General features: G+C 36.6%; 8 protein-coding genes across 8 annotated transcripts; 2 read left to right on the top strand and 6 right to left on the bottom strand.

Moving 5' to 3' along the window:
- Positions 1-34,454: 34,454 nt before the first annotated feature.
- Positions 34,455-40,051, bottom strand: LOC110860981 (ATP-dependent RNA helicase TDRD9). The gene is made up of 9 exons (XM_022110098.1): positions 39,695-40,051; positions 39,033-39,214; positions 38,792-38,964; positions 38,568-38,731; positions 38,328-38,498; positions 38,085-38,250; positions 35,292-36,012; positions 34,661-35,212; positions 34,455-34,575 (listed from the first exon to the last, which is right to left on the bottom strand). Exons 1-9 carry the CDS (start codon positions 40,049-40,051, stop codon positions 34,455-34,457), a joined length of 2,607 nt encoding a protein of 868 aa, XP_021965790.1.
- Positions 40,052-47,717: 7,666 nt separating this feature from the next.
- LOC110860980 (probable lysine-specific demethylase 4B) lies at positions 47,718-51,541 on the top strand. The gene is made up of 4 exons (XM_022110097.2): positions 47,718-48,028; positions 50,411-50,713; positions 50,787-50,940; positions 51,039-51,541. The coding sequence occupies exons 1-4, from the start codon at positions 47,718-47,720 to the stop codon at positions 51,423-51,425; spliced, it is 1,155 nt and encodes a 384-aa protein (XP_021965789.1). The 3' UTR covers positions 51,426-51,541.
- A 435-nt stretch (positions 51,542-51,976) lies between these two features.
- On the top strand, positions 51,977-55,710 carry LOC110861050 (zinc finger protein 568). The gene is made up of 8 exons (XM_022110161.2): positions 51,977-52,123; positions 52,272-52,342; positions 52,421-52,794; positions 52,890-53,139; positions 53,228-54,052; positions 54,496-54,798; positions 54,879-54,969; positions 55,065-55,710. Exons 3-8 carry the CDS (start codon positions 52,428-52,430, stop codon positions 55,644-55,646), a joined length of 2,418 nt encoding a protein of 805 aa, XP_021965853.1. The 5' UTR covers positions 51,977-52,123; positions 52,272-52,342; positions 52,421-52,427; the 3' UTR covers positions 55,647-55,710.
- Positions 55,711-56,016: 306 nt separating this feature from the next.
- On the bottom strand, positions 56,017-58,770 carry LOC110860979 (RCC1 and BTB domain-containing protein 1). Its single transcript, XM_035860851.1, has 7 exons — positions 57,914-58,770; positions 57,731-57,802; positions 57,274-57,627; positions 57,091-57,215; positions 56,478-56,584; positions 56,265-56,395; positions 56,017-56,183 (listed from the first exon to the last, which is right to left on the bottom strand). Exons 4-7 carry the CDS (start codon positions 57,147-57,149, stop codon positions 56,046-56,048), a joined length of 435 nt encoding a protein of 144 aa, XP_035716744.1. The 5' UTR covers positions 57,150-57,215; positions 57,274-57,627; positions 57,731-57,802; positions 57,914-58,770; the 3' UTR covers positions 56,017-56,045.
- LOC118432879 lies at positions 57,283-58,533 on the bottom strand. The gene is made up of 4 exons (XM_035860870.1): positions 58,302-58,533; positions 57,914-58,230; positions 57,731-57,802; positions 57,283-57,627 (listed from the first exon to the last, which is right to left on the bottom strand). The coding sequence occupies exons 1-4, from the start codon at positions 58,531-58,533 to the stop codon at positions 57,283-57,285; spliced, it is 966 nt and encodes a 321-aa protein (XP_035716763.1).
- Positions 58,771-58,890: 120 nt separating the features above from the next.
- Positions 58,891-60,212, bottom strand: LOC118432922 (kelch-like protein 30). Its single transcript, XM_035860850.1, has 5 exons — positions 60,054-60,212; positions 59,848-59,975; positions 59,635-59,741; positions 59,222-59,352; positions 58,891-59,135 (listed from the first exon to the last, which is right to left on the bottom strand). The coding sequence occupies exons 2-5, from the start codon at positions 59,907-59,909 to the stop codon at positions 59,001-59,003; spliced, it is 435 nt and encodes a 144-aa protein (XP_035716743.1). The 5' UTR covers positions 59,910-59,975; positions 60,054-60,212; the 3' UTR covers positions 58,891-59,000.
- On the bottom strand, positions 60,054-62,127 carry LOC110861114. The gene is made up of 4 exons (XM_035860848.1): positions 61,774-62,127; positions 61,255-61,559; positions 60,528-60,596; positions 60,054-60,422 (listed from the first exon to the last, which is right to left on the bottom strand). The coding sequence occupies exons 1-4, from the start codon at positions 62,003-62,005 to the stop codon at positions 60,213-60,215; spliced, it is 816 nt and encodes a 271-aa protein (XP_035716741.1). The 5' UTR covers positions 62,006-62,127; the 3' UTR covers positions 60,054-60,212.
- Positions 62,128-62,472: 345 nt separating this feature from the next.
- On the bottom strand, positions 62,473-65,137 carry LOC110861102 (RCC1 and BTB domain-containing protein 1). The gene is made up of 8 exons (XM_035860849.1): positions 64,782-65,137; positions 64,332-64,702; positions 64,093-64,161; positions 63,560-63,922; positions 63,371-63,495; positions 63,165-63,271; positions 62,946-63,076; positions 62,473-62,871 (listed from the first exon to the last, which is right to left on the bottom strand). Exons 4-8 carry the CDS (start codon positions 63,872-63,874, stop codon positions 62,734-62,736), a joined length of 816 nt encoding a protein of 271 aa, XP_035716742.1. The 5' UTR covers positions 63,875-63,922; positions 64,093-64,161; positions 64,332-64,702; positions 64,782-65,137; the 3' UTR covers positions 62,473-62,733.
- Positions 65,138-70,898: the final 5,761 nt, after the last annotated feature.

The following is a 70,898-nucleotide window of genomic DNA, read 5'->3' as shown; positions in this document are numbered from 1 at the left end:
ACCCCAACTCGAATCAATCTCGTTGCAAAGAACCCTTGACACATCGCCGTTACTATTTGAATCCGTCATCCCACTTTTCAAATTCGATTTACCGCTGAAAAACAGTTTTGCACACGTGACCCGGCTCGAATTCAATCTTCTTTTGAAACATCACGTCGAAACGTTCAAACTTTTACCTCTCCTCGCTCCACAGCTGGAACACGTTTGCATCTCCGGCGTGCCAAATGTCACCCCAAGATGCCCCCACGGGAGAAATATAACTCGATTTTCCCTAAATTGAAGGTGTTCGAAATTTTGAGGGATGACGTAATGGAAAATGACGTTAGCTCTTTTTGGTTTCGACCTCATCTTTACTTCTACTTTGGCACAGTTGGGGATGAGGTTAAGTTTTCGTATGCAAAACACTTTCCCGTTCTGGAGAGGTTAACTGTGCGCGTGGTGCCGGCAATTGTGCCAAAGTGGAGGGAACCTTTTTATGAATACTATAAAAAGGTACATGCAAATTTGCATTTTGAGGCGACCATCCTTTTTCTGTACGAAAACTTTTTGGCCGAGGGCCTCGAGCCGTGTGAGACGCTGAGAAGTTTGGATATTTCCTTTCCCGAAGGGGGGAAGTTGAGCAGTATGCAAATGAAGCCACCGTATGAGAGTGGGGATTATGATGATACATCTTCATCATCATCATCTGAAGTAGAGGTTTGTATATGTTGGGGGTGGAAGAAAAATACTTACAATTTTTATGACAGGATTTCGAAAATTTTTCCAAATCTGAATTATGACGTGGTCGAGAAAGGAAGGGCGAACGAGAGGTTGGCAATTATTAGGAAGATTAAGAATTTGGTAGCCAATTTAGAGATTTTTAGTGATGAAACATGTACGTTGCGGAATTAGGATTATAAACTGAATGAATCCAAATGTGACTTGAATTAGGATGAAGATTGATGCGTGTAGGGTTATACATTTGATTTTAATTGTTAACGCCAATTTTTGGTGAGATTTGTTTTTAAGCATCAACACGTTTTGAATAGTAAGTATTTGTAGTCTATTTAAAATAAGGCGTCTGAAATGCTTCAATACTAGAATTGTTTAAGATATTTATATATTTATAACTATTTAGAAACTAGTTTTTGCAGTACTTACTTTTATGCAGTAGATGCATATTTATGTACATATGTACCTAAAACAGGTACAGTGGCCGCGGAAGCCGTGGGGGGTTTGTGGAGATACCAACAGGGCAGGATGGGGGAGCGAGGGGTCACTGTCCTCTGTCGCCACGCTTCCGCGGCCCCTGAACAGGTTTGTATACCTACATAATTGTATTGATATTCATACAGAGTAAATTTATCCCTGTGCTCGCAAAAATTGTAACACTTCGAGTCCAAGAAGAACACTAACATTTTTTATCTATTGCAATAAATACGTTCATAAGCGTGACCAATCAATAGGGGACGTTCATAAACTTCATAACGCAAAGAGGGGTGGGTGGGTACTAACAATTCCGTTACGCAGCGTGACAGGGGGGAGGGTGGGTGAGCTGACACATGTTACTGTAACGCAAATTTCTTTTTGTCCGCACAATATAATTTATAGAAATGCATGGATATAAAAGTACATAAAATGCATAAAAACGCTTAAAAATGAATATATCTGTAACAGGGTAGTAAACAATGGTTTCGGAGATCTTATTTTATCGTATAATATTGCAAATATATTCAACCACTTACCCTCAAAATTTTATAAGCTTTCCTTGAAGGACAAATTTCTTACGCAACTTCAAAGCGAGGAAGTCAGGAAACGAATTTTTTGTAAGAACCAAAATTCGAGTTACAAAGCCTCGAAGAAGTCTTTTCCACATTTCAACAGAGAAGGGTTTGGCCGTGCAAAAATTCAGATATACATAAAAAAGTATGGAGAATCCAAAAATGTAAACTTCAAATAATCACCTTGAGAAAAACCCATCATATGGACCCCTCGAAGGTTAAAACCGATTGAATCGTTTTTTGAAAATTATCCATCTACCTTCGTGCCTGATGCGGCCATGGAGTCAATAATTAATACAAACCCGATTTTTTCGGGTTTGGATGCCTGAAACAAAGCATTTTCAAGAGGAAGTCATGAACTTTGGTTGGGCTTTGGAAAGTTCTAAATCAAGAATGGGATCTTGTCTCCCCTGAAACGTGTCAAAATGTGTTTGGAGGTTAGAAACCAAGACTCAGACTTGTTGCTAGGAAGAATGGAGAACACATTGAGATCGCTAAAGTAATTCACAGTCATCGTGTTCAGAAGTTATGAGGTAATTCATACTGTTCATATAAACTGCGGACACCCTCTGTATTTTGCTTCCTGTTCAGGGTGAAGTAGATAAATATATGTACTACCTAATTTACCAGTTTCTTAAAAAAAAGTATTTTTGTGACATTTTAAATTTTGTGGAAAATTCGATGCTAAAAAGTGAATTTCTCCGATATGAAATTTTGGAATTTCCACTATACCGACCAATGTTAAATAGTGAATTTTTCGTTTTTTTCGTAAAAAAACTAAAACATTGGAAACTTGTTGAAATTTTAATTGGTTGCTACCAAGGGTAATTATGAAATTAACATCGTATTGAAAAGAAATTTTATTAAAAAATTAGTAGTACGAAAGAGGTTAATCAGTTTCGATAATTCATATCTGAAAACCTTCTTTTTTCCAGATAATCTCAAAAATTATGGAGTTCCTCGCCACCACCGACATAGAAACCACATCCCTTATCAACTCCACGTGGGAAATGGAATCTCTGAAACATCTCATTGCTCGAAATCCTATCGATATCCAAGTGACGTCCAACGTCACCGAGTCCACCGACCTCACCACCCTTTCGAAGTTATCCCCCACATACCTGAAAATTGACATCTGTGCGTTCAATTCTCCCAATTTAGAGAATCTACTCCCAAAAATCGACTTGTTCGCCTCCCTCAATTTGCCCACCGTTACAAAATTAAGTATCGAACTCCCCCTCGATACCACCATACGCCACGTGGCGTCTCGTTTACTCAAAATTTGCGAAACCTTCACAAACCTAAAGTCTTTAGAATTGCAACCAACCAAATGCAATTGGAAAGGAATGCATTCTTCTTTGCAAGATTGGAAAGACTTGCTTCCCGACAATTTTTCCCCTCCGGCTAAACTCGTCACATTTTCGGTCAACATGTCCAAATTGTATCCCAATATGGAGGACGATTTTGGGGACGGGAAATGGGAGCACGTGATCCCTCTGGGGACCCGAATTCTAACCGTTTTCTCCTCTCGCATAAGAAATCTAAGCATGACCGATGTACCTTGCAGCGTTCTGGAAACAAACGGTATCAATTTACCCCATCTCGTATCGCTCTCTTTAATAAGAACGTTTCACTTATCGCGACATCACGCATTTTTGCAACACTTTAAATTCAGTTCACTTTCCAATCAAAATTTCGCAAATGTGACCCGACTCGAATTTAATGTCTTGAGCAGTGACACAATTGTCAATGGGGTTGACATCTTTCACATCCTGGCGCCTCAACTGGAGCACGTGTGCATATCTGGGGTGTCAAATATTATTCCAAGGAAGGAGAATGACATTTCGCCGCACATCATGGTCCCGATTCTCCCCAGGTTGAAAATTTTCGAAATTTTGAGAGAGGAAACTACACATCGGGACCGCAGCGCATCCTGGTTTCAACCATTTCTCTACTTAAAGTTTGCAACTGGGAGGGATGAGGTTAAGTTTGTGTATGAGAAACAGTTTCCCGTTTTAGAGAAGCTAGTTGTACGCGTGGTGCATGAAGTTATGTCAAAGTGGAGGGAAAGTTATTATAGAAAGGCGCATGAAAATTTGCATTTTGAGGCGACCATGCTTTTTCTGCATGAAACATTTTTGGCGGAGGGTCTCGAACCGTGCACAATGGGCCAGGAGCCTAAAAATGTGGCCATTAAGGCGGTATCTTGAATTGGCTATTCACATATTTCAACGTGTAGTATAGAACCAACATGTCCTCCATGCAAAATATAAAACCAAATGTTACACCCACTCGGGTGTACCCGTGGGGTAAACTTTTCATAATACATTACGAAGATAGGGGGAACACATTTTCTAAAAACTTCGCAAAACTTCACGCATTGCGGACTCAAAACTCATGCCATTAAATACCCCATGGTGTGCTAAGTATACCCTGCTGCGACCGTCTGCGACCATCAAGCTTTATTCCAACCACACCCACTTTTAGTCGTTAAAGTTAAAAAAATCTAATTTAAGTTGAATTGCCTTTACTCAAGTATGCTTTAAGTATACTAACTCATTGGACTTTCTCAGCAAACTGAGGTGGTAGCAGGAACGTATTTTGGGTGTGAAAACCACACCCTCTGGTAGGGGAATCAAAATTAAAGACATTTCTTGCTGAAAGGCTTGATGGCCGATCTTGTCATGCTTAACAACATTGAAAGTTGAAATTCGGATTACTTTTCCAATTGTTGACCGATTTTCAAAGTGGCGACTGTTTTGGAAACCCTAGGTCAATGGGCGGAACATATATTTTCAGCTTTTTATAATTCGACCACACCCCCTCGAAATTAAGGTCACAAGGTCAAGCAACTTGTAGAATCAAATTAACGAATACCGCAAAATTTCAAACAATAAAAATCGAAGTGCATGTCGAAAAAATACCTCGACAGCCTGGCCACTACTAGCAATGTTCAAATCGTCACATGCTACGCCCCCAGTGGGTGTGGTCCTCGGCAACTTTTAGATTTTAACGAAACCATGTCATGTGATATCTCATTTTTCTCAGCTCGATGAGGGGATCTCGATGGAATGATTAAAATTTTGTCACCACACCCCCAGTGGGTGTGGCTCTAAGAAAATTCTCAATTTTAACGAGAACAATATCATGTGATATATCATTTTTCTCAGCTATACGAGTGGATATCCATAGAATAATTAGAATTTTGAAACCACACCCCCAGTGGGTGCGGAATTCAGCGAGTTAAAGTTGTTTTCTCCCACACCGAAATAGCACTACCCGTATTTTGCGTTTCCATGAAGGCTCACGTTTTCGGTTGTGGCGGTTTAGAGGGCATTTTCAGCCCAAATTAAAATTTGTCAAAAACTTGTATGTTATATAATTTTAACGCTATATCATAAATGAAAGAGCAAAACCATTTTTTCTCAAAAATTACAAAAAAGATTAGAAAAATACGTTTGTAAAAGTTTAAGGCTTTGTATGCTATTTCAAAATTTTGAAAAATGCAGCAAGAAATTGTAAAAAATTGCAAAGTTTGAAAGTGGGTTTTTCTTAATTTACGTAATGCAATTCAAATTATTTTGTTGAAATCCCCTCGTTTAGTTAAGAGAAATGATTTATTACATGACATGACGTGGTTTAGTTAAAATCGAAAAGTCGCTGATTTTTAGTATTCCGTCGAAACATCCTTGTTGAGCTGAGAAGAATGATATAACACATGGCATGGTTTTATTAAAATCGACAATTTTCTGGGAACCACACCCACTGGGGGTGTGGTTTTCTAAATTTAAGGTATTCCGTCGATACCTCTAATCAAGCTGAAAAGAATGACATATCACACTACATGGTTTCGTTAAAATCGACAATTTGCTTAGAGCCACACCCACTGGGGGTGTGGTGTCAAAATTAAATGATTCTGTCGAGGTCCCCTCGTTGAGCTGAGAAAAATGATATGTCACATGATATGGTTTCGTTGAAATCGAAAAGTCGCAGAGGGCCACACCCACTGGGGGTGTGGCATGTGACTATTAAAAATTTCCTCATATAATATATGCCTTAGGTTATTGTTGCACACCAAAATCTAGTTCTAGTTTCTTCAAACTCGGCTTCTATATATTTTTGGCCAAAATATTTTAAATCTGGCCCACTGTGCCGTGTGAGAAGCTGAGAAGTTTGGATATTTCCTTCCCCACGGGGGGAAAGTGGAATATGAGAAGGTTGAGGATGAAGCGGAGGTGTGGGTGTGAGGGGGAAAGTGAGATTTGTAAATGTTGGGGGTGGAGGGAAGATTTTCCGGATTTTTATGATAGAATTTCCACCATTTTTCCTAATTTGAATTATGACGTGGTCGAGGAAGGGAAGAGGAATGTGAGGGTGGAGAAAATCAAGAAGTTTAAAGAGGTGGGGGAAAGTTTGGGAGTTTTTTTATGATAAGGGAAGAATTTGTAAAATTTTTCATGAAATGTTGCGACTGGAGAAGGAATAGGTAAAAACAGAAATAATAATAATTTTAATAGAATTATGTTAATGGACTTATAAATAAATAATAATAATAATAATATAAATAATAATATATAAATATTTCAATAAATATTTATCCATATTATGCATAACGATTTGTGTAGAGGTTAAGCTGAATGAATAACTTATGCCGTTTACATTTAAATAAAACCTGTATTGCAAAACTGTAAACTGTAAAAACTGTAAAAAATAATACTTATATAAATAATTCAGTTTACCTACAGCAACTAAATATATGTATGTATACATACGGTTTTCAATGACAAATGCTTTTGAGCCCTAGGAATGGCACGGGCTATTCTCAGAAAAAAACGAGATACTCATTCACTGTGTCAACTTCAAAAAATCAAAACACCCAGCGACCTGACCCCAAATTGGGAAAAATGGATTCTACCTGATGCATAATTTAATAAATGATCAATTAAAAATAAATTTGCACCACCATATGTGCATTCGGGCAATTACGTTTGTCAAAAAACTGAAATCGGTTCGAATTTTGTCATCCTGAAAGAATGAAAACTCGCCGAGATCTTTGACTAAATTGCTAAAGCCAAATTTTATCTAATAGAAAATTAGATAAACTATCAAAGACAAATATTGAGCCCGGTAAATGTATCGGAGTATTGACTTTTTTCAAGAAATTAAACCTACATCCCACTTTTTCCAATTTCAAAAAATGAAAACTCACCAAGAGCCCGGGAAGGGTGCATATGCATGCATATACATTAGCCGATTGAGTTATGTTTAAAATGTCTGACATTGGGATTTAATTATGGTACATATTAAGAAATTTCTCGGAAATTTTGAAACATAAATATGTCCAATCTATGTAAATTAAATCCTTTGCTCTGTTCAAATTAATGTCCTATCGCCCACGTAACTCACGGGTAATTTTCTTCTTTTGGAATATTCTCTTCATATGCTGGTTAAGCATTGGTAAAAATTGCATGGAAATTGTGTGTCAGGAAGTTTTGTAATCTGCTCTTGTTTATCGGCCACATAAGAGGTACCGGTTTTATCTACGTGAATAATTTTACTCCCTCTCTCTCTCTGTCTACATCACATTTAGTTTGAGTTGGCTGACATTGTGCATATTCTTTTTTACTCTTTCTTAAATGTCAGTTATGCTGATGTCAGCTTCTACTTTGGGATTTATAGACATCACTGTTATGAAAAACTAGCGTATAAGCCCGCAAGTGAAACTCTCTCCACTTCCGTTTCCGTCACGGAAAATTACTTTCACTTCCGTTGCAGACAAACATTTCCAGCTTATAATATAGATAGTGGCATAAGTAAAGTGGAAAATAGTGGAAATTTGAATCATCTAAAAACTGGAGGATGTATGTAAGTTACTTATGAGTTTCTACAAATGTATGTACGTATGTATATGTACATTTGTATTTATAATTAAACAATATCAAAAGTAGTCTTTATTTTCATGGCAAACTAATAAACTAAATAAATTTCCATCTGAAATAAATTTAATAAATTTAATAATATGTATACATACATGTATATACAAATATGTATACCCAATTTATCTATAATGTGAATATATATGTAGAATCCTATATGTGATCCTACATGTAATCCTAAATGTGATTTTACACTCTTAGCAAAACGGTAATGAATCGTCACTAAACGGGGAGCCCACATGACTTAACCAAACTGTGATAATATTTACCCCACATTGTGATAAATCTTTCCCACAATGTGTAAACGTAACACTGGATAGTGAGGATTTAACACAATGTGGGGTAAATATTATCACAATTTGGTTAAGTCATGTGGGCTCCCCGTTTGGTGATGATTCAATACCGTTTTGCAAAGAGCGTAGTTTATCCTTTCGAATCACTCATTGCACGCTGTAAAACCGACTCTTTTAATGAAGAATTTTCTTGAAAAAAGTAATGCAAATTAAATTATTTGTAAGTTTTAAATATTAGATTTTACCAAACGGAATTGCAAAATCGACAATTAAGTAGTAGTACTCATTAACTGTTTTGTAACAAATAGTGAAAATTTCTTTTAGAACAAATTATTTTCTTTCCAAGATTATTTTTTTGAATTAAAAGCGAAAGTGCGAAGGGGAGCGTCGTTTGGACCCAGGGGATCCGATGAAAAGATGTCTCGTACGTCTAGTTCGCCACCTCACTAATTGAGATCTTCGTTATGGTCAATGTCCAGAATTTCGATATCATCTGGAGGTGGAGTGTCATCCAAGACGACGTTATTCACATTCATGTCAAACAAGCTGTCATCGATCAGACTGCGGTATACCGGCTCGTCTTTAATTTCAAAATCCACAACCATGGCTTCATCAAGGTCGATAATGTCGTCATCGAAGGAAGGCATGGTCAGTGTAAAGGGGTGGAAGGAATAGTTAGAAATTTCATTAGAAATATTGGCTGGTTGACGACTATGACCGTTTTCATTGGCAGGTTCTGGATCCCGGGTAAATGAGTTGTCCACCGTGTCATCGATCGGCCCTTCATTCACCAATCTGGATTCAACGCTGACCTCAAGGCAGGTATTATCACCACGATTTTTCATACTTCGTGTGATCCGGGCAACGTCAGAGAGAGAGGAAGATTTCGCTGTATCTTTATTCTTCCCCACTCTTCTAGACTTTTCTTTCTGTTGGGTTTTGATGGCCAACTTTACCGCTTGAGCTCGAGTGACGGGACCTGAGCCGGGTCGCTGTTTCTGAGCAGCTAATTTATCGGGTGTCGATTCGGCCAGATCGTGGTTTAACTTTTTCGGAGGGGAATACTGAGCCTTTGGGAGGACAGGGTTCCTCTCGTAAATTTCCATCTCTTTCAAGTAGCGGGTCTTATCCTTTTCCGCCAAAGCCTTGTACTTTTCCTTGGTTTCTGGTACTGCCAAGGCCCATAGTCGTCCCATACTTTTTACACCGTCACATATTTTGAAGGATGGGATCATCTCTCTCACCTGAATAAATGGAGAAAGTTCATTGGTAAGTGTGCATATGTACATATGTAGTTAGGCGCTGTCCATAAATTACGTAACGCAAAAATCGCGCTTTTCTAGACCCCCCCTTCTCCCTTCAACGTGTGTAACATAGGCACGATATTATTGGAGCCTTTACCCCCCCTCCCCCTCTCGCGTTACGTAATTTCTGGACGGCCCCTTACCGCCTGTTAAGGAGAAATACTAGTACTGGTTCACTGTTAAAAGGAAACTATTGTATGCGCCCGTCAGCCGACGGGCAAAAAATGCCAGATTTTCCAGGTACCTTATGCAACGAATTAAAACATTGGTGAAGTGTGGGCAACACTTTTCCTGTTTTAAACAAGTAAAGTACATACCGTAAAAACTCAAATAGTAGCCGGGGGCTACTATTTACAAAATCGGTATCTGGGACCCGGCTACTATTTGAGCAAGGCTACTATTTGGGCAGGGTCACTATTTATAAAATGACGGAAGAATGTACGGCTACTACCTCCTGGGCCCAAGCAAACTGAAAGTAGCTCTTGATTTCAAAACCGCTGGTGGTAATTAAAATCTGATAAGTGCATTGGATTCCTCGTGCGATTTTGCATAAGAAACATCAATCAACTTTTAACTACTTACAAAGCATATCGGTAGGGAAAATCGTGAAAGGAGGCAGGCGACGATAATTTTGCATAAAAAAATCCGGAGAAGAAATAGTTAATATGAAAACTATTACAGAAATCGAAGTTGAACCTTAATTTAGTCCAAATCACTACAAAGACGTTCACTAGGATTGGGTTGACTAAGAACAGTCAAAGAAGTATTTTTTTCAAACTTCCAAAAACCACACCGACTGAAAAAAGGCAGTGAAAGCCAGAATCCGAAGAAATTCACGAAATTTCACCGGAAATTAGCATTGCAGCTGACCGGGTATGTGCACATTATCAAACGAGTGCTCAAATTGAACCTGGGACTTCAGGCTTGGTAGCGTGGAACTTGCCATATGCTGATTATCATCCAAAGGAAAGGTGGATTAAAGAAATGCAAAGCCCCCTTAGCGCGGTGCGCTCCAAAAAAAGTGAAGAGGATTCTCACTATAGATGAGGAGATTTTGGTCGTGGAGCAATTTTTTAACGAACAAAGCGACATTTTTTACGCAAAATCTATCAAAGATATTCCCCAATGAAGAAAAAGGTCAAAAGTTCACATTGGCCAAGTTTTTTGGTGCTTTTGGCAGCTACTAGCAGATTGGGGGCAATTTCTCATAATTTGATCGAAAATGGGGGGAAGGTGAGGAAATCAAATTTCTTAAAATATGTTTTTGAGTCCGTGGTACATCCCCTTAATGAGATCCAGTTCAATGGAATTAACAATACCTTTCAGCAGGTCTCAGCACCAGCTCATAGTGCAAAAAATGATCCAAGCGTGGCTAAAAAAACAAATGGCGAACTTAATCTCCACTTCGGAATTTCCACCCTCCTTGGTGGATTTGAATCCCCGGCTTATGAAATATTGTAGAAATTAGGGTCAAATGTGTGTTCTATGTTTCATAGAAGCATGGAAGCGTTAAAAAAATCTTTGACCACGAAATAGAAGAACTTGTTCTCGAATTCAGTGCGCACTGTCGTCAATGACTGGATGGCGCGTCTTCAGCGCTGGATTAAGTGGGGGAGGAAATTTCAAAAACTAAAAATTGTTTTCTATTCAGAAATTAACTGGCTTTCCATTAAGATTAACCCGAAATTTGTGGCACGAAAACTGTTGTGGCTACGGCGTTTCATTTCACTACCAGTTTGCCTGAGCCACCTAGTATTTGCAAACAGCTATTGATTTTTGTTTCCAGACTCAAGCTCAAATTAAATATTAATAAAAGCAAATTTCTCCCCTAGAATCGCAGTCTATGAAAATTCTATTGTTTAAACCTGTTCTTAATCAATTTCTTCGATGAGTCGAATTTCGTGTTCACCTCGATTTTTTGTATGTAATTGTGATTGAATTGAATTATAATTGAATTACTTAAATGACCTGGCTAGGAGATGTGTTGTTAAGTTGATATACGGCTATAATTCGAATAGGGCTACTATTTGGGCAGGGCTACTTACTATTTGAGCAACGGCTACTATTTGGGCAAGGTCACTATTTTTAAAATTATGAAAAAATGTAGGGCTACTATTTGAGCAACGCTACTATTAGAGCAATGACTACTATTTGAGTTTTTACGGTAATCATCTCACCTTTTGCCGTTCGTCTTTGCAAAACCAGAAGAAGGCGGACAGAGGTCGTTTTGGTGGGGAGGGATCCATGTAAGATTTGTCCTCCTCCTTTTCATCCTCTTTGGCAATTGGCGAAGGTGTATGGCCCACGAGTTGCTCAGCGTCCTGGCTTTCCTGAGTTTCTTGTTCATTCATCGAAGTCTCGGTGTTTTGACCAGTTGACTGAATGACCGGAGAAGGGTTTATTGCGATTAATGGAGCACGATTGAGGCTAGCTTGGTTCTTCTCACAATTGTCTTCTATTATATTGCGCTTTCCAGTTCTCCCCGCTAGGACAAAAAATAAATTTATACAGAGAGTATCAAAAATAGTACAAATACATTTACATGATTTTAAATAAAACGAAATAAACGGAAATTGATTATAGGGAACTTGACCTTTGATCTGGGTGATATGTTTCGTTAATTGCAAACGTACCTTTGAACATTCAGTGACATTATAGCCGCAATTTCCACTAGGTTTCAGGATGCACTGACGTGCTACGTGACCTTGAAATTAATAAATGCGACTATGAGAATTATGGTTAAGTAAAATATTCGTGCCACCCTACCAAAAGTAGCGTTCATACCTGTTCCGTTGCAAGTGAAACACCGTTTCTCGTCATTGCAATCACGTGCAAAGTGGCCAATCTTATTACAGTTGTAACACTTTAATCCGCCCTCTGTTACAAGAACATTATAATTATCAATGTACCTGCATATATGCATAACTATCAAACTTTGGCGAAACAATGTGCTAACTAATTATTGGATACAATTTTCATTAAAAACCCAAAAGGGTACATGTACGATTCCATTTTTTGCATGAATTTTCAGTTTTAGTCCACTTTTTAATGAATGCTTCATTATGGCTAAGGAAAAACAAAAAACGCATATCATTTTCGAAACCTACGTTCGATTTCCTATAAAACGGATGTGTTACAAACATAAAACTGAAAACCATTGATGTCATGACAAAAAAGATACCATTAGAATTTGTGCTTATTGTACTGTTAAAAACCCTGTGTAAATCATCATCGAATGATGTACATACATACATATGTGACCTCACCATGCGTTGATCCTGCTTCTAGATAACTTACTTGTAAAATTAGCACCACCCATGAAAACCGGGTCTTTAAGAATGTTCATCTACACATTTACATATTAGACTTGAAAAACCAAATTATTCGTATGCAATTACATATATGCAAACAAGTAGACCCCTTCTCTTAATAATTGACAACATATTTTAACACGCCTTACCGCCACCAGTCAATCCATTAGCATCCTCGCTTCCTCCTCCACACTACAAGTACAAGAGTCAAAAAGCTAAGCGGATTGATAGGATAATCAAATTGCGTGTATTAATAAATAATTAACCTTGCTGCACACTGAAGTAAAATGTCTACGCACACCATACTTGAAAGGTTGCCTAACTTGGCATGCTCCTCTTCCTCCTCGGGAGTCTAATAATCATAAATAAACCGTTGCAAACGAAATGTAGCAAAGGGGTGAAAACACACTGAATTGTCTTTGTCGCACGCCCACATAGTCTTTCTGCACTTTCCCGTCATTGTCTCACATTACCCACGTCTCATTTTGCCCCGTTATGACACCCCCACCCGCGTAGTTCAAACGTATACGACAATACCTTTCAATAGACACCACACATGACAAAAGTCATTTTTTCGACATTCGACACCTCCCACACGGTCATAGAGTTGTCGCACGTCGAAATAATGGCGATTTCTGAAATCCCCGCCAAAAAATACGTCTAAAACGGTAGCAACAAAAAATTCGACAATTTTCGACTTTGGCGTCGTCTACACGGTCACACGGTCATCGCACGTCGAAATGATGGCGATTTCTGAAATCCCCATCCAAAAATATGTCTAAAACCGTCAAAACCAAAAATTCGACACATTTGACCGTTGGCGTCACCACCGTGGCGCCGTGACTTTGTCACCTACGACGCCCATCTTCGAACTCATCCATACTTCAAAAATTAGAAACACGTTGACGAAAACCGCATGCCGAAATGCGAAACTATTCTAAAGTTATCGTGGATACAGACGGACAGACGGACGGACGGACAAGACATTTCCATAAAGTGGTTTTCACCCCTTAATAAACACTATTGTGGAAGACTCAAAATTGTTATAAATTATGCGATGATAAGAGTAAAGTCGCAAATCTTACATGATCCATCCTCGTTTTGTGGCAGGTTTTTCACTCTTTCTGGACAATTTTGCGCAATGTGGTCTGATGAATAAAAACCATTACCAGTGGCGGCGGAAGTTTGGGGGACATATGAGGAAATTAGCATTGTAAGATGATAGGAGCTATTACGTCAAATAATCTATGCCTATAATACCTGTTTCATAGCAATAATAGCAGCGTTTTTCCTGCAGGCAATCCCTTGCGAAATGGCCGAATTGATCGCAATTCATGCATATTTTTAACCTACGATCTATAATCAAATAATATTGCATGTGTAACAAAAAACATTCATGTACTATTCAGATTTAACCCTTCTATTAAATTACCATATCTTGGATAACCACGACCACAATGCCCTCGACTGTTATCATCGTTTCCTCCCTGATGTTGTAGACCTTGGTTTGAATGCTGTCCCTATCGGCAAACAAATTTCACGTTAAAAATCTAAAGCAGGTATGTAAGAGAGGAAGAGTGTGAGAGCAATTCTGGCGCTGCTGGCTCCTGGAAAGAATGAGAGCGTAAGTAAAAGCAAGACCAAGAGAAAGTCGAAACGACACATGCCGTTCTGATCACTTAAGAATATACCGGTAAATGTGATCCACTACCTCCATGGTGTATTAAATGCAGAGCTCGGCGGATATCATGGATATTGGAGGTTGGAGGATGAGAATATTTCATGGATATTGGAGGGTGGAGGTTGGAGGACGAGAATTTTGCCTGGAGGTTGGAGGGCGAGATTTTGGCCCGGATATGGATATATATCCGGATATTTGGAGGATTAAATGCAAATGGAATGATCCTCATTAAAGATTATGGATTTTAATCCCGGATTAAGGATTACTAATCCATAATTTCTAATCCGGCAATGACAGTTTTTTTCAGATTAATCTTAATCCATAATCCCGATTTATCTGGTATTGTGTATAACTGATCCGGGAATAATCCCATTAGCTATCATTAATCCGTAATCGTGAATGCGGATTACTAATCCAGATTAATCCCAATCATGAAAACTAATCATGACTACAAATGCGATGAATCCCAAGATCATGATTACTAATCATGATTAATCCTTAATCTGGATTACTTGGTTCATTCCTACAGGGGAAGATCCATTAATTATGTCACCCTGGCAGGGGAGACATGGAACACCCACTATCTTACCAATATTAACATAATTAATGGAATTTCGCTAGTTCAATTTCATCACAGTGTATGTAACTTTTTGAATAGTTGCATAACATGTCCTCATTGCCTCGTGCTTTATCAATTGAAAGTTGTGTTTAAAATATCTTGATGTGCAACCGCATATTTGAAGTTTGTTGCGCTAGATACAGTTTAAAAAATCATTAATCGCAAAATAAATCCAGATTATTAATCCATAATCCCGAAATTTTAAGAACTTATGGGCTAATCCGGATTAATCCGGATATGAATTAATCTCACGAAAATAATTTAATCACAATCCATATTATTTTGTGTTTAATCCTTAATCCTTAGTCCACCCTCAAAAACCAATAAGCTCCCAGCTCTGTTTAAATGAAATACATGTCGATCAGTGGCGGTGTAAGTTGGGGACATGAGCGGACATTAGCATTGTGAGAAAGCTTATTAACATGGTGACGATAGAATAGATATATTGCAAAAGTTGTCAATTTATGTAGCTAAGAGTACGAAATGATGTTTTGGAGTTTAATTCACATAGTTTGTAGAAATTCCACCGTAGAATAGATGACAATATTTACCAAAAATATGACGTTCGAGGATGGCTAAACACGTTATGAAACATGTAGTATGAAATAAATGTACTTTTGACATCGGGAAATACAATGGTACATAGTCGGAAACACTCAAGTGTCAATGACATATAGCTTTATTACTTTTGTAAATCTCAACTTAGCAATTTTTGATTTATTTTACCGAAAAGCCAGATAAATTTCAATTCAAAAACAATTTTTAGTCTTAACATTTTCCTCCTCCTGCGTCAATGCCACGCTAAAGACGAGACGACCACTCCTCGATGGAATTACGCACCGATTCCAGGGACATTTTGTGGCATTCCTGGGTCAGAAATTTTTTCCAAGCCTCCGCACTTCTACGGGGCTTAGAACACACCTTTGCCCCTAACTTTGACCATTTTTCATATTCCAGAGGTTCAAATCCAACAAATAGGATAGCCATTTCTATTCGGAGATAAAGACCGGAATTTGTTTTTTTAAGCTACGCTTGGGTCATTTTTTGCACTATAAATTCGTGCTGAGTCCTGCTGAGAGGTCCCGTCGATTCCATTGAATTGGATCTCACTTAGGGGATGTACCACGGACTCAAAAACATATTTCAAGAAATTTGATTCCCCCACCTCCCCCCAATTTTCAGCAAAATGTAGAGAAATTACCCCACTTAGCTCCCATCTGCCAAAATCATCAAAAAACCCGGATAGTGTGACTTTCTGACCTTTTATCTATATCGGGGGATGTCTCTGACCGATTTTGCGTAGATTAGGACAATTCGCTTGTTAAAAGATTTTTCCGATGTTAAAATCTCCTCATTTTTAAAAAGAATCCTGCTCACTTTTCTGGAGCGTACCGCTTGAGGTGACTCCTGCATTTATTTAATCTGGTTTTCCTTTGGGGTACGATCAGGATGTGGCAAGTACCACATTTCAAAGCCTTAAGCCTAAGCTTCAATTTGAGCACTCATTGGATAATTTGCATCGACACTGTCAGCAGTGAGCCCGGTTTCCGTTGGAATTTCTTCGGATTCCAGGCTTGAGAGGCTTCACGATGGGTGTGGTCCTTGGAGGTTTTCAAAAAATTCTTCTTCGACTGTTCTTAGTCGATTCAGTCCCCATGAATGTTTTTATAGTCCGGTGGGCTAAATTAAAGTACAAATTTGACTTTTTCAGCACATGTCAAATTCACTGTTTTTCTTCGATTTTTTTGTGAAAAACTATCGCCACCCGCTTCTCTTCAATTTCCTGTATATTTATCCAGATGTTCAAAAATTACAAAGTCCTTATTGAATCATAATGTAAATCGCATGGCGAATCTAATGCACTTATCAGATTTTAATTCTGCGGCGTAGTTTTTTAGCAATCGGCTGTTGACACTTGAGTGTTCCCGACTATGTATAATGATTTGTATCCCAAATGTGAACCCAGTCCAACTTTTTTCAACTTCAAAAAATATGAACTCATCTATTTAGAGCCGTGACCAAATGGACATATTACAGTCTTGTCTAATACATATACAATTTAATCAGAGGTCGACGCCGCCGACGTCGCCGACGCCGGTCGTATTTTACGCGCCGCCGCCGCTGAAAAATTTGATTTCCTATACCTTAAACATTGCGACGCCGCGCCGCCGGCGCCGCCGAAAATTTATCGCCATCGACCTCTGAATTTAATAAGTTATGAAATAAAAATACTTGAGTCCGGCAAATGCTACATACGGAGTATTGCCTTTTCTCAAAAAATGAGATCACTCGACCTTACTCGACCGTCTTTGTCAAATTCAAAAAATGAAAACACCCCGCGACCCGATCACAAACTGGGAAACTTCAATTTTATCTAATGCATAATGCAATAAACTATTAATTAAAATAATTCTTCCATTCCAGATGTATATTCGGCCAATCTCTTTTGTCAAAAAACGAAACTCGGTTCAACTTTTTTCAACTTAAAAAAATGAGAACTCATCAATCCGTGATTAAGTGGACATTGTACACCTCATGTTACACTATCACTACATTATCACTACACTATCACTATCACTACACTACTATGTACATAGGTATGTACATATGAAAAAATTGATAGTTACACACGGATTTGGCAATTATTGACAAATTTTTAATTCCTCACCACCGTAAAGTGTAACATCAGCATGACTAACAAAATAGTCAAAAAGACTATCTATATGCGGAATGCTAAATATGATGGAGACAGGGGGAGAGTAAAATTTATTCACATAAAACCGGTACCTTTTTTCCGGCCGATTAAAAATATCAGATTACAAAATTTCCTGACACCCAATTTCCATACAATTTTTACCTATGCTAAATCCACATACCGTAAAACCTCTATTTATAGCCGGGGCTAAAATCCAAAACTGAGGGTCACGGACCCGGCTATAATTAGAGACCCGGCTAAATTTTGTTGCGCTCAAAATTTTAAATTTTGTAAAATCAAGCTGACTCAATTTGAGTTTTTTAGTTTTCTTATTTAGCAAGATATGGCATGAGTAACCCATTCACTTTAAATCTGCATCTTCAAACGAGGTTCTTATTTAATTTTCTGTCATGATTATGTCCATTATCAACTTGGAATTAATAGCTAAAAATTATTAGATCAGCTTATTCGTTGATGAGCATAATGTTTAACATTTTTCTTGAATTGACAATGAACTGGGACACAGCGGAAAAGACAGGCCATAATTAGAGACCCGCCATAATTGGAGACCCGGCTAAAATTTTGAAATCTTGGTCTCCAGACCCGGCTATATTTGGAGACCGGCTATAATTAGAATAGGGCTATAAATAGAGGTTTTACGGTATGAGGAAAATATTCCAAAAGAAAAAAAAATACCCGTGAGTTATGTGGGCGACAGGAAATTAACTTTTCGTTGCACACCGTCTCGTCACCTAAGAATCTCGTTTTTCGAATTAATTTTATGAGTAGGATAATTATTACAAGAGGGTGAAGCGATTTATTTACAATACTTTAAAATCCGTCCGTTCTAATATGCGTAATTTCATGGCTACATATGTATATTTATATGAACACATGTAACATCTAATTTTTTTACTATTGTTTTATTGACAAAGTAGAACCTAACATCCAAATCATTACCACAAGAGCCGAAAAATGAGAATAAGACACAAACGACTAACCTATTTCAGGAGCAAAATTTTGGCGGAGAGTTACGCTTGTGACCGATAGTAAAAAAACGTACAATGTATATTGTACCTGTCCTTATTTTAAAATTTTCACTAAATTCTACAATACAAAACACTGTGTCACCGTGGCGCATCCATTTGGGATAGAGGTATACGTGAGAGTACACTCTCGCTCGCCTCGAACCCCCGGTGAGAACGGAGAACAAAACCCGAGCCATTTTTGTTGAGTGAGGTATACCTTCAATTCCATTCCCCACACAACACTGTGTCGCATCCATATACCCATTCCTTCTATGGGATGGTAATAGTATACGCGAGTTAAATCTCGCTCAACCACACGTTGAGAATGGAGAGACAAAACCAGAGCCATTTATGTTCTGCGTGAATGCGAGTATAATGCATGAGTGAGAGTACGTATGTCGCATCCATATGTACATTCGTTCTTCTATGGGATGGAAGAGTATACGTCCTCGCTCTAACACACCTTAAAGGTGAATTGGATATCCAAATCATCCAATCCAATCCATGGATTGTATTGGATAATCGGAGATCTGGATTGGATTGGATGGATTTTTGGATGTGGAAAAATTATAGATTTTTGGATGTGGAAAAATTACGGATTTTCAATGTGACTTTCTGTATATAAATCAACCAGGAGGTTATGCCATTCTTAATATTTTTAAATCTAGGTATTTATCTATGTAGTTATGTAACTTAAAGCAGCCGAGTGTATTTCTGTGGAGCGGTAACATAGTTGTGAATTTGGTACGTGAAAGGAGGGCCAAATTCACTAATGGTTGCATTTAGTTTTTGCCTGTCGATTGGTATAAACTAGTTGTGTTATATTGAAAATATACCGAGATTTAACAATTTTTGTGTATATCATGGTACATAGTAATTTTTTTAAATATAGTTTTGCTGATTTTGTAAATACCATATAAATATTTTTAAACTGAATTTTATTGGTTTAATTTGAAACTAGTGCTGGATAATATGGCTTTTTTGTTTTGTTTGGATTTTTAATGGTTTAAAAGTTATGGATTGGATTGGATATATTTTTACAAAATTTCGAATGGATTGGATGGATTGGATAAATCCAAATAAATTTTAGATTGGATGGACTTTTCGTTCTGGTAATGCATTTCACCTCTAACACACCCTGAGAATGGAGGGGCAAAACCCCAACCATTTTTGCTGAGCGTAAGGAGAGTATACTGGGTGAAGGAGAGTGAGGTATACGTTATGTACTAATAACCTAGCTACGATTAAAAAAAATCAAACTCAATTTTCTCTGGAACAAGTAGACATTTCAAAATAATTTTTATACCATTCACCAGCAATATTTATATCGGACTACATAATTGCAAATTTTGAAAGAATTGAGATTAAATTGTTAAACCTATAAATATTTTAATGATAAAATACTGTGAATTGAGCTAGAACAAGTCTGGCTACGAAACATAAAGCATGCAAATGTCTCCCTTTTCTTAAGCTTTGAGTAGAATTTCGTATGGAAACCAATTTTACGGTTATTTCTGATAGAAATAAAAATAATTGGAGGAATTATTCAAATTACATAGCAAATAAAACCGCCAAAGAAAAGCAAGAATCCTGTTCGTGGACATCTTGGCCACTAAAGCACTGATATAACAAATTCATACTAATCTATAACCATAAATAATTGGCTAAACTGTAGAAAACGGTTTAATTTCTTCGAAGACGAGATTTAGCAGACTGAGGAGAACGACGCGATCGTTTCAGACGTCCATGACTTTCCTCTTCATCGTCTTTTTGGCCTTCTCGCTGCTAAATACACACGAAAAAACAAGTTACCAATTTTTTCACAATATTCATATTTGGGTTTGAATTCATACCGTAACAGCGGTCGGGTTCCTTCGATACATCGTGAAGGGGCCTTCTGCTTCACCGCATTTCTGAGGATCCTCAAAAACTGTGTTCGTGGATCCAATCGACCCTTCTTGTTCCCCTTTGTCCTTGCGCCTTAGTACATGTATTACTAAATTTTGAGCTCATTAATCAATTTAGACAAAACACAATATCTTACCAACAATTGTCAGCATTTTATTCTCGATCGTTGGCTTCAAAATTAGAGGCATATCGACCCCTGCATGCTCATGTAAAAAGTGACTTCGAATGTCTTCTCGGCGTGTTCTTTCTGTTCGAACTTGGCGTGATTCGCCAGACATGACGCGCGTTTCCATGCAGTTGGGATAGGGACATGTAAACCCTGAAGATCCTACCACATGGCACAAATGAATGTGTTCAGATAGTTCATTCTTTCCAACATGAACTCCTTCATCCTCCGGTGCGGTCCGACATGGATAACACTTTCCATCAGATTTTAGCAAATTGTTACGGTAAATCTCCAAACCCCGCCGCGCATTTTCTTCATTTGCCGTTCAAATATCCGGAAACCGACATTCAGGATTCGTATTTATGTCTTTAATAAATTCTGCAAATATTCACATCCGTCAATGTTAGCATATTTGTGCAATGTAATACTAATAATAAATATTTACCTCCAAATAATTCAATTACTCGTTCCTGAAAATTTTTCTCCATCAGCGCACCGCTTGCAACTTCCTCCCCAGCAGTTAGAACGGCCGTTTCAAAAGTTTTAGCCAATACTGTAGTTTTCTTGCAAATTAATGCAGTCACGTTTCTTCTATGTACATGATACGAACAAAAAGAAATTTCAAAATATGGATATTTTGCTATGTTATTCACAATTACCTTGATTCGATTGGCAGGTCTTCAAACGGTCGCATAATATCAGGTGAACTCTCAGTATTTTCCAAGGGATGAAGTATTTTTTCAACATTTTGAACGTTTTGCACACCTGTCATATCTTGTACATTTTCCACATTTTGTTTGCTGTGTTCATTTTGCACGTTTTGCACATCCTCCATATCTTGTACATTTTCCAGATTTTGCTCATTTTGTTGATTTTGTTCATTTGGGATATCCTCCAGAGCTTGTACATTTTGCCCATTTTGTTCATTTTGTACGTTTTGCACATCATCCATATCTTGTACATTTTCCACACTTTGTTCATTTTGCACGCTTTGTACATCCTCCATATCTTGTACATTTTCCACATTTTGTTCATTTTGCACATTTTGCATATTCTCCACATCTTGTACATTTTTCGCATTTTGTTCATTTTGCACGTTTTGCACATCCTCCAGATCTTGCACGTTATGTACATCCTCCATATCTTGTAGATTTTGCTCATTTTGCACATTTAGCTCATTTAGTACATTTTGCTCATTTTGCACATTTTGCTCATCCCCCGTATATTGAACGTTTTGCGCATTTTGGGTTAATGGGATCCTCTCTGAAGAGCAAACAGCCAAGCTTAGTTGTTGTTGTTGTGGTGGTGGTATTTCAGGAGGTACAATAGTGATGCTCATACTTCCTCTAAGTGGAGAAAATTCTTCAGCAACATTGCATGATTGTGTGGAAGCTAGAATGCATTTTCTTCGACGTTCACGCTCACTTTCAATCTGCATGGACGAACGCAATTAATTTTCCACATAATTGCATCATAGGATGCATCGTTATCACCTCATCAAACAAATCATACGATTTCTTCAAGAATAAGATTCCTTCAGAGGAAACGGAGGGATGAGGTGAGATGGACCGACTTCGGGGAACAAGCTTATTCGCAAATCCTATTTGGAATGTGTGGTTTAATTCTAAGGAAAGGAAAAACAATCAACACACCATCAAATCGTAGGATTAACAACGTAACATTTACCTAACCCGTTGGACTTGTTACTAATAAGCAGCTTAACGTTGACCTCGTAATCTCGCACTATATGTCCATATATAACGGGGATGTAATTATATTCCTTCAGATCCTCCAGTACTGAAAAATTAGTACATCCATTCAATAAAGCTTCGAATAAAGCGGTACCAAACAATTTTGTAAGTAAATATGCTTACCATCACGCGAAATGAAATTACTACTTTCAGGATCAAATAAAACAAAATAAACATTATCCGGCAAGTGAATAGAAGAACAATCTAAAAAAATTAGTTAAAACATAGAATCTCACTTTACTATTTTCCTACGTTTTTATTAATGACTATTATCCCCTGAATGAGAACTGTAACAGTCCCGACGATTTTTACCCATTAGAACTTTCTCGCTTGTACACATGATAAATCTTTAATTTAACTTATTTTGTTGTATAATAAACTAAACACTTTCAGAGTTAAGTTTAGCGAAAACTACAGGTGTATAAACGTTGTGTTAAGTGACTCATCGCCTGTAAAGTCACTGGTTTAAAAATCTGCACATTTTTACTCATTTTTCAGTTAGGGGAATTTATTTAATAATTCTAGCCAAACTAATTTGTAGATCAGCTCAGCACCAACTTATTAAACACTCTAGATTTTTACCAATTTTGATGGAGGAGACCGGAGATAAGAACAGTAGTTAAAAGGTTTCAGAAAAATTGGGTGTCAACAGAATTGGATTATCTTCTTAAAAAACTCATCGCCATCCTATTTGTCAAACTAAAATTGATCTGATATTCTGTTTCACTTAGTATGAAATATAATAACTCAGGCTACTGTGGAGATTTTTCTAATTATAAACTCATGTTATGCATATAAACCAAGGTCGACTAGCACATTTACAACTGGTGGTGTAATTTAGCCCTGAGAGGGGGGAACACGAGGGAGGTTGGGCAGAAATTTAACCCCCCTTTCAGGGCTACATTACATACAAAAAAATTACCCTTGGAGGGAAACGCTATCATAACGTTTCCGTCCCTGCCGCCTCCCTTTTTTATTTATTTTTTATTTTTTAATTTTTTAGGGTTTATTTTAAATTTTTAAACTGCATTCTGCTTGTCCACTAATGTATCATGTGTGCTTAGACATGTTTTATTTTTCTAATTGTGGAATCGAGTATTACCATAGTGACATAACGTCGTACTAATTCATAAAAGACCTAAGTGCAGGCGATGCTAAATTCAGAAAAGACCTAAGTGCAGTCGGTGTTTAATTCAGAAACGACCGAAGTGCAGTCGATTCTCAATTCAGAAAAGACCTAAGTGCACAGAAAAAAAGTAAAAAAAGACCTATGTGCAAGTATGTATTTACATATGGCTAAATCTTGCCAAAATGATTTTTCATATATATCGCGCGATTTAGCCATAAGTAAATACATACTTGTACATAGGCCTTTTTTTACTTTTTTTCTGTGCACTTAGGTCTTTCCTGAATTGAGCATCGACTGCACTTCGGTCGTTTCTGAATTAAACACCGACTGCACTTAGGTCTTTTCTGAATTTAGCATCGCCTGCACTTAGGTCTTTTATGAATTAGTACGACGATAAGTAGTTACGTGCAAGAGTATCCTAGTTAACCTTAAACTTTATTATATGTATAACGGAAAGAGAAACATTTCGTATTAATGCATTTGGAGTACTTTAATTTCCATCCCAATATATTTCAAAGAGACCAAGGTCTTCTGGATCGACCTCGGGTTCTTGAGTCTCATCGCCACCTTCATGATCATCGTCATCTTCATCGCTATCATCCATCATCTCAAGATTTCATTTTCGTCTTCGGCAGTAATTTCGGGTGCTGGAATTTTACTGCGGGCTGCTGCGTCTCTACTTTGCAATTTCTTGTACACTGAACTTCCAAGATCTGCTGTGCGAGATGCACCTTGATTCAAAAAATTTAATACGTAAACATAGGGATCCCACTGATTCAAATCTCGAGGCAAGTTCATCATAATTGTGAGGATGCTATCGGCCGTGCAGACATCAAGAGATAGTCGTCCCTTTGTCAATACGTATCCCGTGAGGCTAAACAATGTTTCCAATCGCACAGAACCACTTGGTATTATCATCAACTTCTTGAACAGTCCACGGAGGCCAGCTGTCCATGGGAACTTATTATCAAGTAACAGTGTCTCCCAAAATGCCTGAGCAGATAGTTTTTGAAGATCAGAAAAATTGGGTAGTGCAATGGCAAGATCGACTATTAGCTTATATTCCCTGTATAGGTCATCCTGCTCCTGTTCTTCGTAGCCCAATTTGTTTACAACCGTGATGAATGGTGGTTTCACAATCGTGTCCATATTCCTGGAATTCCCAGTTGTCTGCCCGATTGAAATAGGGTGGAAAATACGGTACTGCATATCTTCATCTTCTTTAAAGTAACGACCGACTTGTTCTAGCACGGCGCGGAGGTAAATTTTTCGCGAATTTGACAGCCGAATATTACTTTGGGGTGTGATATCCCCATCCTCGATCAAGGTAATGCCCCTGTATTTCACCCCTCCGTTGCCATCTTCGTCATCTTGATCGTTCTCGTACATATAGAGATTTTCAGCTTGAGAGTTAACCACACTAGTGAACCCCACCTCACGCAGGAAAACTCCTAGATGATGCAACTCTCCTGCAAATAATCGCCTAATTCCAGCCAGAAATCTTTGTCGGAATAAGGCTATGTTCAACCGAGTTGCACTATCTTTTTGCACCCACTGACTAAATTGATCCAGCACTTCGTAAAAATCCAGCATAAATGCAAGTGTGGATACGTAGTTCTTGTCTTTCATAATGTCGATCAAATCCGTAAGGTCATCCATTTGTGTTCGAGTTGTGCCTGCATGGTCTTTTCTATCTTCCATTGTCTTGATAATGCTTTGGTACATATACTGGACATTGACTAACGCAACCCTTTTATCATTAGCCCATCTGGTAGTAGTAATTTTTTTAAGATTTCTAGGTCGTAAGCCGTCACGTTCAGCCTGCTCACGTAATTTCTCTCTCCAAATTGTTTTGGATCCAAATAATTTTGCCAACTTTCCAAGCGATAACATAACTCGTCGAATTTCGAAAATGTCTTCTGGACCCGTGCTCTCGAATAATGTTTTAACCACAAGATTCACTCTGTAACACAATTGAAATGTACACTTAATTGGTAATTAATTAACCCTCATTGATTGAAATTTCAAAATACCTGTGCCCGTAGCACCAAATTTTTTCCAAGTGTCGCCCAGTCCATGATACCAATTTGGTAAATATGGAGTCATATATTCCTAAATTGACTGCCGCACCATCTGCTGCGAATCCCTGCGGCATCAATTTTGTCTTTCTCCATCTGCAGAAGGAGGACGTCAAACATGGCTTGACTTTTGAGATCCCCGCGCAGTTGAATCAGGCGATACGCTTTGATACAGGGAACCTTTCGATACCACATCATAAACGCTACACCTAAAAGATGCCTGCCCTTAACATCCTGAAATATATAAGCTTTTGTTAGGGTTCCATGATGACAGGTAACAAAAAACGCATCACATTTTATTACCTGATATGTATCAACCATTACAGTCAATGGGTTCCCCTTGTTTATTTCCATGAATAGATTGTATTTTTCATACGACGCTATAGAAGTCATTATCTTTTTGAGACCCAGTACGGTGTGATGGATGTGACCAATGTTGGCATCGATCCCACGCAAATTTCTAGTCCGTTGCGGCCAACGTGCAATTGCTGTGTTGGTTTGTATGTGATCTACTGCTATTTTAAATAGATTAATCTCTGGGATCCAGTACCGCTCCTGTGGTGGATATGATTGTCTTATTGAACTTAGAGTTGACTTTCGTTCACCCGCTTGACCTGCGGCTTCGGCTACTGCGGGATAAGAACTCGCGGCAATACGAACTATTGGGGGACAACCTAGTGTAAAATTTATTCCAAACTTTAATCCATATATACACACGTTGTTTTAAAATAAAGTTCGACAATAAAAATTTGTTAATCTTTCACACAATATATTGGTACCACAATTTGAATATAAACAGTTTTTAAATTGCATATCAAAATTTAAGTTCAAATTTTACAAAAAACCCAAAAAAATCAAATGTAAAAAAATAAAAAAGGGAGGCGGCAGGGACGGAAACGTTATGATAACGTTTCCCTCCAAGGGTAATTTTTTGTATGTAATGTAGCCCTGAAAGGGGGGTTAAATTTCTGCCCAACCTCCCTCGTGTTCCCCCCTCTCAGGGCTAAATTACACCACCAGTTGTAAATGTGCTAGTCGACCTTGGTTTATATGCATAACATGAGTTTATAATTAGAAAAACCTCCACAGTAGCCTGAGTTATTATATTTCATACTAAGTGAAACAGAATATATAAAACTACAAAAGCATAATTAAAGCGTGGTTTGCAAACATTTACCTTTCATGTCTTGTTCCTGGTCGTTCATCTTTGTTCTCGGTCTCGAATATTTTCCTCAAAAATGCATTAAAATTATGTGTCACATCTAAATCATTCCATTTCATTTCATTTCCAATGCTCTGGTAATGTTACTGCAACATTACCAGTACCCGGGTGTAGATTGCATGGGTAGAAAGAGATCGCAACGGGTAGAGAGCTGTTCTGCTCTCCTGATGAGCGGAGTCGCGACCTTGGACTTATAGAGAGTCGAAACCCGTTAGGTGTTAACTGTTAACCAAGTTTAATTGAATAAAAATGATAAGAGTATTGAGCAATAATATTTGTTAAATTTATGTATAAAGAATTCTGAAGACGAACAATTTAAGTGGTATCTAAAATAATTTTATTCTACTTGTAGTAATTGTATTTAAAATTTTTTAATTGCACTCCATTATCTCCATCTTATTTTATTTATTTATGGCTTATTAGAACCCCACTGGTATAGATAGCTAACCGAACCACACCCAATTATATTTTATAGCTTCATACCTGGACACACATTATGCAAATAAACAACTTTCGGCTTCGAAAAAAAATAATTTAATTAATTAATTAATTAAATAACACGTGTTACGTACCTTGTAATCAAGTTTATACATTTTTAAACACTGCAAAACTTTATTATTTTATTAAGTATTGTCAATTAACCCAGAATCAGGTGTCTCCAGCGACCATTAGGAATTTGGGCCCTACCCGGGCCCAATTTCAGAGTTCCGGCACTGCATTCCCAGCTGCGTTTCGCAACTGGGACTCAGTGCACCATTTACGCTTGATCTGATAGATTTTCCATTTCATTCCTCCAGAAAACAATTTTGAAATGATAGTGTGAAAAGTAACTTACAACATGGTAAAGTATGTACGTAATGTACACCACTTAGGGGTCATACACTTGCAATTTATTGTATTAGATTTTTATGAGTTGAATAAAAACATGACAAAAGTGATTTTCGAAGAAATTAGAATGCAATACAGAGTGATGCATGTGCCCGATTTTCGTACAGATATAAACAAAAAACAGGTGACCTGGTGAAAAAATAAAAGATAATTAAAAGGTTTCGCGCTGTGTTTTTTGCTGTGAGATTTTTTGAGACGATGAGTCACCTTGAATAACCTTACCTTAGATTATCCGATACCTCAAACAGATGCGCAGGCGACTTTCAGAAATATATTTATTCAAACTAAATGAAACTATGTATTATTTAACAACTCTTTCTCTCTGTCCCTGTGCTCTTCGCACACACTTCTCATCTCTCCCCTAATGAAATAAAATAAACCGTTGCAAACGAAATGTAGCAAAGGGGTGAAAACACACGGAAATGTCTTTGTGGCATGCCCACAACGTCCTTCATCACTTTCCCGTCATTGTCTCACATCACCCCACGTCTCATTTTGCCCCGGTTTGACACCCCCACCCGCGTACTTCGAACGTACACGACCATACCTTTCAATAGACACCCCACATGACAAGTCATTTTTTCGACATTCGACACCTCCCACACGGTCATGGAGTAGTCGCACTTCGAAATGATGGCGATTTCTGAAATCCCCGCCAAAAAACACGTCTAAAACGGTGGCAAAAAAAATCGACAATTTTCGACTTTCGCGTCGTCTACACGATCACACGGTCATCACATGTCGAAATGATGGCGATTTCTGAAATCCCCGTCCAAAAATACGTCTAATACAGTGGAAACAAAAAAATTCGACGCATTTTACCGTTGGCGTCACCACCGTGGCGCCGTGACCTTATGACCTACGACGCCCATCTTCGAACTCAAAAGGCTTCGATACTTCGAAAACGAGAAACACGTTGGCGAAAACCGCATGCCGAAATACGAAACCATTCTAAAGTTATCGTGAATACAGACGGACAAGACATTTCCATAAAGAGGTTTTCACCTCTTAATAAATAAATGGTTTTGTTCTTCGTTTTAATTAGTGGTAGCATCGAAAGAAGTAGAAATCAACTTTCCTAAACGTGTTTTAGTTTGAAGAAAAAATAGCAAAATCTACAAACGCTTACCATACTTACATACATACCTATGTACACATACTTATATATTTGGGAATGCATACTAACTTAATTAATTTCGAATTAATTGCTCAATAATTGATGAAATTTTCGAAAGGTTACATTTCTAATAGAAGTAATGTCTATTTAATTGTTAGGAGTAAACTTTCACGTGATTGAGTGATATCTTGTATGATAGTTGATGCTATCATATCCAAAGTTCTTAACGAGAAGACTACCTTGAATTAAATCCGCAAGTCGAAAATTCACCGATTTAATTTTTTTTTACTTTTTACCATTCGTTTTCCTGAAACGTGCAACTAATTTTTCTAAACTGATTTAACTATTTGTATACTATGAATACACTAATTAAAACCGCAGAGGAGAGCCGTGTAGTTATTATGCTTTTTAAAACCTATTCATTTTATAGTGTGTATTTTTATATGTATTAAAATACATGTTAAGAGATATATCATAAATTATTAGTTGATATCAGGGATGGCTGGTTGGTGGCAGTGGCAGGTATACCGCAGGTTGCTGACATACTAAATTATGATGCATAGAGACAGAATCAAATACATACCTTTTTACTCAAACCCGGAAGATTATATTGAAAATTTGCAGGGCGTACAATTTCCATTAAAGTTTCGGTAAACATCAACTCGCGTATAGAGTATCTACAGATCGGTATTAAGAGAAAAACATACCCCGCGGTTGCGTGGGCGGTAGGAAATCAGTAACACAAAATTATGAGGGGTAGCAAAACTTGATAAAAATTTAATTTGAAATGCGCATATTTAGATTACAAACTTTCCATCCAAATTATTACAACCATCACTAAATAAGCAATCTCAACCAGACAAAACACGTCTCTACCTCGCCAGTTACGATATCACGTCTTACAAACACGTCTCAACCTCCCCGGCCAGGCGGCCACTAACTCGAGTCTTAAAAAAACACAACCTCCCCAGTCATCATCTGAAGCAGCAAAAACGCGTCTCAAGCTCCCCAGTCACTATCTCAAGCCGTAAAAATACGTCTCATCCTCTGCTATAACTTTCTCAAATTGAAAAACACGTGTCAACCTTCCTTGTAACTAGTTCAAATCATTAAAATACGTCTCAACCTCCCGAGTAAGTTTCTCAAATCGTAAAAATACGTATCACGTACGCCAGTTACCATCTCAAATCTTAAAAACAGGTCTCAGAAATCCCCTTTAGCTTTCTCAAATCCTAAAAATGTGTTACTACCAGAACTAATTTTTCATGCAGCTATTCTTTTCTGAAATCATAAGTATGGTTCCTAAAATGTTTTAAATTATCTTAATGATTATTAATACCTGTGAATAGACGATTCGTTAGTATACGTATAGGCGTGGTAAAAATAATGGCAACTACAATAGATATTTCATTTGTGCATGCACAACTATACATGTGCACATGTATAGTTGAGAATGATCCTCAATCCTCGAGCAAGCATGAAAATATTGGTACTTGTCTCAGACAAGTACCAATTAGAGGTTACCATTTGCATATTATCGACAAGTCATTACTATGCATATATATATTAACAATAATGAAAGTTAAAAAAAATAAGTTGGACCATGATCAATGCATTTCCGTATCCTGAGGATGACATACTACATATAAATTTGTGCTTACTTTTTTAAAGAATTTGGCTTTCCAAACTGTAAGTAATCAATCGAGTAGAAGCTCATATTTTCGATATTTCAACAAGATGACAGTTTTCCAAGATCGGAAGTAAAGAAATGAAATACCATACTGCCTGGACCAAAATGTTCACCGTTATCTTTCCGCAAACAAAACTTTACTAGCTTATTATCTAAAGTTTACTGGTGGGAAATCTAGGCGAAAAGGTCATACATACATATAACCGACAGACAAGGTAATAAACTTACAGACAAATCAAAATACTGTTGACCCTGGAAATGCAATTGTACAATCTCTTTTGTAAAAAATGTGAACTAAATCCAACTCTTTTCAAATTCGAAAAAGGGAAACTCATCAAGAGCTGTGATCAAATTGGGAAAGCACAATTTGATCTAATACAGAATTAGTTAAGCTATCAAATGAAAATACTTTTGAGCCCGGTAATGCTACGGAGAACTGCTTTTTCTTAAAAAATAATATACCCGGCCACTTTTGTCAACTTCAAAAAATGAAAACACCCAGCGACTTCGCCCCAAATTGGGAAAAGTCAGTTTTATCTGATGCATAATTTAATAAACTATCAATTAAAAATAAATTTGCAATACCATATGTGCATTCGGTCAATTACTTTTGTCGAAAAACTCAATTCGTTTCCACTTTTCTTAACTTGCAAAATGAAAACTCACCAAGAGCCGTTATGAAATTGGGGAAACCTAATTTCATCCAATAGACAATTAGTTAAGCTATCAAAAAATAATATTGAGCCCGATAAATGCCATAATTTGTCTCAAAAATGTGAACCAAGTATAATTTTTTTAACGTCAAGAAATGAAAGTCATCAAGAGCCGTGACCAATTCAATATATTATCTACTTAACTTAAAACAGGCGAGTGAGTCGCTGCTGGGTCGGTAACACAGTTGAGAAGTTAGCCTCCTCTCTCTCTCTCTCTGCTCTGCAGCGAGAGAAAAAGGAGGCTAACTTCACTTCACTAATGTTTGCATTCTCTGCTTGGGGTCACGGGCCGATCGACGGGCCTTTTTTACCCGTCGATTGACGGGCGTAAAAACTTGTAGTCTTATATTAGACAATATAACAAGGTTTCGAATAAATATCTTTGACCCCGGCAAATATAACTGGACCATGGCTTACCTAAAAAAATGTGACATTTAAAATGCATTTATGTGCATAGTTAGATAGGTACAAAACTCTCGAATTTTACACAAAATTGTTCTTACAAAAATTGGCACGTTTTTTTAAATTGATTTTTACTTCGGATAATATTACCACCAATGTAATTAAAACCGAAGAGCAAAGCCATTTTATTGCAATACGTTTTAAAATCCATCAATCTTAGCATACTTCATCCTATGCTTAGAACTACACAACTTCGATGGACCAAATGTAGCAAAAGAAATTTCTCAATAACCTGAAGGTTACTAATAGAGCTTACTAACACCATAACGTAAGTCTAAATCTATAGTAGAAATATCAAAATAACAAAATTAGATAAACAGATAACGAAATATTTAGAATTATATAAATTCATACATACGTACATACATATGTCATAGCATACGTGTCAAAACTTCGAAATATGTAAACTATGTGAAGGCATTTTTGACCTTGTGGCATACATATTCCTGACCACATGCAAGATCAGAAAGTCTGAATTCATTCAGGTTGTTACCGAAAAAGTTTAAAATTCAAACATGAGGGTCGGTCCACGTCAATACCCACGATCGGGCGAGAGTCATGAGAGCGGAGATGTTGTCTCTCCACTCCGAGCGACACTACTGATGGTGGTGCTCACCAGCAGTGGGCGTAGCACGTACTAACTTTTTAAATGTCGACGCGGTCATAACTACATTTTTTTAGTCACATTTTTTTAACTCAGCGTTAAAAATAATCTTTACTGGTATGACATTTGAATTTTGTCGCTGAAAGTTGTGTTTACGCCTCTTGTTTTTTGATAATTTTTGGGAATATTCCCATATATAAGCTTGTATGTGTTAATGCGTAATATATGGATGCCCCAAACGCAAGCTCTGAATTCGTGATGCTATTACTTCCTCCGAGATGCCATCGTCATCCTCAAATTCCCGCAGCGACTAACTTCACACCTCGGACACTTTTCATGGCTCATGATTTGAGATTGCTTTCTTTCCACGTTTCCTAGTCTCATTTTAATTTATAAATTGATTGAATGGAAATCATTGATGAAATGATGATGCAAAATTTAAATTTTAAAAATTTTTAATTAATCACAAAAATTGTACCAATTTATTCCTCCCAATATGTCATGTTTCATAATTTAAATATGGTTTTATGCAGCTGCACACCACTTATCAGAATAATAAGTACATACTTGTTATGAAAGAGAATTATATTATCTCAATAAAATTAGTTAAAAACGAGGCGAGGAAGATATGCTTTGAGCTAAATTAGATTTTCGCAAGATATGTATATTATGTTTGCCATACAATTTACCGAATTCCAAATGAAGATAGAGATCAAAACTAACAATGCGATGACGCCAGCGGTCTCGCTCCGATTTTGACGAAACGACGATAATTATGTAGCCTTAGATAAATAATTAGACACGTGTTTCAGGATTTTTCATAATGCTCAGTTTAAACGAAATTATGACGAAATCCGTGAGCGAGAATTCCCATTTTCACCGTGACATTTTTCTCGCGAGGGAGAAAAATACAGATTCTCCATTATGGAGTCCATCATAATTTCGTTTAAAATGCGTGGGCATGAAGTGTTTTTCTGATTTTATATTTCTTGTACAAATTTTGAAAATTTGAAATTTGAATTTGAAATTTGAAATTTGAATTTTGAAAATTTTTGAAAATTTCTGAAAATTTCTGAATATTTTGAAAATTTTTGAAAATTTCTGAAAATTTTTGAAAATTTCTGAAAATGTTTTGATGAAACCACAATAACTATGTAGCCTTGCATAAATAATTGAACACATGTTTTAGGATTTTTCATAATGCTCAGTTTAAACAAAGTTACGATGGTATAAGTGGCCGAAAATTCGCATTTTTCTCCCTCAAAAACAAAAATAGAAAAACGTCACGAGAAAAATGCGAAAATTCCAAAAATTTTGAAAATTTTCGGAAATTTCTGAAAAATTTCAAAATTTTGAAAATTTTCGGAAATTTCTGAAAAATTTCAAAATTTTCAAAATTTTCAAAAATGCAACAAACCAAAATCGTAAAAAACCACTTCGTGCCCACCAATTTTAAGTTTAAACGAAATTACTTATGATGGACTCCATAATGGAGAATCTGTATTTTTCTCCCTCGCGAGAAAAATGTCACGGTGAAAATGGGAATTCTCGCTCACGGATTTCGTCATAATTTCGTTTAAACTGAGCATTATGAAAAATCCTGAAACACGTGTCTAATTATTTATCTAAGGCTACATAATTATCGTCGTTTCGTCAAAATCGGAGCGAGACCGCTGGCGTCATCGCATTGTAAGTACTTCAAGGCGTAATGGCATACTTATACATAAATAAAGTTGGGTTGGATTAGTTTTTCTGTTTGGACGAATTTTGGGGAACACTTATTTATTAAACCACCGGACAAGTGCAAATTTCTTGCATGCAAATATTCTAAAACTAAGAGAATTGCCATTACAAAATGTGTACAAAATATATATACGTAAATATTCATATTTGCATGCATATCTGCGGTGGAATACTTATGTATTAATGGTGGCACAGTAAATTTGGCTCTTAATGGTCGCATTCATGGTGGTGTATAGTTCTTGGTAAAAAATAACATTAAACTCGTTGACAAATATAAAAAATTAATACGACCTTTTGAATACCAAACAATAAACAAATAATTCTTAGACACTAACAATGCATCGTTTCCACATCCTCTAAAATTGATGTGACGGCAGAATGTCAAACACACTTCGACGATTTTCAAAATTATCCTGCATCCATTCTGGGAAAGGATAGTTGATAGTGTTGATCATGGGTCGCTCTCTGTTGATCAGGCTGAAAACATTCAGAAAAGGTCAAATATATTATTTTAGATTATTTTGCCTTCCCTCAAAAAACTACGTACAAGAAAAAAACTTACACCATAAGACACTGGACGAATTTTTCTCGTCTGTAGATCTCAAACTTGTCGTCACATCTGAAATTTTCATATCTTAGAAGTTTGTTTATCCGTCCTCGAGTGTCATTAATTTCCATAATATCTCTACGATGGATTGGAATAGTGAACGGCATTCGAAAATCATGGCTCGGAAATATTGAAGTTGAACTGCCTGGAATAGGCCCGAGGCCGGTGATACAACCTGCATATGTATCATTGCGTCCTGGATTTACGTCAGGATGTGGTACAAGTTGGATACGAGGGGCATAAATAAGATGCAGCAATTCAAACATTCCATTCATCGAGGGCATCAGCGTGGAGTCTTTAGCCACCAACTTTGATTCTCGTTGTGCCACCTGCAGGGATACCAGTGTATACGCGCTCGGATGTGGATAGTTTTGGTCAATTGAGAATTGGTTGACTGAATCTCGGTCAACCTCAATATAAGGGTTGCATCCAGAAAAGAAGGACTTGAAATTGATGGCAGTCGATGAACGTGGCCCATTCAAAAAAACTTTGTCGTTTGAGCCACCCCTGTAAGAAAAAAAACACGAAACCTGAACAAACAGAAAATAAGCATTTGACTTCAATATTTTGTATAAACAAATTGTACATGTTGTGGTGTGTCCAAAAAAATTTGTGACACATTGCCTTGAATTTTAGGCCACGATAAACATTCTTTGCCACATTTCCGACCCATTCGTCAGGTTCATTTGGATCTGGATCATACTGGACGGCCAATTTTCCTCCACCTTGCCAGCTTACAATGGGTTGATCAGAGGCAAAAGTTAATTGTCGAGTTAATTCCTTTAAATTTGAATGTGTCGGGGGATCATTCGTCGGCTCGGTTTCCAGAAGGAAAGACGTGCTGGGATTAAAGTATCCAATTTCGTTCTGGACAAGTTTGATCCTACGTTCCTGATTTGTTGCTGGAGCTCGGTAAAAAATATTTGGGTACGATGCAGAAGCCAATAGTAGCTGAACCTGAAAACGGGTGTGGTTGTCTTCCAATAATTCTGATACGGTTTTCAATTTTCTTTCCGTCCCTAGGCCAAAACCAGAATATAGTCTCCTGTGGACTCGATCAATTAAATATTCCAGGTTCCGGACACTTGAGGACTTAACAAAGTTTTCCCTCATGACGGTGAAGCATGGTTTCAGCGACGATTTATCGCGTATGCTGTCCAAATATAGTTGATATGCGCCGAGATTTGAAAGGGCGTCAGATAATGCGGAGCCACCAAGTTCAATTTTCCGGATGAAAGCCTCTACTCCACTTGTTTGATTCTCTTTTGAGAATGTTGCAAAGAGGGATTTCAAACAAAGGGACATTGCTGTAAGGGACAAAATTAAATAAATGAACAGACGTAGCAATAGTGCGTAAATATTCAAATACCCTATAAAGAAATCGTTACAAACAAAATGTAACAAATGCGTGATGCGATACGCTCACGCGGTCATCGTAGGTCAAAACTGTGTCGATTTCTAAGAACTTTGCCTAATACGTTGAAACTAAAGATTAAACACGTTGGACTGTGGGTCTCATCGCCGTGACCTTATGACCTACAACGCCCATTTTCGAGCTCATTCGTAATTCAAAAATTAGAAATACGCTGCAACCTTCGTAATGCAGTTTCATAACAACATTAGCGTTGCAAAGGTCAGGAAACTATATAGATTTAGTTTGCATGTAAAATAAGCGGGTATGTTAATGAGAGTGACAGTAAGTTCACATCATATACAACAACTAGCGTATAAGCCGGTCTCCCGCCGGGCGAGTGAAAATTATAAGCTGGAAATATCTGTCGGTAACGGAAGTGAAAGAAAATTATCTGCAACGCAAGGGAGAGTAAAGAAAGTCAAGTTTCGAATGGCGCGAAAAGTAAAAACAAATTAAATTAAAAAAAATCAATGTCTGATGGTAGTTATGTTGGGATGGTCGTAAAATGGTGGTTATTTTGGGTGGTTATCTTGACTATTTCGCTGCGATGTGAGAGGTTAATGTAGACTCACTGAGTACAATAGCACGTCGAAGTAAAATAAATAATATTCTGACTCTAGTGCCTTCGTCAGAATATTTCCCTGTTTTTCTTTATTCACGGTGTTTGTTAAATTAAATTGGAGGTACAATTGTATTAAGTAAAACCCCAAACCTCCGTCTTCAAACTATGAACCACGATGCGGTGTCGTACTCAATTAATGTAACGGGACCTTACTCCCACTTTATCCAGTCGAGTGACATTTCGGTGTGCTCGCGACTCACTCCCACTCCACTCCTACTCCAATCCGCAGCGGAGTGACCACTTACTCCTAGGGTATAAGTCCGTCTCCTGTTGTACGGGGGTAGTTTCTGTGATTTTCAATATAACTCTAAGGAGTGATCGGGCTAGGGCTGGGCTGGGCTTGGGCACAGTACTACTCGCTACTTCACTCTAAGGAGTGATTGGGCTCGGGCTGGGCTTGGGCACCGCCGCCCACTTATCTTACCTAAATAACCACCACCCCTCAGATATCTACCACCCCAAGATAACCACCACACCCAGATAACCACCACCCCCAGATAACCACCTCACCCAGATAACCACCTCACCCAGATAACCACCTCACCCAGATAACCACCATCCCTCAGATAACCACCACCCCAAGATAACCACCACCCCAAGATAACCACCACACCCAGATAACCACCACCCCAAGATAACCACCATCCCTCAGATAACCACCACACCCAGATACCCACCATCCCTCAGATAACCACCACACCCAGATAACCACCACCCCCAGGTAACCACCACCCCTCAGATAACCACCACCCCCAGATAACCACCATCCCTCAGATAACCACCATCCCTAAATAACCACCACCCCCATAAGCCCATACAAAGAGTACCACACCTTCTGGCATTTAATTTTTTGAATTTAATTTATTTTGATTTATTTCGCGCCATTCGAAACTTAACTTTCTCCACTTTCACTTCCGTCACGGAAAATAACTTTCACTTCCGTTGCCAACAGACATTTCCAGCTTATACCTATGCAACAATAATTGTGAAGAAAATAATGACTTCAATCGATATGGAAATGGTAGGTATGTAGATATGGAAACCGACAACAATGAGATTCAGTAGTAGGATAAGTATCTATTAACTCGCCTCTCATGGTTAACCAAACCGTAACCTCGAGTATGTTTATAATTATCCTTAAAAAGTGAACCTCTCCTTCAAAATATAATTGCATAAAGTCGCAAAATAAGGGACATCCACGAAAGTAGATCAGGACGGCGAAAACCGCATGTTGAATTTCGCTCTAAAGTCATTGTGGATACAGACAGACAGACCGACAGGGAATTTTCATTAAGGGATTTCGCTTCGCCCCTTAATAAACATCTATCGACAAATCAACTTACCAAAAACAATAGACTCGTCTAAAAGGCCAAAGATATGACCAAACGCAATTAATCTCGCTTGTTTAGGATCACATGATAAACAGATTGCAAGTTGACCAATCGTTGTAATTTCTCCGTCTGTCTCGACATAAGATCGATCCCTTTTAAGCATTGTGAGGGCTCCACACTAAATGAAAAGTTTCGTAATTAATTAGGCAAACATAGTTAAACAATGCTTTATTAAAATATTTGATATGTACTAACTTCCTTTAGCGATAATACAGTCGCGGCAATGTTTGTAAAATTTGGGGGATGAAGTGCTTTACTGAATAAATACACCGGGTCACCAAGGTTAAGTCTTTTGAGATGAAGAAATGCTAGTCCAAGACCACAAGTCTGCATCTCCGCAACAGATTCTTCTTTCATTTTAGTTTCCTTAAATTTATAAAATGAAAAATTTATTATTGTCTCACTCGAGTGAATAATTGCTTTCTAACGACTTACATAAAACACTTTGGTGAACAAACGGAAGCAATATCCTGGTCCCATTCTACCACATCGTCCGGCCCGTAGGATGCACTGATGGTGAGACGCCAAGTCAATACAAAGTCCAGAGAAAGTGGTATTGGGATCAAATTTCATGTGTTTTGTTAAGCCAAAGTCGATTACTACATATAACAATCAAGTATTACATAAGTGTTACAATAATCTCCACTTAACAAAACTACCATATCTTATGTCTTCCACTGTAATCGAACTCTCTGCGATATTAGTGGCGAGGATAATTTTTCGCTGATGTGGATACTCTACAGGTTCGAATATTGCAGACTGATCTTCATCCGATTTGTTAGAGTGCATCTCATGTATAATCCAACGCTTTTCTGTTTTCGAAGAGTAAGCACTGCAATACAGAAAGAATCTTACAACGATTCTTTAAATTAATAGCTCAAAATGTGTGTTTATTTGTACCTCAGCTTCTCTCCAAGCGAGGAAATTTCTCCTACTCCCGGCAGGAATATAAGAACCGCTCCTTGTTTTCCATCAAAGGTATCAAGTTTGAAAAACTGAGAGATGAGAGGACTTATTTGATCGTAGTTTCGATTAACGACGTTGTCCTTTATAGGATCAAAATTGTAGAGCTTGAACACGTGCTGCAATAAAATTTGATTGAATCAGATTAATCCACATTTATAATTAGTACCAGACATACATGTTCAAAAAATATTTATTCATTCAAACTTCATCCATTCAAAGCCTTGAAAAGAAATATTCATTCCTAATTCACTCATTCATAATTTGTAAAAAAATATTAATTAATTATTCAATATTTATTCATTATTCACCATTCCTTCATTATTCATTTTGTTCAAAATTCACAGTATTATATGAATTCCTCAAGTTTCCCTATGTATTGAGCATTGAGTTAAAAATGAACGATGAAAAATATTCATTCATTATTCATTCACACGAATTGAATAGATATTCACTCATTATTCATTTATTCAAAAATCAGAATAAAATATTCATTCAATATTCATTCAAACTTTTAATATTGAATGAATAACTTATTCATTCACCATTAAATGAATGAATGTGAACATGTATGGTAGCAGCTAACTACTTTTGCTTACAATTCCTTCAGGCGTCTTCTCTCGCAGATCGTCAATAAAGTAGGTTTGAATCGGGTACAGTTTTTCTGAAGCAGGAATTTCCAACGTTGCAACGAGTTTATGATTGAAGTAATCAGCAAATTTGGCAGTATTCATTGTTGCAGATAATAGAATGATTTTAATATTCCAATCTGGATCTTCAAGTTGTAGAATCTTAATTTGAAGTAAGAGTTCGTCGGTGATAATATCCCTCCCGTGAACGTCGTCCAAAATTATGTGAGTGAATCGAGTTTTCTGCTTGGACAGGATTAAGTTCTCCAGCAAAGTTCCGGCCGTCATAAATGCGATATTCGTACCACGACCCTTTTTATTATCCATCGAAATCTAAGTTGACAATGTGATCGCATTTATATTTACCAGCTCTCAAATATGGTTGACAATAAGTACCAAAATAAAAAGAAATGGAAAAACGGATATCAAAAAATTCATAATAAACCCTCCAAACGAATGTAAATAAGTAGCGTCAGAGCGATTCTAGTTTAATGTTTCTCCGTATATAACCTCGTCCCAACGGTTATGAAGTCAAAAATATTAACATCCTTGAAATCTCAGTTACATTTAAAATGACACCACATATCACAATTATGTATCCTTTGACCTTTGACCTCGTCCTCAAGGTCATAAGGTCAACAATATTGATTTCGAATTTGTGGTGAAATTTCCTTTAAAATGACACCCCACATGAAAATTAAGGTTAAATTTAATTTTGGACCACACCCTCAGTGGGGTGTGGTTAGACTGGCCCATAACTCGGCCGAGAACTAAAAATTAGAAGCACAATGGTGAAAACGGGGTTTGATTATTTTGACTCGTTCTGAAGATATCCTGCTTACAGACGGACAAAACAATCGCAATGAGTAGCTGACGTTACTTAATAATCTGTATAAGATGAAAACCAGTAAGTTGACAAGTCTAAAAATGCTCGAAAATCTCACAGAAACATGTCTAACATGTCTAATTTCTTAAGATAAGCCATGGTCCTGGGGTCAAAGATATTTTTAAACGAAAACTTATTAAATTATCTAATACGTACATATAAAGATATGCATCCTTTGTAATGCTTTTACGTAAGCAACATTTGCATTCCGAAAGACAACGGATTCAAGCTACATACATGGATTTAGTTTGCATATAATATTATATAGTATGGATTTTCGTCCATTGCTCCATAGTGAGAGTGAGTAAAAAAACATAATTTTGTTTTCAGTTTCTATATCTACCCGTGAAGATATTAAACTTAATTTTCCATATTAATTATACTTCATAATGTGGACAACAATATTTGTGAAGAGATTAGTGAAATTGATCATGGGGTAGATATGGAAATTGAATACAATGAGATACATAACTAGTAAGAATAGTGACTTGCCACTCATGGTTAACCAAACCTTAACCTGAGTACAGGCAGAGCACATTGTAAGCAAAGGTAAATTAAGAAAGTGAACTTCTACAAATTTATTGCACACAAGTCATAAAATAAGGGACATACACGAAAGTGGGTGTGCATCAAGACACGCAAACCCCATAGAGATCCGGGGGCTTTACAACTATAATATATTCAATTGGTCAAGGCTCTTGACTTTTAATGTTTGAAGTTGGATTTGGTTCACATTCTTGAGAAAAGTCATTTACCTGAGGCATTCCCATGGTCAGTAGTATTTGTATTTGATAATTTGTATATTAAACCCTCTTATGGATAAAATTGTGCCTTTCCAATTTCATCATGGTGTTTCTTGATGACTCATCATTCGTCTTTGGAGGTAAAGGTAGAGATAATGGAATCTGGTTTAGTTTCTCGACAAAAGGGATTGACCGAATGGATATCTGGTATTGAAAATATATTTTCAATTCAATTGATAGTTTATTAAACTATGTATGTATTAAACTAGATAAAATTGATTTTTCCCAGTTTGGGGCCCGGTCGGGGAGTTTTTCATTTTTTGAAGTTAATTTCTTGGAGAAAGTGACTACCCCGAAGCATTTGCCGGACTCAAAGGTAGGCTTATTTCATAGCTTATCCGATTATTTATTGCAAAAAATTGGGATTTCCCTATTTGTTCGCGGCTATTGGTGCGTTTTCATTTCTTCAAGTTGGAAAAAGTTTGTCCGAGTTCACATTTTCAACAAAAGAGATAGACCAAACACATATCTGGTAATGAAAATTTATTTTTAATTGGCACCTTATTAAATTATCTATCAAGTAAAATTCATTTTTCCCAATTTAGGGTTAGGTCGCTAGGGTTTTCCATTTTTTAAAGTTGACAGAGATGTCCGGGTGTCTCATTCTTTTTAGAAAAATCAATACTCCCTAGCCTTCCCGGGTTCAAAAGTATTTTTATTTGATAGCTTAACTAATTTTCTATTAGATAAAATTGTGTTTTCCCAATTTGATCACGGCTCTTGATCAGTTTCCATTTTTTGAAACTGAAAAGAGTGGGATTTCTCACATTTTTGACAAAACAGATTTCCCAATGGCATGTCCGGTAGTAAAAATTTATTTTTATTCGTTAGCCTACCAAATTATCTATCGCACAAAATTTGAATTTACAAGATTAATTAAGGCTCCCTTTGTGTTTTCATTTTTTGAAACTGAAAAGAGTGGGATTTTTTCACATTTTTGACGAAACAGATTTCCCGATGGCATCTCCGGTAGTAAAAATTTATTTTTATTCCATAGCCTACCAAATTATCTATCGCATAAAGTTTGAATTTACAAGATTAATTCAGGCTCCCGATGTGTTTTCATTTTTTGAAGTTGGCCCAAAGTAAGGCTATGTTGATATTTTTTTTATAAAAGTCATTGTAATATTGCATTTACCATGGCCAAAAGTATTTTTATTTGAAAGTTTATTACACTTCTTGGTTTCCCACCGGGGGTGCAAATTAGAACGTTAATAAACTAGCAAACTTTTTGTTTGCGGAAAGATAACGGTGAACATTTTGGTCCAGGCAGCATGGTACAGTATTTCTTGCATATACTTCCGATCTTGGAAAACTGTCACCTTGCTGCAATCCCGAAGGTATGGACTTGTACTTGGTTTATTATTTCATTTTGAAAAGCCAAGCATGTGGTAATCCTTTGAAAAGTAAGAACCAATTGATATTTAGCATGTCATTCCCAAATATGGAAATACATTTGATGCAACTTTTTTTGTAGTTTTCATTATTGTTACTACATAGTATGTAGTACATACACACTAATGACTCGTCTATAATATGAATATGTAATAATAATTGGTACTTGTCTCGTTATTTCAAATATTTTCATGCGTGCATGAGAGCCATTTTCAGCTATATGTAAATATGTACGTGTGAACCATAGAGTTAAATAATATAAGTGCATGGTGTAAACTACATATGTATGTATGATTTTAGAAAAGCATAACTGAATGAAAAATTAGTTCTGGTGTGGAACGAATGTTCATAAATTGTCGATACCACATTATGAAGTTTATTAAGATTAACGGATTTCCAAAAGCATTGAAAAAAATCTCATTGCTCTTCGATTTTAATTTGTGTAGTGATAGAATTGTCTGAAGTAAACACCATTTTGGAAAAAGTTGGCATATTTTTTAGGAAAAAATGACAAAATTTTAAAATGTTGATATACGTGGGTGTTTTATTATTGATTTTCAAAAGGTATGTTCCGCACTGTTTCTGACCAAACTTTTGATGAAATAACAAACTTCAAATACATGTAGGATGCTGTGATTTTTTTCAGTTCTATAGGTTAACATTATCACTAGCAATAGCTCATCAAAATTTACCTCGAAAATATGCCAAAATTTACGACTTGATTTTATTATCATCAGAAAACCGTTTCCCCCTGATGTCTTTCTTTAAGTTTCGAAACGAATAATAATCACCAGGGGTCATGTCTGGACTGTACAGGAGGTGGTTTATCTAGGTGAAGCGATTTCCGTCTGCAGCAGCCCTCGCAAAATGCCAGTTATGCGGTGGGGCTTTGGCGTGCTAAAAATGCACCAACTCTTTTTTTTGACCCCACGTCTTTCTTCAACCAGAGCACACAACTCCTTCGGGATTCCTGCATAGGCTGCCACATTTATCATAGTATTTTTACCAATAAATGTTATAAGGAGGGGACCTTTGATATCCTTGAAAATGGGAATCATCAATTTTTTGGCAGGTTTTTGCACTTTTGCTTTCATGGGCTGGGGCGACCCCCCGTGCTTCCATTGTATGAATTATTATTTGGTCTCCGGGTCATAATAGTAAACCCAAGTATCATATCCAACTATTAAAATATGAATCAGGTTCCAGGTTTCATTTGAAAGGGCAAAACTTTCATTCCAAAAGTCGATTCGATCCTGTTTTTGAGATGCCGAAAGCAATTTTAGTACACAACGGGAGGAAGCCATTTTCATACCGAAGTCTTCAGTTAACATGGAACAAATTGTTAGTTTTGGAACACCCATCTCATCTGCTAAATAGGACAGTTTCAATCGCGGATCTCTCATTATTGGTTCCTCTAGTTTCCGGAGCCTTTCTGTGGGAGAAACAGATTTTGGGCGTCCTAGCGGCTTTTTGTCCGAGACCTCTTTTCGCCATCATTTGAAATTATTGACCCAATTGAATTTGTGTTTTGTGTTTAGCAGTTTTCATTGTAAATTTTAAGCATACGATCATAAATCTGCGACACCGATTACCCCTCCAGCGTTAAAAATTAAATTACACTACGATATTTAATTTGCAAATCTGACATTTTTTCCGTCGAGGTAAAGTTTGATGATTGATTGCTAGTGTTAATGTTAACCTAAAGATCTGAAAAAAATCACAGGATCCTAAATGTATCCGAAGTTTGTTATTTCATCAAAATTCTGGCCAGAAACAATGCGGAACATACCTTTTGAAAATCAATAATAAAACACCTACGTATGTATGAATGACAGTTTCACATATGTAGCTTCAGATAAGATTTTTGTACTTTCAAATTGTGTATTTTAGTTTGAGATTGTGAGTTACAATAGTTGCAGATTGGAATTTTGGTATTTACAGATCGTGATTGAACATGAGATGGATTTCTAAATGTTGTTGGAGACCTTGAGAACGTTACAGCGGAGGTTGAGATGTAGTTTTACGATTTGAGAAAGTTACAGGGGAGATTGAGATTTACTTTTATGATTTGAGATAGTTACGGGGGAGGTTGAGACGTATTTTTACGCCTTGAGAAAGTTACAGAGGAAGTTGAGACGTGTTTCTACGACTTGAGAAAGTTACAGGGGAGATTGAGATTTATTTTTACGATTTGAGATAGTTACGGGGGAGGTTGAGACGTATTTTTACGCCTTGAGAAAGTTACAGAGGAAGTTGAGACGTGTTTCTACGATTTGAGAAAGTTACAGGGGTGATTGAGATTTATTTTTAGGATTTAAGATAGTTACGGGGGAAGTTGAGACAAATTAAATTGGTGTTGGTTACGGTAGATTGCCGTTCCCATTTTCCAATGATAAAACTTAGGAATTTTTAGAAAAAATTTTCCGGAAATATGATTTGATAAAATTATGTATAATAAGTCTTTCGTAGTTCATTAATATTTACTAATAAAACATAAGTTTGCTACGTTAGTTGTGTACTTACGTAAATAAGTATGTACATATGTACATATGTAAATATTCAACTGCACTATAACAAATTGTTTCTCAATAATTAGTTGGCAAAAGTGATTCAAAGTTTTAGGCAATATAGATATTAAGATTAGACGTTAGAATAAAAATAAATAACTTTGTATTCCCGCGTGGATATTGAGGAAATTCTGAAATTCATAATTTCTAATGTTAAAAATGTTAAAATTTCGGAAAATTATGTTCGGAAACTTGGATTTGGAAAATTTTATATGATAGTTCGTTCCTTGTTATACAATACTAGCGTATAAGCCCGTCTCCCGCCGGGCGCGAGTTGATTTTATTTTCAAAATTTCACAAACGAAATCTTTTGTAGATATTTATTAACTGAAACTATTTGATGCCAACGGAAGTGAAAGAAATTTGTCCGTTGCGCAAGCAGCATATCGGCAATCGTCGCTATGAATCGTCATATCGTCGATATGATAGTGGGCCCCGGCCGTGTAATGCTCATTAACTATGAGATGAGATTGGGCTGGGCTGAGGAGGGCCGGGCCGTGTACTACTTAACTACCCCCAGATAACCCACCACCCCTAGATAACCATCTTGCCTAAATAACCACCACCCCAGAAAACCTCCACCCACAGAAAACCACAACCCCTAAATAACCACCACCCCAAGAAGACCACCACCCCCAGATAACCATAATCCCTAAATAACCACCACCCCCGAATAAATAACCCACAGAGAGTACCACAGTCTGTAATTTAATTTAAAATTAATTTTGGACATATTTTGCAAAAAAAACCTCACTAATGTTAGTAAGCTTTCCCGCCATAATGAAAATTGAAGCTTTAACGATCCTAGCTAGCCTATTTCTATTTAGCGGGAATTATCAGGCCCATTTTGCTGCGATTCCATGTCAAAAGCTTGGATTATGGACATTGGCCCGGCGGCCACCTGAAATCTTGTACCACCAATGCTCAGACGTTATGGGATTTGATCCCGGTGGCTCGGCCCGGCCCGGGCGGCCCGCCTGGCCACCTGAAGTCTTGTACCACCAATGATAGTGGAATTTGACACCTTGGCCCTAACACCATCAGATAACCTACCACAGATAACCACCCACCCTCTGATAACCACCCACCCTCAGATAACCACCATCCCTAGATAATCACCCCCCCCAGATAACCACCCACCCTAAGATAACCACCATCCCTAGATAAGCACCCACCTTCAGATATCCTCCACCCCCAGATAACCACCACCGCCAGAGAACTACCCCAATAACCGCCACCCCCAGATGACCACCCACCCCAAGATAACCACCACTCCAACAAAGAGTACCATACGTTATGACATTTATTGTTCTGAATTTAATTTATTTTGAATTTTCGCGCCATTCGAAACTTAACTTTCCTTGCTTTCACTTCCGTCACGGACAAACTTCCGTCACAGACAAATTTACTTTCACTTCCGTTGCCAACAGACATTCTCGCTTATAATATAGATGGCAACATAAAAAACTTGTAGTCCCGAGTAGTTTTCGAGATAGAAAATATAATTAAGAATTTATTATATAGCTAATAGTTATGGGAAATGCGGTTCAGTCATCATGACGTCATGGTCATTGTATTTAGTTTCCACAATAGATGATCTATGAACTAAAACCGATTTTGTGTTGTTTTAATCCACTACCTTCATCAAACTTCGTGACGAATCTTCGAAGTAGGGAGATCATTCCTTCCTTTGGTATTGATATTGGGGGTACGACCTTGACTTACAAATCTTCCTCGGATATTTTTTCCGCCGCTAAAGCCCCTCAAAATTAGCTTTGCATGGAGTATCTACAGTGGCGGTGGAAGTTGAGGGGACAATAAACGACCCGATTATTTTTTTCACCATAACCTTTGACTATCACCGAACATCGTGAGAAATACCCTGGTCAATACCTTATCCTACGAAGTGGAAGTGAGCATATCCAATCCTTCTTTCGAGTGTTTGTGCTCAGTGGGTTTGTCCTAAATCCAAATTTGTCATCTTTTACATGACTTCAATTTCATTCGAAATTTCTGTACATGACATCCTTTTGTATGAAAATACTATGCCGCTGTGTTGATGTAACCGATTATCTAAAGAGTTAAGTAGATATTCTAAGTAGTTATCTAATTGAAATTGTTCATGACAAAATAAATGCATCCTGGACAACATCTGAAATTTTAATGTATCAATGTTTCGTATCAAACAGAGAATGAAGAGCTACCCGGGAGTTTAAATTATAAATGATACCTTAAAATATGTTGGGAATAAAAATAGAAAAGCAGTAAAGATACGATTACATTTAATTAATTCATAAACTTTAACCCCCTCCTTGAAAAAAATAAACTTCTCATTTTCCATCATGGCGAACCATACTGCGACCAGTGCTTGTCCTAAAATACAGACGTTTCGACCAACGGAGAAACAATTTAGCGAATTTTCCAACTACGTAAAATATATGGAATCATGCGACGCACATAAGGCCGGGATTGCAAAAGTTATCCCACCCTTAGGATACGTTCCCAGAATGGCAGGTTATCAAGACATTAACGACATGACGATTCCTTCCCCACTTTTACAAATCGCCGTTGGAACACAAGGATCTTATCGGCTAATTAACCTCCCAAAAGAACAAATGACGGTTCGAGAATTTCATGACTATACGGAAACAAAGTGAGTTATGTAATTAATATGCTCCACTTTGATAATAACTTTTGGCATATGTAAATTTTACACTCTTAAAAATCCGGTATTAAAATAATACCAAGCAGTATTCATATATAACCAGAGTCCGGTTAAACATGTTCTTAAAAACCCCGAAATATTTATGTAAAATGTTCAACCAAATCGCTAATATATGTATATAAAACATATTTTTAATTCGCTTTAAATTGCCCCAAATTTTGCTTATTTGACTGCAGAAATGCCAAAAAATGCTTTTACATTTCAAAGTGACAAACTAGAAACATTTCAACATGCTTTGGTATTATTTCTACGATGATCTGAATCTTTTATGAATTGACGGACTCTCACTAAAGGTATACATTGCCTGTACGACTATTTTTTGATTTAAAAATAAGTACCCGAAATGGGTTCGCATTTCGCCAAAAAAAATCAGAAAAATATTTTTTTGTCAAATTGCCCCACCCACTCGCCCCTAGAGGTAATTTTGCTTGGTTCAGCTTTTTCTCGGCCCCCAAAGCCGATAAAGGCGCCAAACTTGGCATGGACCTCTCATTTGGGGTCGTCCTCGGTGACGCTAAGTATGAATCCCCTAGGTCAAAATTTATAATGCCCTTGACCTGAAAATTTCGACCTTTTTTTCGTTTTTTCGACGTATTTTCGGTGTTTATGAAATGGTATCTATCCCACTTCAAAACCTTACAGAAACCATATATTCTGCGTCTATTGCCGATGGTATGGACCTCCTAGGTCAAAAACTAAGGGTACTTTGTACCAAGCCCCTTGACTGGACTTGCAATTAGTCATATTTTCGAGTGCCCTAACGTGACGCGCAAGGTACTTTGGTGTTCTTTATTTGCGACCCAGACCTTTTCCGCGGTCCAATTGTGGGTCAGATGGATACTAGTAGTGGTTGTGAACAAAATAAGCCCAACCACACCCACATGCGTTGTGGATGTGGCTCACAAAAAAATTTTAAAAATTGAACAAAACGTCGATAAATTTGTCAAAAAAGTTAAATTTTTCTTGTAGAAAACCGAGTTTTATAATGTATTATGGACGGAAGAAACGTTTTGATCAAATTTAAATGGTTTCGCACAAATTTTTTTTTTAATTTATCGACGTTTTGATCAATACTGACATTTTTTTTGAGCCACACCCACAATGCATGTGGGTGTGGTTGGGCTTATTTTGTTCACAGCCACTACTAGTATCCACCTGACCCTCAATTGGACCGCGGAATAGCTCAGGGTCGCAACTAAAGGGCCATAGCTGTCCAAACCACAGTGTGGATCCACAAAGTGGACTGTGGTGTGGAAAGTGGACACGATTTTTTTGTGGTTTGTGGAATTGTGGATTGTAGTTTGTGGAAAGCTTTGTGGTTTGTGGACTTGTGGATTGTAGTTGTGGAGTCCACAACTACAATCCACAAAACCACAGACTGGTCCACAATGTGGACCGGTCTGTAGTTTGTAGTTATGGTTAGGTTTTGTGGCATTCTTGTGAATGATATAGCCTTAGATAAATAATTAAACACGTTTCATGATTTTCCATAATGCACACTGAAAACGATATTATAATCCGTAAGCGGGAATTTGTATCTTCAAATTTCGCGGTAAAAATGCAAATTGTCGTTCACGTATACCATTAAAACTTCGTTGCAATTGAGCATTATGAAAAATTGTGAAACACGTGTTTAATTATGTATGTAAAGCTACATAATTAGAATATGTAGCTTTTCAAACCACAGTGTGGATCCACAAAGTGGACTGTGGTGTGGAAAGTGGACAAGATTTTTTTGTGGTTTGTGGAAAGGTTTGTAGTTTGTGGAATTGTGGATTGTAGTTTGTGGAAAGGTTTGTTGTACCAAAACCTGGAAATATGTAAAATATCTGAAAACATTTTTTTGACCGTGTGACCTATGCCTGACCAGGAACAATATCCCAAAGTTTCAACCCGATCGGGTTATTATTGAAAAAGTTTAAAATACATACATACCCGGACTCTGTATATAACTGACCAAAGTGGTATTGAGAAGTAATGTAGTGTAGTAATAGCTCGGTATTAAAGGTTTATCATATCGGTAGCAAATTTTTACGGACCGGTATAATTTTAGCGGTAGCAACTTTAATACCAAAAAATCAATATCTGTGTGACTATACCAGATGTCTAAGGCCCGTTCATATATTACGTCAACAAGGGAGGGGGAGAGGGGGTCTGACCACTAATGATATCGTGCCTATCTTGCCCATGTTAAAGGGGGTAGGGGGGTCTGAAAATCCGATTTTTTTGATGACGTAATATATGAACGGGCCCTAAGAGTATGTATTTGAACAAAAAAACTTTTTTAAATCGGAAATATTAAAAATCTAGGCATTTCACTCCATCGCACGTGAACTTTGCCGAGCTGGAACGCAAATACTGGAAGACATTGTTGTACACTAATCCAATTTATGGCGCCGGTGTGGAGGGATCGTTAATGGATACCACCTGCAAACTTTGGAACGTGAATAAACTCGTGGATTCTGGTATGGGCGAAGATAACGCCGAATATCAAGGTCCAGGCAGCACATCATTTCTTTACTTTGGGTCTTGGAAGACTACATTTGGCTGGCATATTGAAGATATGGACTTGTATTCGATTGATTATTTGCATTTTGGCAAGCCAAGGACGTGGTAATTGCTAAATATTTTTGCATTAATTGCATGCTCTTAAGAAAAATGAAATTAATATTTATTATGTAAATAGGTATGCCATCCCTCCAGAATATGGACACGCATTTGAACAATTAGCTCAAACTTTATTCCCAGATAAGTCGCAAAAATGTGCATCACTTTTGCGACACAAAGACATTATAATTTCGCCTGAAATTGTGAGGGATAACGCTATTCCGTGTGATAAGGTAGTCTAAGGTTATCATTGTCCTACATTTTTATGTACACATTTATCAAGTTCGAAATAATGCAAAAATTTGCATAACTAATTTTTCATTTGTTCCAGATAACGCAGGAGAGTGGCGAGTTCATCGTAACTTTCCCATTTGGTTATCATTTCGGATTTAATCATGGTTATAATTGTTCAGAATCTAATAATTTTGCAACCACTCGGTGGATAGAGTATGGGAAGAGGGCGTCGCATTGTGCTTGTTACGATGACGAGGTTACCATCGATAAGGAATCTTTCGTTGAACGATTTCAACCTGAAAAATACGACGCTTGGATGGCCGGAAATGATTGGGGGGTGCATCCAGAAGACGACACAAGGAGACGGTGGCCATGCGGAAAAAATAAACAAGCTGCAACAAACATTTCTCAAGATGAGCAAATTTCCTTGAATGCATCTTCGTCAAATGTTTACGAAGAACATAATTATTGTTCATTAGAATGAATAAAGTTAGTTTTCATGCTGGCGACTTAATTTATTTGTAATTAACCAACTAGTTTTTGTGTAGCACAAGGAATAAATAAGTGAAGAATCCACAAGTCCAAAATTACACAAATACATTCATGAAGAGTAATTTTATCCTAATTACACAAATCTATTAAACATGTAAATATAATTAACTTGTTACGTATTTGAATTGAAATTTGATACTGATATAAAATTAATTATTTGCAAGGTTACAAACATGTTTATATTCATGTACATGCATATATTAACGTCGCAAATGTAAGAAATTTAAAGCATATAAATACATATGTAAAAGGTAAAAGTATTAACCAAAACTTTATCAAATCTTTACATTACATGAATTCAGGTATACCATTAGACCTAAATTGTACAATTTAAGTACTTATGTTTTAAACTGTTGATTGATATGTAAATATTTTTTGTCAAATCCGACCAGCACATATTTTTGCATGCAAACATTCTAAAACAAAGAGAAATACGGCACCACCAAAAGTGGGAAAAGTGTAATTTGCCATCAGTTCATATTGTGTTTACACACTGCACACTGCACACTTCGATCGGAAACATTAAACATTTCTAAATTTTACCTGTATTAAATAGCCTGTGGTTTTTTTAAATGTGTAATGGCAAAGCTATTAATCAGTTACCTATATGAAGATAAGACAGTTTGCGGGGTAAGAAACGCGTTTTTTAAGAATAACAAGTTTGAAATTGTGGCGGATTACAAATTGTAATTTACAATTTTTGTTGAATGTGAATATTGAATTTTGATTGAAGCAACAATATTTTTTAATTTTTTTATATATTTTTATGTATCTACAGGAATGGGTCGCGTGGGCAGACGGATAACCGCAAATTAAACGAATACTTTGAAAGCAACAAAACAGTTCATGGTAAAAACAATTTAATTTACAATCATTTTTCTAAAACTTGTCTTTAATTAAACTTACATAACTAAAATTTCACCCCAGTGTCACCATGACCAATCGAATTTGTCTCCTGTGTCTAAACGTTATCGTGAAGGATTCATCCCCAAATTTTAATAATGACGACAACTCAACGACGATTAAAATTGTCACCCTTTACGAATTGTTCCACCCATTCTGGGACACCAATCGGAAGAAAATTAACAAATATAAAGATGATACCGAGACCTGTTCCCTTTGTCGAAGTTGTTCATTCGCGACACGAGAGGCGGAGGAAATTCGCGACCAGATTACCAATTTGGAGGCTCGCCTTCGCCAAAAAGTCGACACGATTAAACTCACTGTTTGGAAATCTAATTCAAAAGACGAAAATGGGGACGAATTAGTGAAGATTAGAGCGATTCGAAAATATTTAATGGGTAGGTTTACCGAAGCTTGGCGAAAAAATTGCAAAAAAATCCCATTTTAGGTTTAGTTAATATTTAATACTTTAATTGAATTTTTATGTTTTTAGACGAAAATCCAGCCAACATCCCCTCTGAATTGGGAGACATTCGTGTGAAAGAAGAACAAGTACACGAGGATGATTCTGCCGGTCTCTTCTTGGACAATTTTCCATCTCCCTCTGGGGATGACGATCGCCCCCACAAGGAAGAAGTCCACTCTGACCCAGATTATTCCTTTTGTATCCTTCCAGATCTCAGTGTTCCCGTCAGCGTGCGAGGCCCCAAAAAGAAGAAGCAACCTCGACCACCCCCAATTCGGTACATTGATCTTTATTATTCTTTATACATACATTTCATAAATTTCCAGGATTTTTCTTACATACTTTTTCATTGTACTTCTTTACAGCCCATCAAAAACCAAAAAGTCTATACCGGAAGTTCCCGTGAACGAAGAATCTCAACCCTCCCGTCGTCGTTCCACGCGTCCCGTTAAACCCACAATGTCCAAAAGCTTGAAGGAAATATTCGCCGACGACGAATCAGAAGAAGAAGAAGTCGCACCACCGCCCAAAAAACAATCCATGAAACGAAAATTTTATGATTCCGATGATTCCGATAACGAAGATGATCCCGAAGATTCCGATTATTCCGATGGTTCCGACTATTTAGATGAATCCGACGAGCCGTACGAGCCACCTACTGAATCCCCCAGCAAGAATCCGGTCCCCCCGCGGTCCACGCGGTCCTACGAATGTTCCATGTGCGCCCGTCCTTTCTCTTCGGAAGATGACCTCATAGCCCACTTGGCGCAACAAATGGTCACCTGTCCCCTCTGTCCAAGCACGTTTTGCATGTCCGGGCTGCGGGACAAGCATGTGAAGGAAACTCACAGCACGACGCGCCCCTTTCACTGCCCCCACTGCAAGAGGAAAACCCCCTTCCGCCGTGAAAACGGCCTCGCCGCGCACATTTACATGAAACACGAAACTAACGAGAAGAACCACACGTGTTCCCAGTGCGATAAGAAGTTCACTCTGGAGGAAAATTGGAAACGACATGTGGACCTGCATAAAGTCGAGAAGACACGACCCTTTGTTTGTGACGTGTGCGATTATCGGGTCACTACTCGGGAGATTTTGGATAAACATTGGCAAACTCATGTTCATGTGGAAACGGTGTATAGGTGTGACCAGTGCGATTTCAAGTGTCGTGCAAGGACCTCGTTAACCCGGTAAGGAAGTTATGTGAAAAAATTTAATGGGCGTACTCACGACCAGGTTCTATTCATGAAAAAACTTAATTTGCCAATAGTTTACGAAATTAAAAACCATTTTGTAGGTCAAGCTACAACTCGTTTAGAAATAATTGTAACATGTTACTAAATAATTGGGATATTTATTACAAGTTCGCATCGTTAGCACAAAAATTTTAATTGTAAATTCATTTGCGAGCTTTCTCATCTCCAAGACTAGTATTTCTAAAATTCATGTGGTGATACGAAACATGCAAACTTTTAATAAATATCCCCAATGTTGCGAAATAATTTTACAGCCAAAGTTTTGTGAAATGTTCCAAATTTCGCAAGTTCTGCACAATTTTCAATCTTTGCGAAATTTTTTGAGTAAGTATGTCGATAAATTATACTAATCAATTTTGGATGCATTTAATTTCCAGGCATAACCGATTCCACACCGGAGAGAAGAAGTACAAATGCACCCACTGCGAGGAAACCTTTATCGACTACCATTCCAAACTGAAGCACATTCACGCCCTCCACGAAACCACGCCTTTGCACCAATGTCACATTTGTCCCAAGCGTTTCTTCTCCGCAGGAAAGCTCAATGCACATTTGAGGGGTCACGAGGACAAAAGTCTGGTACCTTGCGCCTCCTGTAACAAAGAGTTCAAAACCGTTTTAAAAATGCAAGCCCATCGCGTCGAGGTGCATGGAGACGAGGCTTTCATTTGTGACGAGTGGTACATAAATTAATAATTTAAATAAATTTAAATTTGCGAAATTAATTGCGAAATTAGAAAATCGTGTTTTTTTCTTCTAGTGGGGGCAGCTACGCGACCTTAAAGGCGTTAAAAAGCCACAAAGCCGTTCATTTGAGACCAGTTCCGACTGAAAGGCTGTTCAAATGTGACGTAAGGATTAGTCAATTACTTAACCCTTGGGATTAATTAATTGTAATTTCAATAAGCTTTATCAGAATTAATTAGTTAATTAATTTCATCCCCAGGTTTGCGATTCCGCCTTCCGCACAAAGTCTACTCTCGCGGGGCACATGAAAACCCACACCGGCGAAGGACCGCGTTACCCTTGCCCCACCTGCGGGAACCAGTACCGATCAAAGGGCCACCTCGATCGTCACCTGATCCACATTCACAATGTGGATTACGAGGGGGAAACGAAACATAAATGTGTCCCTTGCGGAAAAGGGTTCCCTAAGAAGGAATTGCTGGACTGGCATGTTCGCCAATTGCATACCGGTGACGGACCAAAGTACCCCTGCACCCATTGTGACGCGGCCTATTCGGACAGCACGATGTTGACCTGGCATATCCGAGGTCACCACGGAATTATGGTGGGTGGTCTAAGGAAGCATAGCAAGACGTGGAAGGTGACGAAGAAGAAGAAGCAGGGGACGGATGGGGGGTCAAATCCTGGTGGAAGTAATGTGGGTCGACCTATCAATAATTTGACGGGGGTGGGAAGATCGACCCAATTCGTGGAGTCGGTCATACCGGATCCAGCGGTCATGGATTCTTCTACAGTCGACAGAGCGGTGTGGGGATTGGGTCAAAATGTTTGGTTGGGATGATGGCAAGGTTTTATAATTGTTTGTATCTTTATTAAAATAAATTGTTTATTTATTAATGATGCAATAATGTTGAAGTACAGACAACTTATTTATGCAATTTTCGGATTTTTTTCTAAATACAGACGATTTGAAGTTTAGTATAATTCATAATGTGTACAAATATCGAAGATACACTAATATTTATGTACATGCGCATTACTTGTTATACGTCTTATATATTATGATAAACTGAAATGGAAAACTAATAATTACGTTAACATTGAATTAATATTATTAATGTCAACAAAAACAAAGCCTAAATTCTCGAGTACAGATTATTTTCTATCGATGCATGTCATAGTATTTCAAAAATTTTAGAGGTATGTATACATGCACAAAGTAAAAATATTGCTGGGGCCTTTAATTTCGGTAAAGTGACGCTATCGCTAATTTGTCGAACGCTTCTCTCCCCAACAAATCGACCAACTCGGCAGAAGACAAGGTTTCACCGAAGATTCGATTGTCCAGAATAACTTTTGTGACCTTCTCCTCCAAATCCTATATTGATAATAAATTACTTAATACTTATTAATCAATATTCATTTTACATGAAATCACAAATTCATGCAAACCACGAACCAGGGCGTTGGCTGAAGCAGCATTTCGAAGCAAAAAGAAGGCATTCTTCTTGTTGATATTTTGCATCAGAATTTCCTCACATTCTCGCCGAATGATCACCTCGCAATAGGAATCAGCTAATTTCATGAGGCCTAAAAATAATAACAAGTCACCAATTTTAAAGTTTAAACTAATAAATATCTGCTTGCATTCAAGAAAATAGTACAAATTTACCAGTTAGGTTTTTGTAGTCGAAATTCGAGAAAGGGACCCTGCCATGGTAAATGTAAAACAAAAGACCTTCAAATACCTCGTACTTGACACCCTTGATGTAAACGAACCTGCAAAAATTCACCAACAAAAAAATTTGCACACCATTTGAGAAACTATTAGAAACTGCACATTTCCATGATAAATATATTTAAGGCGGCTCTACTTCATTTTCATCGAGTGTTTAGTCTCACTCAACCCGTGCTCCATGTGTTTAAATGTAATTTCTAAAATGGCATCAACTTCATGAGTGTTGAGATAAATGCAACTTTTGATAGCTTAATGTAAAGCTAATTTTTGGTGCTACAAAACCTTGGTGTTTTGAAAAATTCGAAAATTCATTTACTATTTTTGCACACTAAATTTCTTCAAAAATGAATTTTCTAATTTTTCAAAACACCAAGGTTTTGTAGTACCAAAAATTAGCTTTACATTAAGCTATCAAAAGTTGCATTTATCTCAACACTCATGAAGTTGATGCCATTTTAGAAATTACATTTAAAGACATTAACACGGGTTGAGCGAGATTCCGCGCGAACGCGTCATCCACAACAGTCTTAATTTGAAAAATACTCACGACCCATCAGCCTCAGTCCACTCGCAGCTAAACATTTTTTCAAAATATTCACTCCTCATCGACAAAATTAATTTGTGTGCGTAGATGAATTTCCCTTCCACGGAAAATTTGATATCTGTATGTTTCTGTAAAAATGTCACGTTTTAAAATACTTTTCACTCTCATACAATGTCACTCACTAACCTTTGTCAGCTACAAGTTGGCAATGTCATCACCCACTTTTCGTGGTTCACGTTCAGGTTCACGGGCGACCCAAATAGTTCGATAGCTGGTCTGACATATTTGGGCGAAAGATTCGTCTAACGAAGCAGACTTTGTAAAGAATTGCGCACTCAAGGGAGCCGTTCCCACATAACAACCAAAACAGACGCTAACATCCTCCGTCCCACAGGTTGCGATGTTTTTGACGTTTTTGTAGTTTGAAGACGGCAACCACACTGGATCCCACTTCGCCGTGAATGAGCTTGCAGAAAAGGTCCATGAGTGCATCATGCCATCAACAGTCAATGCGAAAATGGTACTTTTGCTTGCCGCTATCTACACATAAATAAGTTGAGGTAAGTCATATAAGTAAGCTTAATAATATTATAAAAATGCATATGGATTTTTATATTTAACTAAAACATCTCGTTAAAATTACCTTCATAACTGGTGAGGAGGTACTTAGAGCCGATTTTTGTGGCGAACTTCCGAACCATTTCCATTCGAAAAGCTGTTTAAAAACAAGTACTGATTGGAGTTAGTACGTCACGTCAAATTTAACCCATCCAGCACTTATGCCACATCCTGGACATTGTACAGCTAAATGCATGAACAAGCTTACCTCCCCATCCACAGTTAAGACGACCTTCAGATAACCATTGCCCGCCACGGAGATAACCTTCTTGTTATCAAATTTCTCTCCTGCAATCAAGGTTGGTTCGGGTTGCCAAAGCCAGTGGTGAACATCGCCATCCGAAGTTAATGCCAGGACACACCCATCTGATGACGCCACTTGCACGACTTTCTTTCCGGTCAGACTGCCCGATACAGCTACCGGGTGAATAATGGAAGATTTCTGAGAAACTGCATCTGGGCAGAGCCATGAGTAGAGTCGCCCATCCTCCGTTAAAGCCAGGCTAATTGATCCCATAATAAATTCTAGAAACAGACTCATAAAATCATTTTGTCTATATGAATTCTTAAAATTTCAATTAAAATAAATGTAACACCTTTCACTCGGACGCCACATAATTCCGGAACCCGGGTAATTTTCACCCCACCGCCATCATCTCGGAAGAAGTAATAAGTCTGGTCCGCAATGGTGACGACGAATCCTTCCTTTTCGTTTTTGGCATGTGCCAGTTTCGCCGTTTTTAAAATCTTATCTCCTTCCGGTCCCGGGTCGCTAAAAATTTTCCAAATGTGCAACTTCTTTTTTGGAATGATAACATGCTCCTCCATTGTCATGTAATTGATAAGATGGGAGATGGATGGTTGAAATGAGAAAAAAATGGTAATTTGCAATTTTATTCCCCAAAATAATTCCGGTAATAATTAGGGTTTATTTTCGCGCTAGGTGTCAAGGTCATAAGCTGGGGAAACTGAGACATGAATTTCATTCAAGAGGGCAATTGTCTAGACTTGCAGAGAATTTATTATGCACGTCACGTTACTATTCTTAATTCTTTTTAATTCGAATTACTAAGCTAAATTTAAATTTCTGAAAATAAAGATACATTTTGCCTAAAGCTCAACCTTGGTATTACGTCTGATATATTTTCACTTCATGCCAAAAACTATACCTTCGAGTACGTACAAACCATTTTCCGTTTATATTTTATATTTTCATTTATTAGTCATTTTATTTCTAAAATTTTAGAACTTATATATAAAACAAATTGTTGTTAAATCTTGACTTTAACTCCAAACTATCGACAAATCGCCGCCATCGCCAATTTGTCGAATGTTTCTCTCCCCAACAAATCGACCAACTCGGAAGAAGATAAGGTCGCCATGAAGAGACCATTCTCCAGAATAAATTTTGTCGCTTCTCCCTCCAAATCCTACATGGGTCATGGACCATTATAAAAATTAATTATTGACAATGAATAATTTTAAAAAAAATTATCAATTCGCTTAAATCACGAACCAGCGCGTTGGCTGCAGCAGCATTTCGAAGCAGAAAGAAAGCATTCTTCTTGGTGATATTTTGCATTAAAATTTCGTCACATTCTTGCCGGATCGTCAAGTAGCAATAGGAATCCGCTAATTTCAGCAGCCCTAAAAATAACAAAAAAACAATCAATTAAGTTATGTTTTAACGCTAAACTTAGCGTAATCACCAAAACGTCTTATTTCGCATCGAAACTCATTTATCAAATTTGCGAAGCCCAAGATATTTATATCGTGAGGGGATTCGCAATACTTCGCAAATTATGTTAATATGCTCAATTTGCTCAGTACGGAAACTATTGCGGTGTATCGAAGTCATCGCATGCCACTATAGTACGCTCACTAATAAATACTTTAATTCCAGCAATTGTATGGCAAGATATCCCTTACCAAAAATGTTTTCGTAGTCGAGCTCCGAGAAGGGGACCTTGTCACGATAAATGTAGCTAAGAAGACCTTCAAACACGTCGTACGTCGTATCCTTGATGACAACAATGCTGTAAAAATTCACAAAATAAATTTTGCACACCATACGTGAACAATTCAAGATTTCTGTATCTGAAATTGAACATGAATATGTATATTTTTTTAAATTATACTCACGATGACCCCTCCGCCTCGGCCCACTCTCCGCTAAACATTTTCTCGAAATATTCGCTTCTCATCGTCAAAATTAGTTTGTGCGCAGAGATAAGTTTTCCCTCCACGGAAAATGTAACATCCGCGTTTTTCTATGAAGTTCGTAAAATAAGAACGTCCCGTTTTAAAATACTTTTCACTCTCATGAAATTAAACTATATGTAGCTAACCTTGGTGCTCCATAAGTTGGAAATATCGTCGCTCACTTTGTTTGGTGCAGATTCATGTGCGACCCTCACAGTTCGGTAGCTTTTCTGACAAATTTCAGCAAAGCACTCGTCCAACGAAGCAGATTTTGTAAAAAATGGGGCACACCAAGGAACCGGATTTTAAAAAACGTAACACCCAGAACGGTTGCCATCCTTGAACTCGACAACGCTAACGTCCTCCGTCACAGAGGTTGCGATATCCTGGACGTTTGTGTAATCTGAAAGTGTTGACCATACTGGATCCCCCTTCCAGCGATTTTCCGACAAGGCCCCCGAGTGAATCGTCCCATCAACAGTCAAGGCGATAATGGTACTTTTGGTTGATGTAATCTGCACACAAATAAAGGACAATTTGAGTTAACTACCTACATAAATGTGCATGCTAAATAATACAGCTCTTCTGTATACCACATCGTCCACATCGTAATTAATTACCGTTTTAATTGGTGAGGAGGTACTTAGAGCTGATGTTTGTGGCTCGCTTCCCCATTTCCATTCATATAGCTGTCAAAAATTAGTTTTCTAATTGAATAACACGTGTCAAAATTTAAGTGCTGAGAATCATACGTCGGATATGAATGAAAAATGACTTTTTCCATTTATTGACCTACAGTCGCCAAACTTTCTGAGAATGTTTATGGTCACTAGTAGGTCACGTAGGTCAAAGCATATTTTCTCATATTTATCATATTTTCTGGTTTTGGGACATATTCATATTCCCGATCATATTTCGGGCTTTTTTCGTTCATTTTATCATTTTTGGTCAAATTCTAAGATTTGGCAACCAAATCGACAGAAAATGCAAAAAATTCAGTTTTCTCACAATTATTCATTGTGAGAAACTTTCAGAAATTTATGTTCACTTTCGCCTAAGGCGATTTAATTCATTCGGAATGAATTAAATCACCCCAGAACTTGTTTAATTGATAAAAATTGAACATTACAAGAAAATATACCAAAAAATTAAGCCAAAAATTTGTAAAATAGTCTATTTTATGGTCATATTTTGGGGATTTTTACGGTCATTTTTCATTCATATTTTGAGGTTTTATCATTCATTCATATCCGACGTCTGCTGAGAATAATGCCAAGTTAATTTGACCCTGGAATACTATGTCAAATTAAGCTGCACAACTCCAGGATGCATTGTCCATGAACGTACCTCTCCATCCTCAGTTAAGGCGACGTTCATATAATTATTACACGCCACGGGGATAACCTTCTGGTCACCAAATTTCTCCCCTGGAATCAAAGATGGTGCGGTTTTCCAAACCCAGTGATGAACACGGCCACCCAAAGTTAATGCTAGGAGACGCTCTTTTGATGACGATGATGCCACTTGAATTACTTTCTCTCCGGTCAAACTGCCAGCTTCAGCAATGGGGGAAACGGTGCTGTTGGCCATGCGCCACGAGTAGAGTCGCCCGTCCTCCGTTAAGGCCAGGCCAATCGCTCCAATAACAAATTCTGGAAACAGGAAAAACTTACATTTAGTAGATATTGAGGGTAGTCACTATTTCTTCGCATTCTTTTAGTATTTTTCGTATTGCAAAATAAGTTACGACTGTAACTTGCAAGCGCAGTAAAATCATATTGTCGTCGAAAATTACGTTACTGATATTTATGAAACTTGACCCATTGCCTTTTTTTCGTGTACTATTTTATTTTTTACGACACTCACCTTTCACTCGGATGTCACACAACTCCGAAATTAGGCACATTCCTGCCCAACATTCGTGACGGTCAAAATGATAAGTCTGGTCCCTCATGGTGACGATGTACCCATCTGTTCCGTGGGCGTGTGCTAACTTCGCAACCTTTAATACATCCCCGTTGCCCATGTCGCTAAAAACATTCCAAATTTTCAACTTCTTTGCTGGAATGATGCCATGCGACGGGGTTGGGGACTCCATTGTTATTTATTGACTGGTGAATTTAAGTTGTAAAATAAATGACTGAAAAGGACAAAAAAATTTATTTTTTATGAAAAATTGTGCAGCAGGTTTGTCTTCGTCCCAGGCGCCTCAAGCTGGGGAAGTTGAGACAGGACTTACACTTTTTGATAATATATTTCCGAGTCATTCTTAATTACTAGTTCGAATTAATATCAACTCAGTTTTTCTTTTCCATCCCGCGCTGTTATCCTTCCCATGCTATTAGTATGGTAGGGATACGAAGCGGGAATCAAATTTTTGGTGAAGTAATTCTGAGTCAGTAGTACGAAGTTTAATTTTTGAAAATACATTTTTCCTGCTTAAATTTGTTATTTATTGTGCTGATTTTAACTCAATTATTTTCCCTTCATGCCTGCCTACATACGCATTCTGTTGCATAATTGAAAGACATGAAATCTCACTAGGCTCAAGTAAAAAGAACATGATTCCCAAGTTGTAAATTTTAATAATATCTAGTTAAGTATAAATCAGATCATATTAAATTATTAACTCGACTATGAAATGAGAGTGATCGAGTATTCCCAAAATGTATACATACATTTTCTAAAACATACAGTCAATTATTAATAATGTCAATAAAAACTAAACCTAGACATTCGAGTACAAAGTACACATCATTTCCATTGCTGCATGTCTTAGTATTTCTAAAATTGTAAAAGTAGCAAGCAAAATTGTTGCTGAGCTCTTCAATTCCGGTAAAATGCCGCCGTCGCCAATTTGTCGAACGCTTCTCTCCCCAACAAATCGACCAACTCGGCAGGAGACAAAGTTTCACCGAAGAATTGACTGTCCAGAATAACTTTTGTGACCTTCTCCTCCAAATCCTAAATCCACAGATTATAATTAATTATTCAAAATGAATGAATTATTCAAATCACAATTGACTCAAACTACAAACCAGAGCGTTGACTGAAGCAGCATTTCGAAGCAGGAAGAAAGCATTCTCCTTGTTGACACTTCCCATCAGAATTTCCTCACATTCTCGCCGAATTGTTAAGTCACAATAGGAATCAGCTAATTTCATCAGGCCTAAAAATAATCAATAAATTATGCTTTTAATTATAGACCACTAAATAAATACTTTGATTCCATAAATCATGCGGCAAGGTTCCTTTACCAAAGAGGTTTTCATAGTCAAAATTCGCGAATGGAATCTTGTCATGGTAAATGTAGAAGATCAGCCCTTCGAATATGTCGTGATTCGTATCCTTGATATCAACAATCCTGTAAAGAATCACCACAAATACATTTTACATATTCTATTTGCTTGATTAATTGAACATTTCCATCACAAATATGTATTTTCTTAAACATTATACTCACGATCCGTCTGTCTCGGCCCATTCACCGCTAAACATTTTTTCAAAATATTCACTTCTCATTGTCAAAATTAGTTTGTGCGCAGAGATGAGTTTCCCTTCCACGGAAAATGTAACATCCGCATTTTTCTATGAAGAAAAAAGATTACAAATTTTCTAAATATTTCCTTAGCCCCCTAAAATATCCACTAACCTTCGTGGTCCACAGGTTGGAAATGTCATCACACAATTTACGTGGTTCAGGTTCACGTGCGACCCACATAGTTCGGTAGCTGGTCTGAGAAATTTGCGCAAAAGCCTCGTCCAAGGAAGCAGATTTTGTAAAAAATGGCACTGTCCAAGGGGCCCGATTTCCCACGTAACGACCTAAGCAGGTGTTAGCATTCAATTCGACAACGCTGACATCCTCCGTAACACAGGTTGCGACCTCTTTGACGCTTTTGTAGCCTGAAAACGACAACTCTTCTACAACCGTGGTGGGGTTCCCAGAAACGGGTAACGGCTGCATCGATCCATCAACAGTCAGTGCGAAAATGGTACTTTTGCTTGCCGTTATCTATACGCAAGTAAATGACCAGTTGAGTTAAACTCCGTTTCACGCTTAGGGAGTTCAGCGCCACAGGCAAGGAGCAGGAGATTCCCATGTTATTTTAGTGTGGCGATAACATCACCCAGCGTGAACCGGAGTTTAAATATATATGTCCAAAAATTATGCATGTCAATTACCTTCTTAATTCGTGAGGAGGTACTTAGAGCCGATTTTTGTGGCTCGCTTCCCCATTCCCATTCAAATACCTGTTGAAACATGTTTAAAATAGTTTGCTAATAGAATTGTTCTTGTCGTCGTTAAATTTATACCACCATGCAGATGTCAAAAACTCAAAGCATTTAAAATCCTAAGCATTTTTGATCATGCATTGTGCAATTTAAAATTGAATAATTTTACACCGAATGCATTAACATACCTCTCCATCCTCAGTTAGGGCGACGTTCAGGTAATTATTACACGCCACGGAGACAACCTTCTGGTCACCAAATTTCTCGCCTGCAATCAAGCTTGGCTCCCTTGGCCAATCCCACTGATGGACATCGCCCCCCAAAGTTACTGCCAGAACATGACGTCCTCCTGATGACGCCACTTGCACTACTTTCTCACCGGTCAGACTGCCCGTTACAGCTACAGGGGAGGGAAAATCGAAGGGTTCTGGATGTCTCCCGGTATCGAGGCCCTTCAATGCGCTCGCAATACACGAAAGAACACCGGTGACCTTACGGCACCACGAATAGATTTGCCCATCCTCCGTTAAGGCTAGGGTTGATAATCCAATTATAAATTCTAGAAACGGCATAAAATTCATATTTGAGAAAATGATGCACAATGCACAAGGTCTTTAAATTTAAATTAAAATGTGCACCTTTCACTCGGACGCGGCACAATTTTGGAATTGTGACAATTTTCACCCTACCACCATCATTACGGAAGAAGTAGTAAGTCTGGTCGTCCGCGGTTACGACGTACCCTTCCCTTTCGTGGGCATGTATGTGCCAATTTCGCCGTTTTCAAAATCTTGTCCCCTTCAGGGCCTAGGTCGCTAAAAACTTTCCAAAGTTTCAGCTTCTTTGCTGGAATGATGATGCCAGGAGGGGATGCTGACTCCATAATTGAGTAATTAGTTAGCTATCAGCTTGATAAGATGTGAATGGATTGTTGAGAAAAAAGTTAATTTTTTATTTGTCAAAAAAATGCGTCTGATCAGCCGGCAGGGATTTGTCTTCGTGCTCTTTCAGGTGGGGAAATTGAGACATGATTCACATTCACGATGTCATAATCTGAGAATTTGCATATGAAAACGTATTAATTTACATGTTTAATTTTTTTTAGATTTTTAGAATCATTTCTTGAATAAGTTCCAAGTGATCCAATATTTGTCAGATTTTCTATATTTTTACAATCAGTAACAGAATTACTATTATCGATGTAGCTGCCACAAATTCTGAATTTGTGGCAGCAATCTGGCAGCATTCATGAAATTGAAATTCATGAGAATAAATATTATGTAAATTTACTTGATGCCTAGTAGAAAATTATTTTTCGCAAGCAAGTAAATATACCCATTTATTTGTTTTCCAACTCAAAATATGTTTATAATTTTACACTTTTTATTTATTATGTACATACTTCAAACCGCGCTATGGGGCCGTCCATAAATTACGTAACGCAAGAGGGGGGAGGGGGGGGTCATGGGAAGTGCGTTACGAATTGTTACGAAGGGGGTGGGGGGTATAAAAAATTTGTTACGTAACACATTTTATAAACTGGACTAAAATTCGCCAAATATGATACGCCGAGCATATTGAATTCATGTCATCCAAAAGATTTCAGTGTACGCATGTAAATATACATTTTTCATTAGTTTTCCAGGTGTAAATTGAGAAAAGGTTGCATTACAGTGGGAAATTTTAGGGCGGAACCGGTCAAGGAAAGGGGGGGGGTAACGAGTCCATCGTTCGCTCTGTTACCAAGAAATATACGAAAAAATCTAGTTTATTTTTACATAGATATGTACAACCAGATCAATTCATTTGCAAAAGTTTGCGGTCAAACTTTGACCTTAAATATCTCAAAATGGAGTAACCGAAATGATCTGGTTGTATAAGTAAAAATAAACTGGATTTTTGGCTCTATTTTGTGGTAACAGAATGAGCGATACCCCCTTTCCCTTCAACGGTGCCGCCCCAAAATTCCGCACAATGCATTGCGAGTGCTAAGTAAATCACCTGCGGTGAAATCAAATTTATGTTACGTTACGAAGGGGGAGGGGGGTAGTCGAGAAGCGTTACGATGCCGTTACGAGGGGGAGGGGGGTCTAAAAAATGACGATTTTTGCGTTACGTAATTTATGGACAGCCCCTATTGAAATCGCTAATTTTAATTTGTACTTAATTTGCAATCTATATTATAATTTCGAAAAGTCCGTCCCGTGAAATTTTCCGTGACATCCCAGCATTCTGATTGGTTCCTGGCTTTCTAGGTGCACCAATCAGGAAAGAGATAAGATTTCGGATTATGGTTATGAATATGATTATGAATATGGTTATGGATATGATTATGGATATGATTGTGAATATGATTATGGATATGATTATGAATATGATTGTGAATATGATTATGAATATGATTATGAATATGATTATGGATATGATTATGAATATGATTATGAATAAGATTATGGATATGATTATGGATATGATTATGAATATGATTATGGATATGATTATGAATATGATTATGGATATGATTGTGAATATGATTATGGATATGATTATGAATATATTATGAATATGATTATGGATATGATTATGGATATGATTATGAATATGATTATGAATATGATTATGAATATGATTATGGATATGATTATGAAGATATGATATGATGGATATGATTATGAATATGATTATGGATATGATTATGAATATGATTATGAATATGATTATGAATATGATTATGAATATGATTATGGATATGATTATGAATATGATTATGGATATGATTATGAATATGATTATGGATATGATTATGGATATGATTATGAATATGATTATGGATATGATTGTGAATATGATTATGGATATGATTATGAATATGATTATGGATATGATTATGAATATGATTGTGAATATGATTATGGATATGATTATGGATATGATTATGAATATAATTGTGAATATGATTGTGAATATGATTATGAATATGATTATGAATATGATTATGAATATGATTGTGAATATGATTATGGATATGATTGTGAATATGATTATGGATATGATTATGAATGTGATTGTGAACATGATTATGGCTATGATTGTGAATATGATTATGGATATGATTATGAATATGATTGTGAATATGATTATGAATATGATATTATGGATATATGAATATGATTATGGATATGATTATGAATATGATTATGGATATGATTAATGGATATGATTATGAATATGATTATGGATATGATTGTGAATATGATTATGGATATGATTATGAATATGATTATGGATATGATTATGAATATGATTGTGAATATGATTATGGATATGATTATGGATATGATTATGAATATAATTGTGAATATGATTGTGAATATGATTATGAATATGATTATGAATATGATTATGAATATGATTGTGAATATGATTATGGATATGATTGTGAATATGATTATGCATATGATTATGAATGTGATTGTGAACATGATTATGGCTATGATTGTGAATATGATTATGGATATGATTATGAATATGATTGTGAATATGATTATGGATATGATTATGAATATAATTGTGAATATGATTATGGATATGATTATGAATATGATTGTGAATATGATTGTGAATATATTATGAATATGATTATGAATATGATTATGAATATGATTATGAATATGATTGTGAATATGATTATGGATATGATTATGAATATATTATGAATATGATTATGGATATGATTATGAATATGATTGTGAATATGATTTTGGATATGATTGTGAATATGATTATGGATATGATTATGAATATGATTATGAATATGATTGTGAATATGATTATGGATATTATTGTGAATATGATTTGATATATTATGGATATGATTATGATTATGATTGTGAATATGATTATGGAATATGATTGATTGAATATGATTATGAATATGATTATGGATATGATTATGATATGATTGTGAATATGATTTTATGGATTATGATTATGAATATGATTATGGATATGATTATGAATATGTATGATATATATGATAGATATGGATATGATTATGAATATGATTATGAATATATGATTGTGAATATGATATGGATTATTGGATATGATTATGGAATGATTTGAATATGATTATGAATATGATTATGAATATGATTATGAATATGATAGAATAAGATTGTGGATATGATTATGGATATGATTATAATAATTGGAATATGATTATGGATATGATGTGAATATGATTATGGATATGATTATGATATGATTATGAATATGATTGTGATGGATATGATTGTGAATATGATTATGGAATATGATTGATTGAATATGGTTATGAATATGAATTATGAATAATGATTTATTGTGAATATGATTATGGATATGATTATGTATATGAATTGTGGAATATGATTATGGATATGATTATGGATATGATTATGAATATGATTATGAATATGATTAGTGAATATGATTATGGATATGATTATGATATGATGGTATTTATGGAATGATTGATTGTGAATATGATTATGATATGATATGAAATATGATTATGGATATGATTGTGAATATGATTATGGATATGATTGTGAATATGATTATGAGATATGATTATTTGAATATGATTATGATTATGATTATGGATATGATTTATGAATATGATTGATTTGATATTTATGGATATGATTATGAATATGATTATGGATATGTTATGAATAATGATTATTTATGAATATGATTATGGATATGATTATGAATATGATTAGGATATGATTGTGAATATGATTATGGATTATGATTATGAATATGATTATGAATATGATTGTGAATATGATTATGGATATGATTGTGAATATGATTATGAATATGATTATGAATATGATTATGAATATGATTTATGGATACTGATTATGCAATATGATTATGGATATTATTATGTATGATTATGGATATGAATTATGAATATGATTGTGGATATGATTATGGATATGATTGTGATTGATTATGGATATGATGTGAATATGATTAATGGAATATGATTATGAATATGTTATGGATAATGATTATGATATGATTATGGAATCTTATTATGAATACTGAATTATGGATATGATTATGAATATGATTTGCAATATGATTATGGATAGATTGTGAATATGATTATGGGAATGATTGTGAATATGAATTATATAATGATTATGAATTGATTATGAAATATGAATTCTTGAATAAGATTTATGGATATGGATTTATGGATATGATTATGAAAAAAAAAAATTTATGAAATTGTGGAACTATGAAATTATGGATTGATTGTGAATATATTATGAATATGATTATGGATATGATTATGGATATGATTATGAATATGATTATGAATATGATTATGGATATGATTATGCAATATGCATTATGGATATGATTGTGATATGATTATGGGATATGATTAATGGATACTGATTATGCATATGATTGTGAATATGATTGTGACATATATTCATGAATATGATTATTGATATGATTATGAATATGATTATGATATGATTGGTGAATATGATTATGGATATGATTATGAATTATTATGATATGATTATGGAATATGTTATGGATATGATTAATGATATGAATTATATGGATATGATTGGGTGTATGTTATGGATAATGAATTATTGAAATATGATTTATCGGATATGATTTGAATTATGATTGTGAATATGATTATGGATATGGATTTGGATTGATTATGATATTATTGGTGAATAAATTGTGAATATGATTATGGATATGATTATGGATAGATTATGAATATGATTATGGATATGACTTATGGATATGAATTATGAATATAATTGTGAATATGAATTATGGATATGTTTAAATGAAATATGATTGGGGTGAATATGACTTGGATATGATTATGAATATGATTATGAATATGATTATGAATATGATTGTGAATTGATTATGGGAATATGATTGTGAATATGATTATGAAATATGATTATGAATATGATTATGAATATGATTTGGATTATGATTATGAATACTGATTTATGGACTATGATTGTGAATTGATTATGGATATGACTATGAAATATGATTATGGCTTATGATTATGAATATGATTGTGAATATTGATTATGGATGATTTGGATATGATTTATGATATAAATTGGTGAATTGATTGTGAATATGATTCATGGATTCTGATTACTGAATAGATTAATGGATATGATTGTGATATGATTATGGTACTGATTATGGATATGATTATGAATATAATTTGTGAATATGATTATGGATATGATTTGTGAATATATTTGAATATGATTATGATATGATTATGACTATGAATTATGGATTATGATTATGAATTGATTATGGTATTATTTTGAATATGATTATTGGATATGATTTGATTGATTGGTGATATGATCTATGGATTATGATTGTGAATATGATTATGGGATATGATTTGTGATTGTTTTGGATATGAATTATGGATATGATTATGGAATATGATTTGAATAATAATTGTGAATAGATTGTGAATTGATTATGGATATGCATTATAATATGATTATGGATACTGTGTGAATTGAATTATGTAAATGGATTACTGATGATTAGAATATGATCTATGATAATGTGAATATGTTATGGATATGATTATGATATGATATGAATTATGATTTGAATTGATTTATGAATAAGATTTCGGATATGATTATGGTTGATTATGATTGATTTTG

The sequence above is a fragment of the Folsomia candida genome, unplaced genomic scaffold (assembly GCF_002217175.1).
Source record: "Folsomia candida strain VU population unplaced genomic scaffold, ASM221717v1 Fcan01_Sc037, whole genome shotgun sequence".
In the NCBI taxonomy this organism is placed as follows: Eukaryota; Metazoa; Arthropoda; class Collembola; order Entomobryomorpha; family Isotomidae; genus Folsomia; species Folsomia candida.
The sequence above is the reverse complement of the archived record's forward strand: the minus strand, read 5'-3'. Positions and strand labels throughout refer to the sequence as shown.

What these genes read in the sequence shown, in the direction of transcription:
- LOC110860981 (XM_022110098.1), bottom strand. Translation starts at nt 40,051, where the DNA reads ATGGATAATAAAAAGGGTCGTGGTACGAATATCGCATTTATGACGGCC. An exon ending in CTGTATTATCGCTAAAGGAA is followed by an intron (nt 38,251 to 38,327) that starts GTTAGTACATAT and finishes CTTTTCATTTAG; the next exon opens with TGTGGAGCCCTCACAATGCT. An exon ending in AGACGAGTCTATTGTTTTTG is followed by an intron (nt 36,013 to 38,084) that starts GTAAGTTGATTT and finishes TGTCCCTTACAG; the next exon opens with CAATGTCCCTTTGTTTGAAA.
- LOC110860980 (XM_022110097.2), top strand. Translation starts at nt 47,718, where the DNA reads ATGGCGAACCATACTGCGACCAGTGCTTGTCCTAAAATACAGACGTTT. An exon ending in TTTGGCAAGCCAAGGACGTG is followed by an intron (nt 50,714 to 50,786) that starts GTAATTGCTAAA and finishes TTATGTAAATAG; the next exon opens with GTATGCCATCCCTCCAGAAT. An exon ending in ACGCTATTCCGTGTGATAAG is followed by an intron (nt 50,941 to 51,038) that starts GTAGTCTAAGGT and finishes CATTTGTTCCAG; the next exon opens with ATAACGCAGGAGAGTGGCGA.
- LOC110861050 (XM_022110161.2), top strand. Translation starts at nt 52,428, where the DNA reads ATGACCAATCGAATTTGTCTCCTGTGTCTAAACGTTATCGTGAAGGAT. An exon ending in GCTTTCATTTGTGACGAGTG is followed by an intron (nt 54,799 to 54,878) that starts GTACATAAATTA and finishes TTTTTCTTCTAG; the next exon opens with TGGGGGCAGCTACGCGACCT. An exon ending in AAAGGCTGTTCAAATGTGAC is followed by an intron (nt 54,970 to 55,064) that starts GTAAGGATTAGT and finishes TTTCATCCCCAG; the next exon opens with GTTTGCGATTCCGCCTTCCG.
- LOC110860979 (XM_035860851.1), bottom strand. Translation starts at nt 57,149, where the DNA reads ATGAGGAGTGAATATTTTGAAAAAATGTTTAGCTGCGAGTGGACTGAG. An exon ending in TGGACTGAGGCTGATGGGTC is followed by an intron (nt 56,585 to 57,090) that starts GTGAGTATTTTT and finishes GAATTTTTGCAG; the next exon opens with GTTCGTTTACATCAAGGGTG. An exon ending in CGACTACAAAAACCTAACTG is followed by an intron (nt 56,396 to 56,477) that starts GTAAATTTGTAC and finishes TATTATTTTTAG; the next exon opens with GCCTCATGAAATTAGCTGAT.
- LOC118432879 (XM_035860870.1), bottom strand. Translation starts at nt 58,533, where the DNA reads ATGGAGGAGCATGTTATCATTCCAAAAAAGAAGTTGCACATTTGGAAA. An exon ending in TCTTAACTGTGGATGGGGAG is followed by an intron (nt 57,803 to 57,913) that starts GTAAGCTTGTTC and finishes GTTTTTAAACAG; the next exon opens with CTTTTCGAATGGAAATGGTT. An exon ending in CCTCCTCACCAGTTATGAAG is followed by an intron (nt 57,628 to 57,730) that starts GTAATTTTAACG and finishes ATTTATGTGTAG; the next exon opens with ATAGCGGCAAGCAAAAGTAC.
- LOC118432922 (XM_035860850.1), bottom strand. Translation starts at nt 59,909, where the DNA reads ATGAGAAGCGAATATTTCGAGAAAATGTTTAGCGGAGAGTGGGCCGAG. An exon ending in GCCGAGGCGGAGGGGTCATC is followed by an intron (nt 59,742 to 59,847) that starts GTGAGTATAATT and finishes GAATTTTTACAG; the next exon opens with CATTGTTGTCATCAAGGATA. An exon ending in CGACTACGAAAACATTTTTG is followed by an intron (nt 59,353 to 59,634) that starts GTAAGGGATATC and finishes TGTTATTTTTAG; the next exon opens with GGCTGCTGAAATTAGCGGAT.
- LOC110861114 (XM_035860848.1), bottom strand. Translation starts at nt 62,005, where the DNA reads ATGGAGTCCCCAACCCCGTCGCATGGCATCATTCCAGCAAAGAAGTTG. An exon ending in GTGTGACATCCGAGTGAAAG is followed by an intron (nt 61,560 to 61,773) that starts GTGAGTGTCGTA and finishes TCCTGTTTCCAG; the next exon opens with AATTTGTTATTGGAGCGATT. An exon ending in CCTTAACTGAGGATGGAGAG is followed by an intron (nt 60,597 to 61,254) that starts GTACGTTCATGG and finishes AATTTTTGACAG; the next exon opens with CTATATGAATGGAAATGGGG.
- LOC110861102 (XM_035860849.1), bottom strand. Translation starts at nt 63,874, where the DNA reads ATGCAGCCGTTACCCGTTTCTGGGAACCCCACCACGGTTGTAGAAGAG. An exon ending in TGACTATGAAAACCTCTTTG is followed by an intron (nt 63,077 to 63,164) that starts GTAAAGGAACCT and finishes GATTATTTTTAG; the next exon opens with GCCTGATGAAATTAGCTGAT. An exon ending in CTGCTTCAGTCAACGCTCTG is followed by an intron (nt 62,872 to 62,945) that starts GTTTGTAGTTTG and finishes CTGTGGATTTAG; the next exon opens with GATTTGGAGGAGAAGGTCAC.